This window comes from Quercus suber, unplaced genomic scaffold (genome assembly GCF_002906115.3).
Source record: "Quercus suber isolate HL8 unplaced genomic scaffold, Cork oak 2.0 scaffold_381, whole genome shotgun sequence".
Taxonomy (NCBI): domain Eukaryota; kingdom Viridiplantae; phylum Streptophyta; class Magnoliopsida; order Fagales; family Fagaceae; genus Quercus; species Quercus suber.
In genome coordinates, this window is record NW_027069833.1 from 511,925 (window position 1) to 584,013 (window position 72,089).

The 72,089-nt window shown below is 34.9% G+C and overlaps 3 protein-coding genes across 4 annotated transcripts; 2 read left to right on the forward strand and 1 right to left on the reverse strand.

Moving 5' to 3' along the window:
- Window positions 1–37,848: 37,848 nt before the first annotated feature.
- On the reverse strand, window positions 37,849–38,730 carry LOC112003935 (nuclear transcription factor Y subunit B-4). Its single transcript, XM_024036162.2, has one exon. The coding sequence runs from the start codon at window positions 38,609–38,611 to the stop codon at window positions 38,081–38,083; it is 531 nt and encodes a 176-aa protein (XP_023891930.1). The 5' UTR covers window positions 38,612–38,730; the 3' UTR covers window positions 37,849–38,080.
- Window positions 38,731–47,951: 9,221 nt separating this feature from the next.
- LOC112003933 (uncharacterized) lies at window positions 47,952–54,230 on the forward strand. Of its 2 annotated transcripts, none has more exons than XM_024036160.2 (4): window positions 47,952–48,121; window positions 48,232–48,323; window positions 49,703–50,479; window positions 51,889–54,230. In XM_024036160.2, the coding sequence occupies exons 2-4, from the start codon at window positions 48,318–48,320 to the stop codon at window positions 53,755–53,757; spliced, it is 2,652 nt and encodes an 883-aa protein (XP_023891928.1). In that variant the 5' UTR covers window positions 47,952–48,121; window positions 48,232–48,317; the 3' UTR covers window positions 53,758–54,230. The 2 variants fall into 2 exon arrangements, with proteins under 2 accessions (XP_023891928.1, XP_023891927.1); XM_024036159.2 differs by having other exon boundaries at window positions 48,235–48,323.
- Window positions 54,231–68,356: 14,126 nt separating this feature from the next.
- Window positions 68,357–71,515, forward strand: LOC112003929 (zinc finger protein GAI-ASSOCIATED FACTOR 1). The gene is made up of 3 exons (XM_024036153.2): window positions 68,357–68,840; window positions 69,435–69,831; window positions 70,308–71,515. The coding sequence occupies exons 1-3, from the start codon at window positions 68,642–68,644 to the stop codon at window positions 71,398–71,400; spliced, it is 1,689 nt and encodes a 562-aa protein (XP_023891921.2). The 5' UTR covers window positions 68,357–68,641; the 3' UTR covers window positions 71,401–71,515.
- The last annotated feature ends 574 nt before the right edge of the window (window positions 71,516–72,089 follow it).

Consider the following 72,089-nt stretch of genomic DNA (forward strand, 5'->3'; position numbering starts at 1 on the left):
TATATTTGGCTTAGATTGTCTATCAATTCTGTTATTGGCTTATTATCATGTTCCACACATTAATTGTTTGATATGAAGCTTGAATTGATACTTTTATAATTTGGAGTCTAAACGTTCAAGGGTGTTTCATACCCATATTGAACTTTCATTTGGTATCAGAGCGGGTACACTTGTTGCGGTTTTAATACCTGAGTGTGGTCCTTGACCCCTTGTTGAGATGGATAGGTCTCAATCTCTCACTGTTCCACCATTTTTTGATGGTAATAATTATGTATTTTGGAAAGTTTGAATAAGAGCATTTTTATGCTCTATAGATGACACCGTTTGGGATGCGGTTGAGATTGGTTGGACCAAGCCAACGGATCTTAAGTCCACTTGGGATAAGGCAGCTCTCGCAGCAGCCAATGCTAATAGTAAAGCGTTAAATGCTATTTTTTGTGGTGTGTCTCCTGATGAATTCCATAGGATCTCTCATATGACGGTAGCCAAGTAAGCTTGGGAGATTTTGGAGACGACATATGAGGGTACAAAGAAAGTTAAGGACACAAAGTTTTAGATGCTTACCACCAAATTTGAAGAGCTTAAGATGGGGGATAATGAACCATTTGATTCATTCTATGGGAAGCTCAATGAAATTGTAATTGCTAAATTCAATCTTGGGGAGAAGATTGAAGATAATAAGGTGGTGAGAAAAATTTTGAGGTTCTTACTGGAGAGTTTTCAGGCAAAAGTCACAGCCATAGAGGAAAGCAAGGATTTGGATGAAATTAAGATCTAAGAGCTCATTGGGTCACTTCAAACGTATGAGCTTGGACTACCTTCTCACAAGACGAGTAAATCCTTGCTCTTAAAACCATCACCGAAAGAATGTATAATCCTTCCGAAGAAGATGGAGTGGAGAAAGAAGTAGTATATCTTGCAAAAATCTTCCGAAAATTCTTGAAAATGAAGAACAGTGGAAAACCATTCAACAGAGGGAAATTTTCATCTTCAAGAGGTGATAGGAAAGAGTTTACGAGGAAAGAAGGGAAGGATTCTCAACCCTTTTTAGACATTGTGTGCTATGAGTGCAATGACCATGGACATCTAAAGAAGGAGTGTCCAATTTTTTTGAGAGGAAAAGGCAAGGCTTATGCCACAACACTCAGTGATTTAGAATCTTCTGATTTGACTCGGAAGAGAGCTGTGACGGAGAGGGAAACTACTCCGCCTTATGACCATTGCTCATGTGGAGTCATCGGATGATTTGGGTGCACTTGTGAAGGAGCTTGGTGAGCATTCTGATTTAGAGTCTATTGGGATTGTGGAAGAATCAGATGCTGAAGAGGAAGAGAATACAACTAATCTTCAAGAAAATTACACCTTACTTCTTGAGAAGTCAGGAGAGTATTCTAGAGTAGCCAATGTAGCTGTAAGGAAAATGAAGAAAGCTGAGGAAGATTACAGAAGTCTCTTGATCAGATATAAAGAGGCTAAGTGTGAGATTGAGACACTAAATGGTGAGCTGTCTGAAGCATATACGAAGGTGAGATTTCTTGAACAAGAGGTTGTGCAAGCTCATGCTAAGATAGAGAGAGTCTCTCTCAGAAGTTAGAAGATGTTATATCATCTCAAAAACCTTCTTCAAACAAGTCCGGGTTGGGATACGCCGGAGGAAGTAGCTCATCAGCAAATGTCACCAAAGAAGTGAAGTTTGTAAAGGCTAAGGAGACAACTATGGATAGGTCCAGTCCTGAGAAAATTAAAGCTGAGAAGAAGAAGAATGTGGCTAATCAACGGGTATTACATAAGTCCAGTAATCAATCAGAATCCAGATATGGAGCTAGAGGAAGATCACTCCCAAGACAGCAGCAGGGTCCTAGAACGGAGTATGTTTGTCATTATTGCGGATTGCAAGGACATACCAGACCCAACTGTCAAAAGCTGAGAGCAAACAGCAATACAAGTGCACCTCAGTCACGAGGAAGAAGAAATGATATGAGGACTTAGGGTGGTGAGCAACCAAGAAGTCAAAAACATGATCCAGGAATGATGGACGTGATGAAGATGATCGGTGTGTTCACAAATTGCTTGGAAAACTTCACACGAAGGTTTGACAGCCCTAACTCTCGTACCCGATCCGTCAAGGATATCACCCCAAACGCACGTGACGTGTAGGTGACGAAGGGTACTCATGCATAAGCATTACAATGTGTCCATGGATCAATACTTCCCATGTTTGTGTATATGCTTGGTTGTGTGCTTCTTGCTAGTTTTTAGATTTTTTTTTGTGTGTTTATCTTTGGTTCAAATGTTTTACATTGTTCTTTATGTTATGTTTTTTATCAATCTTTTACTGTTTTTGTGTCAAAAAACCAAAAACACATAAAAAGTAGAAAATCCAAAAAGTTTGATCACTTTGTTGAGTTTTTGTCTCAAAGCATGTTTTGCCTTATACCTTTGTACTTATGGCTTTGTGCATTTAACGAGCTTAACTTGTCTCTCATGCACTCATATCATTGTGAAAGAAATTCTGAAATCTATGTGACTATTGTAAATAGATCTTCAACCTTGTCATGAATGATTAGTGAATGGTTTTGTTGATCTTGAGACATGCATAGACTCATGCCTATATATCTTCCCACCTTTTATTTTTTATGCTTAAAAGAGCTCTCTAAATGTAAATCTCCAAATGAAAAGAGATATAGAACTGCAAAAGCCTGTCGCACAAACTAATATTCGACTGGGAAAAAAGGAAAGCGACCAAAATAAAATGTATGAATGATGCCCAAAAAGCCAAAGGCTAACTCATCAATTGAAATATCAAAAATTTCAGGCATCTATCTCTCAATGAGATTTTTTTTGCTCAAAAATTGCAAATGACATGTTGAATGTGGAGCCAAATGTAAAGCTTCAAAGAATTGTTATCAAGTACTTGTGGGAGGTCATATATGCATGTTTCTATAATTGAGATAGATCACATTATCTAATGCTAGTTGTGTATGCCTTGATTGAATTGATCATTGAAGCTTCACATTGAACTAAGGACTATCTCATTTTTTATATCCACACACAACACACAAGTCTATGTTCAATGAATGTCATATTCATTTGTGTGATTGTACTTGATTAAATGTGTTTTCACATGCTCAATCTTTGTTGGTCAAACACAAAAAGTTGAGTGTTTTGATTTGTTTTTGGAAAGTACTTTGTTTTTACAAAAATGTCAACAATTTCAAAAACAGTGTTGCCCTGTTTTGGCGACTAAGTCGTGGGTTGGCTCAGTCGCATGTCTCAGTCGCGAGATCACTCAGAGATTTTTCGCGGCTAACTGGCGAGTAAATGCTCTAATCGCGAAAAAGACTTAGAAAATTTTTCCAAAATTTGAGTTTTCTAGTTTTCGCGGGTCAGTGTGGCGACTGGTTCGTGGGTGGAAGGTCTAGTCGCGAGAGATACTCAGAGAATTTCACGGCTCATATCGCGACTATCTCACGGGTAGACCTTCCAGTCGCGAAAAACACTTAGAGAAATTTCTCAAGTTTCTTCTCTTTACAGTGTTTTACGGCTTAACCTGGTGACTTACTGGCGACTTGATACAGTCGCGAAAAACGCGTGTTTTGCGTTTTAAAGACAAATTTTAAAACTGTTTTTCAGTTTTTCCCTCGAAGTTCAGTGTCTGTTCATCTTCTCCTCAAAATCTCTTTCTCAACACTCTGTGTTTCTTTGAAAAAGCTCTCAAATTCTGCATCATGTCTTCATCAAACATCAAGAAAAAGGTATGGGCTTTCTTGTCTTCACTTTATTCATCATGATTTCATTATTGTTCTCTTGAATCTGTGTGTTGTGTTGTTGGGTTGTGATTTTGAGGGGCTCAACCATGGGTTTGCATATATTGTTGAGTTTGGGTGTGTGATGCTATTTGCTCTTGTTGCATTGACTGTTTTGGATTCTTTACTTACATCAGGTGACTTATCCTTAGTCTGAGCATTGATATTTGTCAGTTTGTTGTTGGGCATATGAATATGGGGTTTTCTGCAATTTTTACTGTGGTCTAAATTTATCTGTTTGGTTGTGGTTTTGGTGATTATGGCTACCATTTGTTTTTTACTCTTAAGTCACCATATCGTGTAGGTGTTGCTACATTTTTTTTTGCCCTGTTCATACCAAATAGGTCTTGACTCACTGTTTTTGAACAAATTTATCTGAATTTGTCTGCATATTTCAGTTTAACCTTGGCTAACTTGTTATATCCAATGTTTGGTTATCAACTGTGCTTATTCTGTGTTTGTGTCTGGTCACTCTGTTTATCACTGTGTAACTAACTTGTTACTAATGTATGTGCATTTCCCCATTCTGTGCTATGTCTTGTTTGTGGCCTTTTCTGCTTGTTTACAGATGGCTGCACTTCCTTCAAAGAAGAAGACAACTGCTAAGAAATTTGACAAAAGAATGAAGATGGACCCTAATCTATTTAGGTCTGTCAAGCACTTTGAGAGATACATAGATTTCTTTATGAAGGGTACCATTATCCAGGAGAGATTTGTTGACTTACATGATTTGAAGGACACTTTCATTCTAGGGTGCTTTGAGGGAAGAGGATGGGAGAAGTTGTTAAGTGATCTACCTGCAGTCTATAATCCCTTGATAAGGGAATTCTATGCAAATGTAGTCATAAAGGATGAAGAGATGAACTGCTGGGTCAGAAGACATGAGTTCACCTTAAATGCACATGACATTGATGACGTCCTTGGTCTTGAGGGTTTAGAGGAGTATGAATTCATCAACTACAAAGACAGGATGATGTCCCTAGATACGGTCCAGGCTCGGATTGGTGGTACTAAGGAAGGGAAATGTCTCAACACTAATGTCTTCCCTGCAGACATGAGATGTTTGACCACCATCATGATGTTCAATTTGTATCCCATAAGAAAGATGACTACTCTTACTAATTCCAGAGCTATATTTCTCATGGAGCTCAAGGAGAAAGTCATCATTGACATCAGCTCACACATTTATGACACTATCTTGGACGAGACTAAAACTACTGCCAGGGCAAAGTTGGTCTTTCCTAGTCTCCTCATGAGGATCTTCAGAGCGAAGGGTGTTAGAATTCCTCAAGATATCAGTCCCCTGACTCCACTGTCAGCAATAAACAAATTCACCATCACAAGGATACAAAGTCGTCTTCCGGGTGGTAAAGAGCAAGGGGATCCAATGGAGACTGAAGCAGAAGATGCAGAACAATCAGTCACACCCAGGAGCAGAAGAAAGAGGAGTAGAGCCTCAACTTCATCAGCAGCACCTTCTCCCAATGCATTTCAAATCATCATGGAAAGACTTGATGGACTCAGAGAAGTTTAAAGTCAGCAGACTAAAAGGATGATAGTAATGCAGGATCAGATTGATGTGCTTTAGCCAAGATTGACAGCCTCTCCACCAACCAGGAGCAGTGACCCTTTGGCCATTCCAGTCAAAAAGGGGGAGAACTTTTGAAGGCAGTTCTTGAGGGGGAGTGCTTATTTTGAGGGGGAGTCTCACTATTATACACTGTGTTTATGTTGTTTGTGCTTATAATTTTGATACTATGCTTAGATAACTACTGTTGTTATAGGGTTGATACACTGTGGTTTAAGTTTGGTTTAATTATTATATATTGATGTTTTTTTTTTCAGTAGTTTTTCAGCATATATAATATGATGTTATTCAGCTTCAGTTCTTTATGTTGTTAGTTTGTACCCATGTTGCTTCTGTAAGCTTTAAGGGTTTGTTCTTATGCACAATTTGTAGGCCTTTGTGGTTTGTGTCATGCTTTATGTAGCCTTTGTGCTTTGTTAAATCAGTACTTCCAACTAAATGTCTTGCATTTTCCTCTAAGTACTGTCACTCTTGTGCCCTTGTAGGATTTTTCCTAGATGCACATACTTCATATACTGTGCATTGGTTGAGTATTGGTTATTCAAGCGATTTACCTTGTGTTTATTATCTTGAATGTCCGAATGTTCATTCCAAGTGTGACTGAGCATTGTGATCACTTGGCTATAGTGATTACATGTTTGGTCTTGCCATGGTTTATTGCTTTATTCCATTGTGCATGATTGCATTATGCTTGCTCCATATGCATTGCAAGTTTCTGTATACAATGAACTTATTGTGTTGTTGTGTTTCAGGATTTACTTGTTCTTATGGTTCTAAAACTTCACAGATTCTAGAGTTAGGTGTGAGTGAGTTTTCCAACAGTTCCCAACTCACGTATTAAGTCTAGAGTTTGTTTTAAGGTTTTGTCATGGAATAGCCAAAGGGAGAGATTGTAAGGTTGAAATTTATCAACCATCTTGTTGGCTTTATTCCGTGCCAATTTGCTTGTAATTTAAGCACTTAGTAACCCTGTATTTAGGTGGGATTATTGTAAGGGTAGTGTGTGAGAAGTTGTGAAGAAAAGCTCAAGTATGTGCAAAGAAGCAGAGCTTCGCGGCTAGGACTCGCAGGTGGCTTGCGGCTGCAAGTCGCCAACTTCAGGCACGTGAGATGCACGCAGGGAAGTTGTAGGATCACGCCAGCTGTCGCACTACAGGACAAAAGTCCCAGACTGGCCAGGCCGTTACGTCACGACTTGATTTCGCGACTTGGACAAGCCGCGAGACCAAGCTGCCAATTTACCCTGTTTGGCAAAAATCTGTCTCTTCATATTCTCATCTCACCTCACTATATATAGACCCTTATACCCACTAAATTAAGAGAACTTCCAGGGAGAATTTTGTGAGAGAAAACTCTAGAGAAAAACAAGAATGCCTCATCCCCAATCTTCATCTAAGAAACTCTACAAATTTCTCTACTCTCTTCCTCTCCATTGTCATACCCTTGAGAGGTCTTTTACCAAATCCTTATTTCACCACACCCACGTCTGTGAGAAGGTTTATTTGGTGCTGAGGGAAGCAGTTTGGAAGGAACCAATATACATTGGTTGATGCTATGGTCAAGTAGCGGAATCTGGTAAGCTAGAAAAAAAAAAGGTTTGGCGCAACCTCGTTGAAGCAAGAAGCTTGGAGGGCTTAGGTACCTGGGTAGATTAGGCTTGGAGGGTCTATTGCTATTAATGTATCCTTACTACATTTTCTAGTGGATTATTGACCGCTTGGAGGGCGGCGGAGAGGTTTTACGCCGAGGGTTTCGGTTTCCTCTTCGATAACACATCGTGTGTTGTCTTTGTGTTTGCATCTCTCTTCCCTTTATTTTCGCCTTATATTTACTGCTGTGGATGTGTTTATATTTGGCTTAGATTAGTTACCTATTCAATGATTGGCTTTTGTTCATGTTCTGCACTTTTATTGTTTGATTATAAGCTTGAATTGGTATTTTTATAATTTTGGGTCTAAACGTTCAAGGGTGTTTCATACCCATATTGAACTTTCATTTTTATAGATTTTTAGAGAAATACATGATTTAAAACATGGGGAGATTGTTTGTGATGAGTCTTGAAGGGAAGATCTAAAGTTGTAGGCAGAGTTTGTGATGAGTCTGGGCCACACCTATCTTTGCACTTTGTGAAGACAAAGTTTATAAGGTAAAATTATTTTGATTTATTACCTATTTTTGACTAGTTAGATATCATGTGACTGTGGTGTTGTTAAATTGTTTGGTTTATATTGTGTACCAATACTTGTGTGTTTAATTTTTGTTTTTGTTTGAGGGCTTATTATTAATTAAAGTCATATTAAAAATAGATTGACTGTCTAAATTATAGTGAAAATTTTTATTTTTTCTTGAGTATGAATAACATCCATATGACTAAGTAAAAATTTCTAATTAAAATTTTATTTTTTAAAGTTCTTTTCAGGTTAATTTTTGAGCCATATTCTTAAAGCTAAAAGAATTATAAGCAAACAAAAAACAATTGATGCATTCTTTAAGAAAAAGATGTTAGTAATTCAGAAATTAGGACACCTGTGGCTGTAGAAACAAATGTTGATACTTCAATGCCTGATGAACACCCCTCCAAATGTTCAAGAATTCAATCTAAAGAGATAGATCATGATCCAGGATCACTTAAACAAATATGTGAATTCCCTATCAACGAACAAGATGAAATCTAATGAGCTTATCTCAAAGAAGATCCATATCAACCTAAAAATATAGACTATCCATACAACGATGATACTCATCGTTGTCAATTTCAACCTTCATGGTTTGAATCACATAGGGATTGGTTGGAATACTCACCTTCAATGGATGCAATATATTGTCTACCTTGCTACCTTTTTGGTAAGAAACTAATAGGTTGTCCCGGATTTCATTTCAACAGATTTTAATAATTGGAAAAAGGTGAATGATGGAATGAATTGTCCTTTAATTCTTCATGTAGGGAAAGATCCAAACTCCCCACATAAAATTGCTGTGAAATGTTGCGAGGATTTAAAAAATTATTCACGACATATTGACAAGCTAATTGAGAAACAAACATCAAAAGAATTAGAGAATAATCGGTTGCGGCTCAAAACCTCAATAAAGTGTGCTTGATGGCTAGCATTCCAAGCTTGTGCTTTTAGAGATCATGATGAAAGCCTTGATTTAAAAAATAGAGGTAATTTTATTAAATTGATAAAATTCACATCAACTTTCAATAACAAAGTAGCTAATGTTGTCTTGGAAAATGCTCCACGAAATGCCAAATATACATCACCCACAATTCAAAAGGAGATTTTGCATATTCTTGCTAGTAATGTGCAAAATGCTATTTGTGAAGAAATTGGAGATGCAAAATTTTGCATTCTTATTGATGAAGCCCGGGATGAGTCGAAGAGAGAGCAAATGGCCATTATTTTGAGGTTTGTTGATAAATATGGTTTCATTAAAGAGCGTTTCTTTCATGTTGTGCATGTTAGAGATACTACTGCGCTGACCCTAAAGAAGGAGATATGTGCTGTCCTTTCCCGTCACAACCTTCACATTGAGAATATTCGAGGTCAAGGGTATGATGGAGCTAGTAATATGTGTGGTGAATAGAATGGATTACAAGCTCTATTTCTTAAAGAATGTCCATATGCTTATTATGTATATTGCATGGCTCATAGTACGGGTGTGCAGAAAACCCACCGACCCGCCAAACCCGACCCGACCCCCTGAGTTGGGTTGGTTTTTAAGGCTTGGTGGGTTGGGTTGGGTTACAAAAATTATTTTTATAGCAGGTTGGGTTGGGTTTAGATCATAAAATTACAAACCCGCCAAACTCAACCCAACCCACCCATATCTAATATATATTTAAAATATATTATGTATTTAATAATTTTAAAAAAAAAAAAAAAAAACTAGTTGTATTCCTCCTACTAATACTAATTTATATATATATATATATATATAATATTATATAATTAATAAATTTTTTAAAATAACCAGCTCTTCCTATCCTATATAAAACCCAATTACTTCACACAAACCCTAATAAATTACTATTGCTGCTTAGTTATCAGTGTTGTTTGCCTTTAAGGAGTTACATTGATACTAATCTGTGACTTTTTTTTACTACGTTAATATTTATATTTTTTTCTACTCAATTTAATAATAATAACAAAAAAAAAATGTCAAACCCATGGGTTCAACTCGACCCAACCCGACCCATGTGGGTTGGGTTGGGTTGGGTTAAATTTTTTTTGACCCACCATGGTGGGTTGGGTCAAAAAATCCCCTCAACCCGACCCATGCACACCCCTAGCTCATAGGTTGCAATTAGCTTTAGTTACAGCATCTAGAGAAGTAAAAGTTGTTCATCAATTCTTTGATCATTTGACTAATATTATCAATATTGTCATTGGTTCTAGTAAGTGTAATGATGAATTGCAATATGCTCAAGGGGAACAAATTGAGAATATTATTGCTTCTAATGAAATTGAGACTGGAAGAGGAGCAAACCAAATTGGTACTTTGCAACAGGCTGGAGATACACATTGGGGATCTCATTTTCAATCTATTTGTAATTTGATAAAAATGTTTAATGCAACTTGCAAAGTTATCAATACTATCTCTGAGGAATGGGCTAATTATAAACAACGTGGTGATGCCGAGAGAGCTTATCAGGTATTAACATCGTTTGAATTTGTTTTAATTTTGCATATGATGAAAGAGATTATGGGAATTACTAATATTTTTTGCCATGCTTTGCAACAACATTCTCAGGATCTTTTAAATGCCATGCATTTAGTTTCAACTACAAAATCACTTAGTCAAAAGTTGAGAGATGATGGATGGGAGCCTTTACTTGCTAGTGTTATATCATTTTGTGGACAACATGAAATTGATATTCCTAATTTAAATGCTCGTTACACTAAAGCTCGAGGTAGATGCCGTCATCAAGATGAAGCTTTGACAACAATATAACATCATTTAAGAATTGACATATTTAGAGTTGCAATAGATTTTCAATTGCAAGAATTGAATAGTAGATTTTGTGAGCTAACAACAGATCTTCTCACTCTTAGTTCAGCATTAAATCCTAAGGATGCTTTTAGATCATTCAAAATTGGTGATATTTACAATTTGGCTTAACATTATTATCCTCAAGATTTCACTGAGTAGGAAATTTGTCTTTTGAAGCATCAATTGCAACATTATGAGCTTGATGTGACAAAGCATCCAGATTTTCAAAATATGGGTACAATATCTGAGCTATGTAGGGGATTAGAAATTTCAGGGAAGTCTAAATTCTATCATTTAATTGATAGACAGATTCATCTTGTGTTAACTCTTCTAGTTTCTACAGTAACTACAAAACAAGCTTTTTTTAACTATGAAACTATTAAAAACAAGACTTCGCAATAGAATGGAGTATGAACTTTTGGCAGATAATATGATAGTTTATACAGAAAAGGAAATTGCTGGGAATTTGACCATGGAAATGATTATGGATGAATTCTATTTCATGAAAAATCGTCGTCAAACATAATTTTGATGTAAAAAAGTTTTTGTGTGTATATTTTTGTATATGTCTATAGTAAACAAGACAATTTTTATCAGAGCCGAGGTCGGCTCTTCTCTTGAAAGTGTGGTAGGGCGAGGGGATCTAAGCCCAAAAGTCCTGATCCCACATCGCAAAGTGAGCGACCAAAGCAAAGGTTCATAAGTGATGGGCAACCCCTAATGTGTGCACAAGCTTTTACCCCAGAAGCTTGTGAAAACTCGGGGACCTAAACCCAGGTTGAAGTATGTACACCCGGCAGTCGGGAACTATAGGGGCTCTGTCGTTACAAATGGTATCAGAGCCAGGTTTCCCACAATGAAAACACGTATTATTGGCAACACGACATTCCCCAGAATGAGGCCTTCCACAATGGGCACATTTTTCTACAGCTCTTGGCAGCATTAAGAGATGTATTATGTGGAATTTAGAATTTGAGTAATTGGTGGATTATGTGATCCTTTGAGTACAGTGTAGATGCTCTAAATGTCAAGCGAAAAGTTATATCATTTAAGTAAAGAAACAAGAATGATAAGAAAGAGGGAAGCTTTTGTAAAAAAGTTTTAGTTGGTTCTTGTTAATATCAGGTTTAAGCTTGATATTAACATGCCGGTCATGGTCACAAATCCGGGTATCGGGTTTGGGGTGTAACAATTTTTGTATGTTCATTAATGTTTAAGATATATCAAAATTGAAATTTCATATTCAATAGACTTATGATTTATGTTTTTAATATCAATACTTCGAATAGGCCCCTCATGTAAAAATTCTTGGCTACGCCCCTAGGTGCACATGCGTTATACTTAGATGTGGACAATGGTTGCAAGAAGAAGTAAAATCCCACTTCCCACAAGCAACCCTATGAAATAATACCAATCCAAATTCTTTGAAGTAACTAGTAAGATAGTTCTAAGTAAAAATTTAAAAAAAAAAAATTAATAAAGGTATTGTTCACAAATAACTAAACAGAAAGCATCTAATTGCAAATCTCCACTCCTATATTTGATGTATGTGTATATGTATGGGTCTTGGGAGCAATCTACGTCATAAGGTCATTAAGAAAAGAGACTCAAACTCATCAACCATAGATTAATTGGTCCCCTACCCCCTTTCCCCGCCCAAATTTTGGTCCTAAATCTCTTCAATGTTCCCAATAAGTTTCAAATAAGTATGTATAAAATAATGGTGATCAAAATGAATTTGTAGATGATATATATGTACGTGTTGTGGTTACAGCAAGGAAGTCGATACCGTACCGTACCGGTTCCATACCGGTATCGAAACATTAACGTTTCATACCGTTTAAATACCGGCCGTACCGGCCATGTACCGGCCATACCGGCCAATTTCGGGTAATACCGGCCGGTACATAAAAAAGTTTTTTTTTTTTTTTTTTTTTTTTTTAATTTTTGAATTTTTGTTAGGGTAGAATGGTAACTTATTTGCATTAACTTATTAGTATTATTTCTTTTCTTAGTATGCAATGGTAACTTTTAAGCTTTCTATTTTTTATATTGTGTGTGTTTGTTTTTTTTTCTTTTACTTGATACTAAAGTCTAAAACCATGAATAATTAGTTTTGAATTAAGGAAATGTTTTATGGTAAACTTTTATATTTATTATAATATATACACACATACATACATGTATATATTTATTTATAAATATAAAAAATAGCGGTAAACCCGAAACGGTACACCGGTATTGACCAGTATCCGAAATATATCGTACCGCTAGGAAAACCGGTACAGCCTTCGGTACGGTATTGACTCCCTTGGGTTACAGTCCAGATGCAACCAAACTAGGACCTAAAAAGAGGTGATTAACTATAATTTAAAGACCCGTGTTGGATTACCTACTACTTAGAGTTTAACATGAGATTAAATGTCACTCTATACAATAGCAAATCATTTTAACTTTTGTCAATATTTGTAATTGTCTTGGTTGGGTCCTTGAACTGTGGACTTTGTTTTATATAATGCCCATTAAGAACTAATTGTGTGGGTTCCAATTAGCTCAACTGGTAAAATCTCTGATGGTTGTATAAAAGATCTGGGGTTCAATCTCCGCATACACTAAAAACTGATTGGTGTCTTGATCTAATGATAAAGAGCTATCAACAGGAGCAGACACCATAGGTTGAAACTTTCTATAAAATAAAAAATAAAAAAAAAAGAATCAATTGCGATTTACATGTTACACAATGCTGACATGTGTCTATTTGAATAGAGGCAAACTTTCTTATCTGGTTCAAATTTGTTTAGGGGTCAAAACTCATTATCTTGATCATTATGCTTGTTAAATCATCCCCCACACTCTATACTATGGATGTGACTTTGTGATTTGTTTTAAGGTAGAGCACTAAACTAAAGCGTCTGTTTGAAGGTTTAATACTTTAATTTATCTATTGAAATTGTTGTTTTGTTTTTGTACACCAACCGTAATTATTAGATGCCTATAAGTTTAAGACAAATTATCATAATCTCGTAAAAGGAAGATTCATGGAAGGAACTATGATTGAAATAAAAAGAAATAGGTGAATTATTTGTTACCATTCTAATAAGAAAGAAGTTTGATTGGTCGCTTAAAAAATTATCAAGGGTTTAAAAGGAGATCGGCAACGTTAATTTTATTTTTATTTTATGAATTTATTTAATTACTCTAGACAAATCCAAAGCAAGAATCATGAAATACATTAGTGTAATTTAGTACTTATATATATGTTGATGGACGTCTCCCAGGCTATGATTTGATTGCGACATGGCCTTTGAAGGGCAAAGCATGTACAGTAAACGACAACACTTGTTTAGAACGGCAATTCATATTATTATTTATGCAGAGAAGGGAAAGTGAATTTAAAAACCAATAAATAAACAGAAATGAAATAAGAGGCCGTCTTCCCTCCTCACAATGTAGACAAAACTTGCATATACTTGCACAGTTGCACAAATGAAAACTGAACTTTTGAAGCACTTTTTTTTTTTTTTGGTTACCTAACTTTGTTGATATATCAAACTATCAAACAAATTCCTAGGCAAATAATCTATAATAAAAAATTATGAATAGTAAGAAAATCAGAAAAGATAGTGAACTAATATTCCTGAAATTTCATATAGACACCTTTACATATTCCCAACTTCACCCCCAAAAAATGGAATATATCCCATCTCCAATTTTATATTAAACCACATCTTGATATATGTTCCAAGATTATTACTAGTCACCAAAAGTTGCATTAGCCAATCTTCTACATCTTACTGTACTTCTTAGCATGAAACCACTGTTTAGAGAACATGATATATGTGGTCCAATGTTCAATAAATAAATGGAAAGTTTGTTCATCAGGCAGATGATGAAAAAAAGTAGAGGAAAAACAATTAAAAAGATGTAAGTATGGATCTCATAACCTCCCTTTTAATGCTTTTGTCTACTTAAAGCAGGTTTATAGAGAACTTTGTTGATTTAAAAATATAATTTGAGATGCTTTAAGCTCATATTTCCTGTTTCAGCCTTTAAGTTATGTTATATATATATATATATATATAGGGTTGGGTTCAAGTTACACCCGGTATAACTTTAAGTAATGTTACACCATCTAATAACTTGTTATTGAATTAATATTTTGAAAATCCAACTGTTGAATTACATGTTCTATATGTTCTTAACATGCATGCCAATTTTCATATCAATCGAATGCTATTTATCATTTATTCTATAAACTCATCTTTTATGCATTATTTTAAACTCCAAAAATTGGAATTTTAATAATTGATTGATAACATAGGTATTAATCTTTGATCACTTCGAAATTTGGCAAGCATGAAGAATATACGAACATAATGTAATTTAACGGTGGATTTTTCAATATTCACATCCAATTAAAAAATATTAAGTGGTGTAATATTGCTTAGAGTTACACCAAGTGTAACTTGAACCCAACCCATATATATATATATATATAAGCTGAAAATGTTTTTTATTTTTTCCTTTTTCTTAGTCACAATCTTAATAATGATGCATTAACCAGCAAAGTCTACCTGTGGTATCAATCATACAGGGCTGTTTAGCCATTTCAAAAGAAAGATAGGTCACTCTTATAAATGGTGACTAATAATGTTCTGTGCCTTTGTGACTGGAACAATTAGAGATAATGTGATTCTGCCAAAGCTACCATCTGGGGTTGACTTAATTTACGGATTCTCTCCAACTCAACTATGGTAATAAAAAAAATTGTCAATTACCAAGTGGATGTGGTCACTAAAAGAAACTTGAAAAAAACTCCTTAAGAACATTTTACATTCTGTTTCTTTTCTCTTTTGGAGCTCACCTTCCTACTTTTGTCAAGATTCCCTCTCCACCCCACTATTTCTTGCTCTAGTGGGCATCTTATGATACTGGAGATGCAAGAAAATTATTATTTAATATATTTATGTTTGCAAGTCAATTGTATTTTTATATTTTAGGTCCTAATAGTTTGTTGGGCTATTAGTATTTTAATTTGGGAAGCAAGGTTATTTTTGTAATAAGGCAATTAGGGTTTCCTAGCCAATTAGAACTAGGGTTTAGCAATCCTTTATAAGCAACCTATTGTACTCCTTGAGGAGTTAGTTGATATTTTGATGAATAAAAACAGTGGCCGTTTGGTCCTTCTTTTGATCTGGTGCTGACTCCAGGTCTACCCTAGGTGCAAACTCCTAGTGGTTTCCCCGCTTGGTGCTGACTCCAAGCAAGGCTTAGGTGCTAACCCTAGGTCATATCTCTTTATTTTATTGTTGTTTCAGTTTTGTTTTGGTTGTTCTGCATCATCTTTGGTATCAGAGCAAATACCGATCTGTTTGAAGCATCGTCGCAGTCAATCTAGAACTAGAAAAATATCACCCAAAAAAAAAAAAAAAAACTCTATTCATCGTATTTTTTTTCTACCACCAGAAGGTTACCCAACAAACCCCACGGCCAAACCTAGTCAGGTTCTTTCAAGAAGTTTCTTTGCACGCCACCACCCATTGGAAAGCCAACGCTACCATCCCTTGTCTATCAGATCGCACCACAGTGAGCCCCACCACCATCCTCTTCTTGATATTGCGCCATGATGATCCTCAATTGCCCAGCACCATCATTCGCAATCCCTCCATAAACTAGTGATTCCATCTCAAAGGTAACAATAACTAGCCTTTTATTTAATTTAAAAACCCAGCACCCTATTTTCTGTTCAAACTCTTCACGATCATTTTTAATTTGCAACCCCACAGTGTTTTCCCACTAACAACTTGACCCGGCCCATCTGAAATAAAGAAATCAAATTGAAACCCATTAAACTACCTGACCCAGCCGAAACAACAAACTCATCGTACACAGTCACATAAGCCAATGACTAGACCCATTTCATTAACAAGACCCCAAGCCCAGCTTTATACCCAAACCCTTAGCTCCAATTTAAAATTTAAAAAAAAAAAATTGAAAGCCCAAGCTTCACCAGCCCAATTGCCACCAAAAAAAAAAAAAAAACGAACAGCTTTTAACAAAACCAGTTACCAGCCTTTTTTTTTTTTTTTTTAAGAAGACTCAACCCATTTTTTTAACAAGCCCCCAGCCCACCCTTTACAACATCAGTTTTCTTTTTTAAAAAAAAGTACAAGACCCAACCTACGGAATCCAAACCTGTCAACCAGCCTAGTCCCAGCAACTATTTGAGAGTAGTCCTAGAAGCCTATTCCAAGAAAATCATAGCAACTATTTGTTAAGGCACTATTTTAGAGAATCATAGTAATATTAGAAGCACCTTATTTTGATGGTTGTAATACTTATCCACAAGATTTTGTCAACTGGATGAATGGGATGGAGCAATTCTTTGAGCAAGCAAATTGGGCAGATAACAAAAAGGTTAGGTATGCAAAGTTGAAGTTAAGAGGTAGAACACAAATGTTTTGGGAGAAGCTTGAATATTTCTGCTATCTAAACTATGAACCTGCCATTAGTGTGTGGGAAGATATGAAAGAAAGGCTTTGTGATGAGTATTTGTCACCACACTATCGAGCTAAGTATCTACCCCAATCTCAGTGTGGTACTTTTCAAGTTAAAGCAAATACGATGAATCCTTATCCTCATCCAATTTCATGTCCTCGGCGCACTTTTGAACAATCTACCAAGGAATTGAAAGAATTATCTATAAAACTCATGAAAAATGTTCAAGACATGATTGCTCAGATGAAGCAAAAGAAGACTCAAACCGATTAAATTGGGAAACCAAGGATACTAGATCACAATGAGCTTATTGCTGCCCTAATAAAAGACAACATTGATGATGATATCTTGGTCGTGGAGAATCGTCCAACAACACCAAAGCCTAATGTTGACACAGACGTAAATGCCTCAACAAATGTTGCTTTAACATGCGTGCAAGGAAAAGAATCTATTGAAGGGCAGCAAGGTGAAGAGATGGTGCCTAAAGAGAGTATTATGTTAAAGGGTGCACATGATGTGAAAGTTGAAATTGTTGAATGTGCTTCTGATCAACCCTCCAGAGTCCTTGAAGATCTACATCTTGGTGAAGTTGAAGAGGTTAAAACTACAGTGCTTCCTATGGTTCATAAGGTTCAAGACGAGATTTTACTGATTTTACACATTGATTTTGTTATTCCAAATGAGTTTGATGTGGTGGAATTCAAGGTTTTTCTTTTCCCTGTACTCCCTAAGGTGATTCCAGACTTGAAGCAAGTGTTACTTGTCAACATCTTAATCCTTCGATGCTTTAAAACTCAAAGTCAAGTTTTCTCCAACTAGAGGAGAATGATACGGGAGATGCAAGAAAATTATTATTTAATATTATTTATGTTTGCAAGTCAATTGTATTTTTATATTTTAGGTCCTAGTAGTTTATTGGGCTATTAGTATTTTAATTTGGGAAACAATGTTATTTTTATAATAAGGCAATTAGGGTTTCCTAGCCAATTAGAATTAGAGTTTAGAAATCCTTTATAAGCAACCTATTGTACTCCTTGAGGAGTTAGTTGATATTTTGATGAATGAAAACAATGGCCGTTTGGTCCTTCTTTTGGTTTGGTGCTAACTCCTGGTCTACCTTAAATGCTGACTCCTAATGGTTTCCCCGCTTGGTGCTGACTCCAAGCAAGGCTTAGGTGCTGACTCATAGGTCATATCTCTTTATTTTATTGTTGTTTTAGTATTGTTCTAGTTGGAGGATGTCCTGCGTCATCTCAGCTAATCTATTCTAATCTTATGATCTAGGACTTTGATAAAGTGGTTTATTTTTTACCAATCCTTAAAAGCTAAGAAGTAAATAATTAAAATCAACCTATACTTCTCATGTTTCACTTTTTACAGTGTTTTTAACATATTTAGCATAACAAAAGTAAATTTGCTTACTTTTATATTTCTATACCAATTTGCCTACTTTTTGAGTACATCCTTTTTGTTATTTGTTATGCCACATTTCCATCTGAACAAATATTACTGGATGATGCATATTTTAGGGAGATAATGTGTGTATATATATATATATATGGGAGTCTCCAAGTGAGGATTTAATATAAGAACGTGTTTGATACGTTTCATTCATCGTATAGATTATTCAAGTATTGATTTCTTAATAAGTAGGTATATTTCACTATGGTCAGATCATGTAGGGTCTATAATATTATTTATATCTCGTTAATTTACATTGTCATTTTTTTTTTATAAATAATAAACTTGTCACTTGTCAGAATTCATTGAAAGATACAAGAGATGATACAAGAGTTAAACAATAATAAATCTTGCTTCCCAATAAGCCAAAGGTAGATTCTCATTCAAAATATCACTCTTCTCCAAATCCATACATGACCTAACTATTTTTTCTTTTTTCTTTTTCTTTTTTTGAGAAACATCCACACATGAACTAGCTAGAACTTAGAATATAACCAATTCAAAAAAAACAAAAACAAAAACAAAAAAATCAAACATTGGTACCAACAACTTTCATTTTCAAAACAAATTATTAATAAAACCAAAGGTTTGGTCAAATATTTAAACATAGCTAACAAGACCCATTACTAGCTTTATAAATTAGAAAATACATTTTTAAAAATAAATTAGCAAAACTAGAAGTAAGAGAATTCAAAATTAGTCATTTTAGGAGTGCTTTCGACCAACATAAACACTTTATAGTTAAATGACCTTAACCTCCACTAGAAAACTCCAAAATACACGAGGAAAATAGTTTGCATGCTAATCCCTTTAGAATTAATTATTATGAACTTAATTTTGAATATACCCCAAAAAATATATTCTACAACTCATTTGATGACCAATGTGGTTATTGAGGACCAATGGTATGATATACGTGATTGAATTATTAATCTGATTTAATACGGATAACATTTCCAAAGAGTGGCCATTCTTCTAATATATTTTCAATTTCTTCCAAATATTTTGATATTATGAAAAATTATTCAATTCTTTTGGAGTAAAGCAATATGAGATCCCCTCCTCTTACATATGAATGTTAGTGGGCTTGCAATGAGACTCATCATTCATGTGAGAAGAGAAAATACTGCGTCATTATATTCTAAAAGTATTAATAATTACTCTTGATATATCACCTTCTCCCTCTCAAAGCCCTTGTTTTGTTGCTCGGCCAGAAACCATCCAGCTGAACAATGACTTTCTGGATTTCATAGAACTTTCTGTCAGTTCAAACAATGAGCCCTACCCCCATAACATTCCGTTTCTGGATGAAGGCAGCATATATGTTATGCAGTGGACACTAAACCATATCCTCAGCAGCCAGGAGCTTGACCTGGAAACTACAAGCAACAAAGCTAAACTGCAATTTCTGTCATATTAGCTAGGCTAGAAGAACTCGTAAAAACGTGAAGGATTATGATGTTATAAATATATCACAATATCATGGACTTGCGTAAGATAAGCCTTTTTAATCTCTTGCCAGTCATGAAAAGGAGATGCTTTGTGCCTTTCGGACCATTATTAAGCAACTGAACTGAGAGAAAACTTGTATGGAGGCCCTTGGCTATGTTGGGCTAAGTCCTATCTTAAGTGTCCAATACTTTCCCTGGGCCTTATTTACTGCCCTCCTCAAATGGATTGGGATGGGGGCCTCTATTTTCTCCATTCGTTCATGAAAGTAAGGCTGGATTATTTTAAGTAATTTTATAAAATTTCCCCTTTTTTTTCCATGAATTTATGAATACTGTAGGGTTAGGATTTGTGGCCCAAGCCCAAAACAATGAATTTGTAGAGAATTGGTGAAAGACCTAGATTGATTAAGGAATTGACAACAGTTAATCACAATCTACAGGTATAAACCAATATGAAATTACTCATAAAAAATGGAATAACTTGGTTTCCGAAGAGGCATATCATTGATCATATAGTGATTACAATTCTTAGAGTTACAGTAAAGTTTTCTTTTTCTTCACTCTTCCTCCTTTTCTCCCCCTCTCCTCCTTTTTTTTAGGAGCCTCCTTCCTTTATATATCCTCCCTTCCTCTCATCTCCATCGTCCACTTGTACCTCATTTGTGAGCCTACGTGAGTATATGTCACGTCAAGCATCTCCTTTAGCTCTGTGTGAGTGGCGGTAGGTGAGGTTACACTGTTCAGGAGTCTTCTCCACATAAATGCGATCAGAAAAGTTGCTGCAGAGCCTTAAATATGGTGGTAGCAGCTTTCTCTTTAGATATTTCTTCATCCTTATTGTCTCCAAGTATACTCAGAGCTTATCTTGATCAGGAGGAGTCCTCAGAAGATCATTCTGGCCTTTTATACGTTCAATTGATCCGTACTATACGCGTCAGAGGAATAACATCTCTTCGGACAGAAAGCGACCTCTTCGAATTGTAATCACTTTTCTTTTTGGGGGTCCCTCTTCCAGATGGGCCTTGCCCTTACCTCTCCTTCTCTTCGAACGCACAGTAATTCTCATATGGGGCTCTAGGCCCACTACGTTAGACTGGGCCTTTTCCCCCCACAATAGCCCCTCAAAATTTTAATTTTTCCCTCGCATCCGAGGAGAAAAAATAAGATTTTGACGCGTCACGTAAAGAAAGAAAATAAAAAAGTTTAAAAAAGAAAACTCATAAATACCCAAGTTTACACGTGCGCGGGCATAGATACAAGCGCTTCATTATTGCCACTGTCAGTTCCGTATTCCCAAAACGTCGTATTAATTACTCCAGGTGGCGTTTTGTCTTTTGCATCCAACGGTGGATTGTTGATCCAACGGACAGGGTTCTTCTTCGGGATTTGGACGGGATGAATTACATTCTTTCACCTGTCCCCGTATATAAGCGCTCAGAGGAGGTTATTTTTTTTTTTACTTTACGCAGCCTCAGAATACCCAGCGAACTCATTCATTCAATACCCTTCAAGCTTCTTCGATTTTCTGTCTTCTTTCTTTCTAGGATCTACCAAGAGTCCATTTTGAGTTCAGAGATCGTTCTCCATTCTTGTCTGTGTAAGTTTCGGTATCCTTTAGCCCCTTATTTTCTTCTCGGCTAGTATTTTCAACCTTCGAAACCCCTGTTTCCTGGTCACTGCTTCAATCATTCTCTAAAAATGGGTAGATTCCAACACCTCGTCGATAGTCCGGCGTTGATAGAGGAATTTAAGTGAAATTATGACATACCGCGGGGGGTGAATCTGAGATATTGCCCTCCGGAGTGGATACTAACGGACCGAGGAGAGGGAGAGGTCATAATCCCAATGATAGCCTTCATCGAAAAGGGAATGACCCTCTCAATGGGTTCCATCACCCTGAACTATCTTCGCAACCATAGACTCTCTCCTGAGCAGTGCGCGCCCAACACCTTTAGGATACTAGGAGCTATCGATGCCTTGAACCAACAATTAGGATTAGGATTGACCTGGCATGACCTGGTACATATGTATGAGTGTCATAGCCAAAAAGGGGCAAGATACTACCTTAAATCCCGATCCGACATCGTTAGATTGTTCTCCTGCCTTCCCAAATCAAATAAAGGGATGAAAGACGACTATCTAATCGTCTCGGGCGCATGGCATGACGGTATACACTGTCCGACCGAGCCAGGAGAGCCAGGTGTGACTTTCTAGACTTAGGATTTCTAACAATAGTCTTAGGATCTTCACTCTTCATAGCCTGTTTTTTTTATGCCGTCATATTTCAATTTTCTGACCAGGTTTGTTTGTTTGTTTTTTTATTTATAGATAAAGCACATACTACTCCTCGACTCAGCCTTACCAACACCGCCGCCCTTAATTATCTACTACGCTCGGAGATATTTGTGAGTGAAGACGAACAGCTCCGGTCCATCCCCCTTATACTCGGCTACACACCCAAGAAAAAAAATATTCAGCCGACCGGCAACGCCATTACACAAGGTGATCACCGGCTTTGGCGAATAGACGTCGCTCAGCGACACTTTTTAGCGCCATACGATCTTGAGCCCGTTCCACACCCCAACCCATAGGGTGTTCCATTGCTAATCCGACCAGTTCAACAAATCCCCCTCGAGCCGGTGGTCGTAGGAAAGAGGGTCGGCTCTTCATCCTCTTCGCTAGAGGAACAGATAGACAAGTTCAAATTTGAAGGAGAAGCTTCAGGGGGAGTGCAGGTAATACCCTCCTCAGATTCCAGGAGGAGGCCGACAGGCAATCCAGTGTGCACCCACCAATTCTGCTAACCACTCTCCCAGAGGACTCTTCAGAAGAAGAAGAGATGTCCGACTTAAAACTTCTGCTGAAGATGAGGGGCAAGAAGGCTGAGTCCAAAGGGACGGGGACTTCTTGACCAGTGGTGAATTTACCTCCACCTCCACCCCCCCCTCAGGTTCCTGATCCGGGTTTAAAACTAATACCAGACTTAAAGAAAAAGAGACCTCTTGAACCTGAGGAGCGGGAGGTGGTGTACCACCTAAGACCACAAAGCAACAAAAGGTGGTGAGGGACCACCAGAGTAAGAGGGCCTCATCCGTAGAGAGTCGAGAGGATCCTCCTGTGGCTGACGTGCACCGAGGGCAACGCACGTGGTCTCCCAGATTGGAACTAGATGGCGTTCCTTTTTCCTGGGAGACCTCCGTTAGAAACTATGATGGGGGGAAGAGCGGGGCTGATAGCTGAAGCCTTGGAGCAACCACTGCTCCTCCCCCGAGACATGGAGTCATACAGGCACTTCAGCCAGTATGAACTTTTCATGTCCCTGAAGAGGGACCTGGCCATGGTAAGCGTGTTTATCCAACTCTTCAGTTGGCATGCTAATTTTCTGTATTTTATGCTAACCCTTTTACTTTACTGTGCAGATTACCCAGCAAGTCTTCGTGGTCAAAGAGTGGAACCGAAAAGCCTATGTTGAAGCCTAAGCTGAGGCCCACTCTAGGTCCTAGGCAGAAAAAGCTTTGGGCAGCTTAAAGGAGGAGGTCTCTCAGATCTCCGAACAGCTTAAAGGGGTAACCCAGGAAAGGGATAGCCTCAATGCTGGCCTCCAAAATGCTGAGAGCCAAGCCGAAGCCCAACGCAAGCTGCTAAATGAAACTCAGAACAATTTGGCCTCTGAGAAAGCTCTTGTGAAGGAACTTCGCGCCGAACTTCAGAAGGCCAGGGAGGCTACTAAGCAGGCTCAGAGGGACGCTCAGCTGGCTAAGGAAGCGACCGAGGCCGAAAAGAAAGCAGCATTCAAACTGGGCATGGACGTAACCGAAAAAGGGTTAACGGAGCAGTTCGCCTCGGTTAGCCGAGATTACTGCAACATAACCTGGGGCAAAGCACTGGATGCTGTCGGGGTGCCTGCTGATTCGGAGTTGAGGCTGCCTGGGAGCATTTACTACGATCCTGACATCCGAGAGCTCCCAGAGTCTAACCTTCCTCCCCTAGAACAACTCCCCGAAGCTTCGGAGCAACCTTTGGTCAGCCAAGTTCCTCTGACCACGCTTGAGGTTTCCAAGGAGTCTGGTTAACCGGGTGCTCAAAGCAAACCAGCTGAACCATCCAAGGACAAGGGCAAGAACTCAGAAAAAGAAAGAACTTCTTCAGAGCCCAAGGATCAGGCTTCAACAGCTGCGATTACTCAGACGAGCAAGGCCGATGACCCTGTGATCCCTCAGACAAAATCTTAGATACTTAGAGTTTTTCTTTTGTACCATTTTTTTTTTTCTTAGAATGTAAAGGATTGTAGACTATCCTGTTTTGGTTAATGAGACGGACTTTATTTTCACTTTTGGTGTATATCACATGACTTATTCTTGCTACAAATAACTGTACTTTACAATTATGATAATGTAGATAAACATAATCACCCTATCCTACTGATAATATATATAACTAAAATTGGTTCCGAAAAGGACAGTACATAAAAATTGCTACTAAGTAATAAATATAACAAGTATTATAAAAGTTTGATAGATCTTTTCGCACGTACACCAAGAATATTAGCATAGGTTAGAGTTGACGTTAAACACAGTTAAGAATGTCAGGCAAGATTCATTCTAAAGTTAACCTTCAGTATTAATAGCAACGCAGAAGTATTAACTAACTAAAAATCACCTGGTCCGAGGACTACAGGCATGATTGGATTTAAGTTTAAATACTTAGGGAGAATCACCAATGGGTGTTAACTAACCCAAATCATCTGGTCCGAGGACTACAGGCATGATTGGATTTAAGTTTAAACACTTAGAGAACCGATAAGGAGTGTTAAGCATGATTGGATTTAAGTTTAAACACTTAGAGAACCGATAAGGAGTGTTAACTAACCCAAATCATCTGGTCCGAGGACTACAAACATGATTGAATTTAAATTTAAACACTTAGGGAACAATTAAGAATGACAAGTTATCATAGTGACCAAAGAAATTATTCGATTAATAATAGTACCTTTTGAGGTTATTTACATTCTAGGGGCGTGGTATTACATGACTATCTAAGTCCTCCAGGAAATATGCCCCAATGCCAGCCCCTGAAGTAATACGATATGGCCCTTCCCAGTTTGGTCCTAATTTCCCCCAGGTTGGATTTTTCGCAGTGTCCACGACTTTCCTGAGTACCAAATCACCGGGTTCTAGGGGCCTTAGCTTTACGTTGGCATCATAGCCCTGCCTGAGTTTCTGCTGGTAATGTGCCAGTCGAACCATTGCATTTTCTCTCCTTTCTTCGATCAAATCCAAGCCTCCTTCTAGAAGTTTATCATTGCTAGTTGGACTGAACGAACTAGTTTTTAGAGTTGGGAACCCCGTCTCCAAAAGAATGACAGCTTCAGCGCCATAAGTCATCGAAAAAGGGGTTTCTCTAGTAGATCTGCGAGGCGTAGTTCTGTAAGCCCAAAGCACGTGTGGCAACTCTTCAACCCACTTGCCCTTCACATTGTCCAATCTCTTCTTCAATCCATTAACTATGACTTTGCTAACTGCTTCAGCTTGCCCATTCCCCTGAGGGTAGGCAGGGGTAGAGTATCTATTCGTGATTTCCAGTTCGCTACAATAACTCTGAAACGCAATACTGTTGAACTGTAAGCCGTTGTCTGAGATGAGAGTATGAGGAACTCCAAAACGAGTAATGATATTCTTCCATACAAATCTTTACACATCTATGTCTCGGATATTGGCCAGAGATTCAGCTTCAACTCATTTGGTGAAAAAGTCTGTGCCGACCAGAAGGTACTTCCTGTTTCTTGCGGCCTTTGGGAATGGACCCATTATATCCAAGCCCCACTGTGCAAACGGCCACGGAGTAGATAGTGGGTTGAGGACTCCACCCGGTTGGTGTATGTTCGATGCAAATCGTTGACATTGATCGCACTTCTTTACATAATCATAGGCCTCTTTTTGCATGTTTGGCCACCAATACCCTTAAGTAATGGCTTGGTAAGCCAAAGACCTACCTCCAGTGTGACTCCCACAAATTCCTTCATGCAACTCTTCTAATAGCGACTCGGCCGTCTTAGGATGAATACATAACAGGTATGGTCCCGAATAGGATCGTTTGTATAATTTTCGGTCTTCGGACAGCCAAAATCTGGTCGCCTTCCTTTGAATTTTGTCAGCCTCCCCTCGTTCTTCCGGCAAAGTGTCATTTTTCAAGAATTTGATTATAGGGTCCATCCAGCAGAGACTGTCTCTGATCTGGTGGACTCGGATTGCATCTCCTCCTATCCCAGTGGGCTCATGGAAATCCTCGACGAGGATAACTCTCGGTAAATTTTGCTCCAAAGAGGTGGCGAGTGTGGCCAAAGAATCTGCATATGCGTTACTGCTTCTAGGAACATATAACAAGCTGAAAAATTTGAATTTCGACTGCAGACGTTTGACTTGATTCAAGTATCCTTGCATTCTTTCATCCTTCGCTTCAAACTCCCCCTGTACTTGGCCTACAACTAATCTTGAGTCCGAGAACAACTCCACTGCCTTTCCTCCCATTCTTTGGACCATAGACATTCCCATCAATAGGGCTTCATACTCTGCCTCGTTATTGGTTGCACCGAAATCCAGCCTTAATGACTTTTCAATGATGATTCTCTCTGGAGATATTAAGACTAGCCCTACTCCAGAACCTTTCCGGTTCACAGCGCCGTCCATATATACTTCCCAGCGGGCAGGATCTCATTGAGAAATCATGCCAACCGATTTTCCATCCATGTCTCTCTCTGTCGTTATTTCTTCTAAACTGGGTTCCGTGAACTCGGCCACTAAATTCGCAAGGATCTGCCCTTTGACTGAAGTGTGAGGCATATACTTGGTATCAAAAGCCCCCAAGATAGTGCCCCACTTGGCTATCCTCCCCGTATAGTCGGCACTTCGAAGTACGGTCTTAAGCGGGAGTTACGTGAGCACAACGACAGTATGTGCTTGGAAGTAGTGGGGCAATTTTCGTGTTCCAAGTACTACTGCCAAAATAGCTTTTTCCAGTGGCAAGTATTTGATCTCGGCCTCATGTAGAGACTTACTCACACAGTAAACCGGCCTTTGTATACCTTGATCCACTCTTATTAACACTAGACTTACAGCATGGGGAACCACTGCGATATAGGCAAACAAGACCTCATCTGGCTCAGGGCTAGACATAATCGGTGGCCGAGCCAAGTAGTCTTTAAGTTGTTGGAAAGCTGAGGCACATTCTTCAGTCCATTCAAATCCCTTCCACTTGTTGATCAGCGAGAAGAAAGGTTTACACCTATCCACGGACCTGGAGATGAATCGGTTTAAAGCAGCTGTCATCCCTGTTAACTTCTGAACTTCTTTCGGATTCCGAGGAGGCTGCAGATTTTGAATAGCCTTTATCTGATCGGGATTAACCTCAATTCCCCTGTGTGTTACCATGTAACCCAAAAATTTGTCTGACCCCACACCAAATGAGCACTTCGAGGCGTTCAAGCGCAACTTGTGTCTTCTCAGGGTTTCAAAAACGTTATCAAGGTCCTTCACGTGCTCAGAAATAACTTTGGTTTTTACCACCATATCGTCTATATAGACCTCAACGCTTTTGCCCAATTGTGATTCAAACATCTTTGTCATCATTCGCTGATAAGTAGAACCTGTATTTTTCAGACCGAATGGCATCACTTTATAATGGTAATTACCAATGGGGGTAACAAAAGCAGTTTTCTCTTGGTCATCTGGGGCTAACGGTATTTGATGGTAACCTTGGAAAGCATCCAAGAAACTCATCCGAGGATGGCCGATAGTAGCATCTACTAATTGATCAATTTTCGACATAGAGAAAGGATCCTTAGGACAAGCCTTATTTAAGTCCATGAAGTCTACACAAACTCGCCACTTTCCGCTCTTCTTCTTTACCACCACAGTGTTTGCCAACCATTCGGGATAAAAAACTTCTTTAATAGCCCCAGCTTGTTTGAGCTTCATCACTTCTTCTTTGACTGCATCCGCATACTCTTTGGATGGCTGCCGAGGAGGCTGCTTCTTGGGTACACTCAGTGGGTTGACCCTCAAATGATGGCAAATGAACTCTGGATCCACTCTTGGGGCTTCGTAAGTACTCCAAGCGAATACGTCAATATTTCTTTTAAGGAAATCAATTAGCTCTTCTTTTTCTGGTTGAGGTATCTGAGACCCGATTTGAAAGTATCTTTCAAGATTGCCCCCAATTAAAACTTGCACTAAGTCCTCGCATTTAGCGCCTTCATCAAGATCTTCGACGGGTGACAACCGACCTCTTAACTGCTATAAGTCTCCTTCTGCCCTGACTGAGGATTCAGTTTCAGGCTCGTGTTGTATGGCAGCCACCAAACATTGTCTAGCCGAGGATTGATCTTCGCGGATTTCACAAACGTGCCCTTTGGATGGATATTTAACTTTTTGATGCAGAATGGAGGAAACAACCCCTAACGTGTGTAACCAAGGTCTGGCTACAATTGCCGTATAAGGGGAATAAACATCTACAACAATGAACTCCACTTCCACTACTTCTTAGCCAGTCTGTACCGACAGTCGTATCTGTCCCTTCGGGGTGACCATCCTTCCTTCAAAGCTAACCAGGGGAGAACAGTATGGAGTTAAGTCATCAAGCTTAAGGTTCAGCCCCTTGTAGAGGTCAGGATACATAATCTCCACCGCGCTACCCTAATCGACCATCACCCTCTTCACATCATATCCCTCGATTCTGAGGGTGACTACCAAAGCATTGTCGTGAGGTTGAATGGTTCTAGCTTTATCCTCGTCCGAAAAGCCTAAAACAGGCGGGACAGCCGGTCTAGAGCTCCTCGGATCTCGACCAATATCCCCTGCTGGTAGCCGAGCCACTAACATAACTTTGGACGGCCAGGACCCTGTTCTTCCTGGCACTGCGAAAATGACGTTAATAATACCTAATGGAGGTTTCGTAGAATCACTCTTCCCGGACTCAAAATTTACTTGACCTCCTCGGCCACTGGAGTGGTGCAAAAGATGCCTCAACCTACCTTCGCGGACCAGCTGGTCCAAATGATCCCATAAACTTCTGTAGTCTTCAGTGGTATGCCCGTGGTCTTAGTGGTATTGACAATAGAGATTATGATTACGTCTCTCAAGGTTCCCTACCATTTTACTCGGCCACCTAAAGAATGATTCTTTCTTGATCTTTTCCAAAACTTAATGAACTGGCTCCTTGAACATTGTATTGACTGCTTGAGCATTTGTTGACCCCGACTGCCCAGCGAAATCTCTCCGTGGCTTATTGTTGTTGTAACGATCCGACCTGAAGTCCTTCCTGTCCTGGGGGATAACCTTATCCTTACCCTTCCCTTGCTGCTGATCTTCTTCAACCTTTTTATATTTTTCAATACGGTCCATAAGTTGACGCATGTTAGTGATAGGTTTGCCAGACAAGGATGTCCTTAAACCATGATCAGTAGGGAGACCTAGCTTAAACGTCTAGGGCCATTGCATCAAAGTTGCCCTCCATATCATTAAACATCTCCCAATATCTATCTGAATACGCCTTCAGGATTTCACCCTCACGCATGCTCAAGGATAACAGAGAAGACAAAGGTCTGGCCACTCTTCGGCATGTGACGAAACGAGAACCAAAAGCTTGAGTGAGCTCTTGGTAGGAATTGATGAAGTCTGCTTTTAGGTTGTCGAACCACCTCATTGCCACGGGTCCAAAACTAAAAGGGAATATCTTGCACATCAGAGTTTCATCTCTGGAGTAGACAGCCATCCTTTGGTTAAAATGGCTCACATGTTCCACAGGGTCCGTTTTACCGTTGTAAATAGTGAAGGTTGGCTGGTTAAAGCACCCAGAAAGTTTTGCTCCTTCAATCCTGCGCGTGAAAGGTGACCTAAAGATTTGATTCAAAGCCTTGCTCATGGCATCATTTCCCACCCCTCCATATGATGGCCTTTGAGGTTGCTTCTCGTGACGGTGTTCATCTTCATATGAAAAAGATTCACTGATTGGTGTTCGAGACCTTTGTTCGTAAGTGGTGTCTTGTTCGTCACCCGAGTCTTCATTAGAATACGAGGCAATACGTTTTCTTTTTACATGGCGCAACTCCCTTCTTAACCTTTCAATTTCTATTTGCATGTTATTCTTCTCTGCATGAGACACATGAATTTGTAGAGAATGGGTGAAAGAACTAGATTGATTAAGGAATTGACAACAGTTAATCACAATCTACAGGTATAAACCAACATGAAGTTACTCATAAAAAATGGAATGACTTGGTTTCCGAAGAGGCATATCATTAATCATATAGTGATTACAATTCTTAGAGTTACAGTAAAGTTTTCTTTTTCTTCACTCTTCCTCCTTTTCTCCCCCTCTCCTCCTTTTTTTTCAAAAGCCTCCTTCCTTTATATATCCTCTCTTCCCTCATCTCCATCGTCCACTTGTACCTCATCTGTGAGCCTACTTGAGTATATGTCACGTCAAGCATCTCCTTTAGCTCTGTGTGAGTGGCGGTAGGTGAGGTTACATTGTTCAGGAGTCTTCTCCACATAAATGCGACCAGAAAAGTTGCAAAGCTTTAAATACGGTGGTAGCAGCTTTCTCTTTAGATATTTCTTCATCCTTATCGTCTCCAAGTATACTCAGAGCTTATCTTGATCAGGAGGAGTCCTCGGAAGATCATTCTGACCTTTTATACGTTCAATTGATCCGTACTATACACGTCAGAAGAATAACATCTCTTTGGACTGAAGGCGACCTCTTCGGATTGTAATCACTTTTCTTTTTAGGGGTCCCTCTTCCAGATGGGCCTTGCCCTTACCTCTCCTTCTCTTCGGACGCACAGTAATCCTCACATGGGGCTCTAGGCCCACTACGTTAGATTGGGCCTTCCCCCCTCCCCCCCACAAATACTATTTAGTATTTACCCATAATTTTTTTATCAGAATTTACCCATAAATTTTATATAGAAACAAAAATCATTATTAGCATGTGTTAATTAATTGCATTGAAAAAACATATTTCTAAAGCAATATCTAATATGCTTTCTAATGCGATATGTTAATTATCACCCATTAAGGATTCTGCTTACAGTGTACCTGGGCTTAAGAAGAGTCCTCCAATATAAACCTTAACTGGTGTATGTGCCACTAAATATCCCCCTCAATCAACATCCTATTAAAATAAATAAAAACTACTAGGTTTTTTTTTTCCTTTCTTTTTCTTAAAGCTTAAAAGGTGAATGTATGTATGTGCCAAAATTCTAAATTGATACACTTCTAGGGGCTTCTTTTGGTATACCAAGTAGAACAACTTCTCTGTTTTATTTTCTACTAATGAAAAAACATGATGCATTTGTTGGCGACTCATGATTAATCATTTTTTCTAAGTATATGTGATATAATTTCTCAACGAATGTAAAAAAATTGTCACCAAAAAAATTGCATGTAATTAGTTTAGGTTTTTGTAATTTATATTTTTTTAAACTAATTTAAGGGAATTTCCTCCAAATTACCCTATAAAAGTCTTATATAGTAATTCTTTTTCTTTTAAAAAAAAATTATGTTGTAATTCATATATACAAGTGTTTTTAATAGCGTCACCAATTAAAAAATTAGCTGACCTAGTCTATGGAATCATTAACAACAAAAAAATCACATAAATTAATAGATCATATAATAGAAAGCATATACTAATGGTTTTTTTTTGTCTTAAGGATCCTGAATATCCATCTACGGATTCGGGAGAAAACATAAAATAATATCCTTAATTTGTTCTTCTGCATTAAAATTTGGAAGATGTGAAAATAAATGGTACGTGGCATTCAGCTAATCATAAATACAGATCTCTCTCTCTCTCTCTCTCTATATATATATATATAAACACATTTAAGAATATACAGTTACTGTAGTATTTAGATATGGAGGATGTAAGGATCATCCAGGGTCTGCTAGCAACCACATTGGGATGGCTAAAAAATAGTGGCTTTGGAAAACTCACGCTAGACAGGGGACCCAATGATCCAGATTCCAGATAGATCAATGACCAAAGTGGATATTATAGGTATTGCACTGCTCCAATCCAGTTAAACCATTGTTTACCATTTTCACTGCATATTAGTATTAAATCTTAAGAAAGTATGTAACTGGAAGAAGAAGAAAAATGAAAAAGAAAGGTGTAGTCAATAAAGGACTAGGTTCCATCTTTTGCTTTTTAAGGTTCTAATTATTTTGGTATAAAATATTTTTCTCATTTTTGGGTATTTGGGTTAGTCAAACCAAAATCTGTTGCGGCTGTTAAGTAAAAATAGTATTTGGGGCCGAAAATGTTTTACACCTTTAAAGAGCATAAAACATTTTAAGCCTCAATAGAACATAAGAGCATTCTCATCAAAGAATGCAAATATTTTAGCATTTAACATCTCAAAACCTTACTTTATTTATTTTAACATACCACTTTACTATACATCCAACATCAAGAGTTTTATATTTTTTACCACTTCATTAAAATATTATTTCTTTATTATTTTTTAATTCTTTTTTATTCTCAATCTATCTTTTCCTCTCTCTTTCTTTGTGTATCTGGCTTCTCTCAAACCCACTGCAAAACCCACCCCCCTTGTTACTACCCACACCTACTGCCACAACCACCATCGCCCACAACCTCAACCCTCAACCACCAAAATCACAAACAAAAACAAACCCTAAATCAAACCACAAACCCAAACCCAAAACCAAACCATAAAACTCATACCCACCCACCATCAACCACCACCAATCCACTGCAAAAACCCATCAAACAAATACCCACCACCACCGGCCCACCACAAACCATACCCATCCAAAACCAAATCACAAACCCACCACCCAAAACCAAATCACAAACCCACCAAAATATGCCCAAATCAGAACCCTTGTACAAACCCACAACCTGCAAATTGGAACTCAAGGCGTGAGAGAGAGATAATCATAGATTTGAACTAGTGAGGGCAAGTGGGCGATGTTAGTGATGGAGGCGAATCAGAGACAGAGACGACATGGCGACGTTGTGGCCAGAGAGTAGAGAGATCCAGTGACTGAGAGTAGAGAGATCAAACCTGAGAGATGGAGGCGATGGAGGCGAAGATGAGCTAGCGACGTTGTAGATGAAGAGCAAAGATCGACAAGCAGAGATCAGAAGTTCTTGACCAACGAACCTTGGAGGGGAAGAGCTCAAATCGTGAAATAGAGAGAAACAGAAGCAACTGGAAAGAGAGAAGAGGAAAGTGAGAGAGTTGAGAGAAGAAATAAGAGAAAAATAAAAAAGAAAGAGAAAAAGTGACCGTTGGGAATAAAAAAGTAATATTTAGTTTAAGATTTATGCTATGGTGAGTTGTTATTGGTAACAAGCTATGTGTCAAAAATTTTGGCATTTGAAATCTTTGATGCAGTGGCTCTTTTTGTGTGTTGGTGGTAAAATTTAGCATATACCATTTTTAGCATCCTTAATGGGAATGCTCTAACCCTCTTATCTTACTCCAAAATAATAAAAATATTTTAAAATTTATAAAATTTACTAAAATACTATTAAAACCTCCAAAATGACCAAATGCTCCTAAAAAATTTATTTACAATGGAAGTTAGTCTTAAACACACAATTAGTGTCCGTTTGGAAATTACTTATTTCTAGTAACTTATTTGCATAATGTGAAACAAAAAGTTAAAAGCTAGTTCATTTCTTAAAAAAAAAAAAAAAACTAAAAGTTAGATTATTAAAACAAAGTTGAGACAAAAAGTAATATGAGACCTACAAATAGTATATAAAATAAGAATAAATACAAATTCAACTTATATAATCCAAAGTCACACTTAATATCCCCAAAAAAACTTAATATCCCCAAAAAAACACCCTCAAAAACCTCCAAAATGTCTTATAAAACCTTCAAAACAATCTAAATACCTTTGAAACCAATAAAAAAAACAAAAATATTTCCAAAAATTTTAAAATAACTAAAATACTCTTAAAACCTCTAAGGTGATAAAATATCCCTAAAATTTTAAAAATGACCTAAATGCTCACCAACACTTTCAAAATGCAAAAATACATTCAAAACCTCCAATATAACTAAATAACAATAAAACCACCAAAATGACAAATCACCCCTTCCACCAATCATTGAAATGATGAAATTAGCTCATGAAACCTCCAAAATGACCATGATATAAGTCTTGACTTTGTTGGATCAAATGTTAAAAACTTTATTTGTAATTTTTTTTTTTAATTGCTCTTTCTTTCTTTCTTTTTTGGTCCCAGGGCTAACAATTGTTTAACCCATAATTTGGCTTGTTGGATTTCTTTTTGTTAGATTTTGGAGATCCTAATCCATCAACTCTATCTCTTTTTGGACTCTTTGATGTTGATCTCTTTGATACTAATGGGTTTATCCTCAATAAAATTATTACTACCTAAAAGAGAAAAATCTTTAACTATTATTATTGGATCATGAGAATAAATATTTTTTTTTAAATGTCAAGTAACATGCCAATATGAGTACAAAAGGACATGTTGGATGAGAATTTCAGTCCATTTTCCCAAAAGAATGACTTAAAACGAAACAAAATGATCCTCTAAATACGTAACAAGAAAGTCACTCCTCGGTTTCTACTTTTAACCCAACAAAATTCAACATTATTGCTACAGTTATGTGTTGCAATTTCATTGTACAACTTATTATTGCATCCCCCCTCCAAAAAAAAAAAAAAATCACTTCTTATTGCATCATTTTCTCATCAAGTAAAATAAAATTACTATTTCATCAAAATATATATATTATTGATACACGTTATAATTTGATTGTACAACTTATATTATATATACGTTAGCAGTACACACAAAATTCTACACTTCCATATTCTTTTGTTAAAATCAGAATAAGATATGTGATCAAATGTCTGCCAAAATAATTAATTGTACGAATTTGGCTATTTCGAGGGTTTAAAAAAAATTATATTTGGCTTCCCAAATAAGAAATTGACTCAACACTATTTGTGACTGAGCATGTAGTTATGACTTATGAGATATCAACAACTGTGTGTTTTCCTATTCAAATGATTGTGTTTATGTCACATTGTGTTTAGATTTTTTTTTCCCCCACTATACTTATGTGTTTGCCTGTTTGGCATGACACTTTAGCTATTTACTGTTTCGGAACTTCTTCTTCTTCTTTTTTGTGTAAATGCACTTTTAGTCTTTATATTTTATTTTTACTATTTTTAATCCCTAAACCAATTAACGCCCTTTATTAGAGTCCTTGAAGCACTATTCTGTCACCAAACTAACGGGAAAATTGACGGATTAATAAAATATTATTAAAAAAATTATTTAAATTTAAAAAAATTAATTACTCAATTTTAATTAAAAAAAATTTAAAAAAAAATTATTTTCTTTCAAACAAAAATTTTACTTTCTTTTAATTAAAATGAATTTTCTTTATTCCAATCTTTTTTTTTTTTTTCAAAAGATCACCACCGAATCAAACCCAAGCCGAAGAATAGAAACCCAACAAAAGAACATTATTACTTATCATTATTATTTTTCATAAGAACATTACAACTTGTTCTTTGTGTCTTCCCAGATCAAACCCAGCAACCAAGAACACAAATCCAGCAACCAAAAACTCAAACCTAGATCACAACAACACAAACGAAAAAAAAAAAAAAAAAAATGAAGAAGAAACAGAGACCAAACACAAACACAGACCCAAATCACAAATAGAGATCAAACACAAATGAAACCCAGATCACAACTCAAGCCAAAATCATCAACGAACCCAACCACCAATCCATGTTCACAACACCCACATGCAAGCCTCCAAATTTTTCCCATTGTTTTCAAGGCATCAAGACCCCATGGCCTCCATGATCAAAACCTCGAAGATCAACCTTTTGATCTGCTCGCCGCTAGTCAATATCGAGCTCCAATACCGAATCAGTGACTAGGTTTGTACAACAAAGCCATAACTACACAGAAATAAACTATGGGTTTTCTTTCTAGGGTTTCATACACCTAATCAGCGGACCTTCTTGATGGGTTCGATGGGTCGATGGCAACGGCAACGGCGGACCTTCTGGGGTTTCTTTCTTCGACGGCAACGGCAACCTCATCATTGAGTCTTGAACGAGTTCGACGACGGCGACCTCATCACTGAGTCTTGAACGAGATTAGAGAGAGTTTAGGTCAGTCAGAGTTTGAATCAGATCGGAGTTTGGCTGATCAGCAAAGATGAGATTTTGAGATTAGAGAGACTTTCCATCCATGGAGGGTGAGGAGAAAGAGAGTTTGAGAATAGAGACAGAAAAGGTTTTGTTTGTTAAATGTTCTTCTGGGGAAAAAAAAAAAAAAGATTGGAATAAAAAAAATTCATTTTAATTAAAAGTAAGTAAAATTTTTGTTTGAAAGAAAATAATTTTTTTTAATTAAAATTGAGTAATTAATTTTTTTTATTTTGGAATATAAAAAATGTTAAATAATTTGTTAATAATATTTTATTAATCCGTCAGTTTTCTTATTAATTTGGTGACAGAATAGTGCTTCAAGGACTTAAATAAAGGGCGTTAATTGGTTTAGGGACTAAAAGTGGTAAAAATAAAATGTAGAGACTAAAAGTGCATTTACGTCTTTTTTTTTAGTAACTACCTTTTCATAACTGAAGTTAAAAAAATTTACTTTAGAATATGGATGTTATCCATTACTTGTTTCATTTTAAAAGAAAATTAATGTTCAAATCTTCTGTCTTCATCATTGTAACTATTATTGAAAAAAAAAAAAAAAAAAAAAAAAAAAAAAAAAAAAAAAAAACAACAACAACAACAACAACAACAACAAGTGTTATGGTGTTGTGGAGCTCCAATAAAAAGATTGTTAAGAGGTTTTGGGATGCAAAACTAAAGTATATTTTTTGTACTTAAAGTTTAGGATTATTTTTATTTTTTACTCTAATAAAAAAATTTTGTAAAAAAAAATTGTATTTAGAATTGCTCATAATATATAATTCTTAACTCCATTATTTTTATTGATAAATTTGAATCTAATATCTGTTCTATAATAATTATTACTTATTATCACCGTACCAAAACATTTTATTAATTTTTTTGGTGCCCATTATTTTTTTAGGCGAAAACATCATTTTAGTCCCTACATTTTGGAGTTACAATCAATTGGTCCCTACATTTTAATAGCAATCAATTTGGTCTCTGTTATTTTCAACTTACAATCAATTTGGTCCTTACCATTAACTCATTAATGAAAAATACTTATGTGATTAATGGTGTGCAGTGTTGGCATGTCTAATGCTGGTGTTTCAAAATTTTAATGCCACATCAGCACTTACATAGCAAAAAACAGCCGCATCAATTTCAAAAATAGTTTTATATATATATACCAATTTTATCATTTTCTTTTAATTTTCTTAACATTTCTTGGTAACCAAACATATTTTCACATCTTTTTTCTTTTTTCTTTTTTCTTTTTTCTTTTTTTTACTTCCTTGCAAAAATTTTTGGTTGCCAAATATTTTCACCCCTTAACCCAGATCCACCAGGCCACCACATCCCAAATCACCACCACCACCTCAATAGTTTAGCACCACCACTAATCCAGATCCACCATCACCAAACCCAAATTACCACCACCATCTCCACAATCTAGCACCACCACCAGACCCTAAAATCAAATTTCAACCGCAACTAATACATATTTTGAAACCATCAAACAACCCAAACCCTCACACCATCACAAATCAAAGGAGAGACCGAGTCGGTAGTCCAAGAAAAGTAGAGAGAGGGAGAGAGCAAGGAGACCACCTCAATGGTGGTTCGTGGTGGTGAACGGCAAGGGAGAACTGCGACTGGCCGTGGTGGACCGATTTGGACCTTCTTTGCTTGGGTTTCATTGACGACGACGGTGTGAGCATGTAGTACTGTGTGGAAGACAAACGAAAATGCATTGATTTGAATCTGTGGTGTGAGAGTTTGAATGTGTGTTGATACTTGATATATTTTTTATGCTTGAATATGAATGTCTGATGATATGAGGATTTGCTTTATTCACATAATTCTTAAGCTAAAGTAGTGAATTAAAGACAACATCCAAGATTTAGTACCGCACACAAGTGGAAAAAAAGAAATTAAAAACCTAAAACCAACCATCTCAAACCCTCCCCTCCAACTATATGATCATGTATACAACATCATCACCATCAAAATCTTAATTAATACAAGACTAGAAATTATTACCATGCTTCATATATTTCAAAATCGCCTTGACAGAGAGTTATTACTCCTATCAATCACATTGAACTTCAAGGGAGTAGTTGGAACTGCAGCTTTCCTTGGTGTTTCAACTCCATAGTCTGATGTTTCATTCTTTTCTTCATTGTTGCTTCCCTTATTTTGGTGAGCTCTCTCTCCTTCCAACTCTCTATACCTTTGCAAATACCTTCTCAAAGGCTCAGCATAGTCATCAAAACCTAGAGTTGCCAAAGCCCAACAAATATCATCCCCATTCACTGTCTTGCGCTTCTCCTTATGACACTTGTCTGAAGCTTCTCCTGTAACAAAACTTATGAACTCAGACACACATTCCTGCATGGTTTCTTTGGCTTCTTTGGAGATTTTTGCATTCGGAGGCAGGATCTGCTTCATGATCCGCCCCACATTAGCTATAGGTAGCAGCCGATCTTGCTCTTTAATGACACCATCTTCACCTGAGGAAGTACTAGCACCAGCAAAATGGTACTTAAACCCTTCCCTCTCTGAATTATTGCCCATGTTATCAACCATCTCTATAAAGAAGGGACTTTGATCCTGTCAAACACAGACACGTAATTCCCTCACTCTGCTTGCTATATAGAGGCATATGTGTATGTGTATGTGCACCATATATGTAGATGGTAAAGGTTCCACCTCATGAGAAAGGTACTTTCCAAGTGTTTAAGTTTAATTATTTGGTTCTCTAAACTAAATAAAATATTTTACAACTTATTAGGAAGTGAGATTACTCTAAGGGCATCTCAATAAATTGAGCTTAAACCAAATATTTACAAGGTTATTTGGTACTCTAAACTAAATCCTACCACCCTTTTAATTAGAAATTTATTTATGATGGATTAATTTGAGGGCTACAACTTTTTAATATTTATGAAGTGTTTTGAGATGTACCTTTTAGAGCTTGTTTGATTACTATTCTATTCAATTTATTTGATTTATGGTTAATTTTTTAAGAGAGATGGGATGGGCCTCTTATATTCTCATTGGTTCATGAAAGTAAGGCTGGCTGTCACTTTAAAGATTTTACTTATTTTTTATTTTAAGTAATTTTATAAAATTCCCTTTTTTTTTCCATGAATTTATGAATAATATTTAGTATTTACCCATAATTTTTTTTATCGGAATTTACCCATAATTTTATATAGAAACAAAAATCATTATTCGCATGTGTTAATTAATTGCATTGAAAAAACATATCTAAAGCAATATCTAATGTGTTTTACCAATGTGATATTATGGTAATTATTACCGTTAAGGATTTGCGTACGGACCTGGGCTTAAGAAGAGTCCTCCAATAGAAACCTTAATAGGTGTATGTGCCACTAAAATATCCCCCTCAACATCCTATAAAAATATAAAAAAGCTACTCGGTTTTTTTTCTTGAAGCTTAAAAGGTGTATGTATGCGCCAAAATTGTAAATTGATACACTTCTAGGCTTCTTTTGGTATATAAAGAAGGACAACTTCTCTGTTTTATTTTCTACTAATGAAAAAGCATGATGCATTTGTTGGCGGCTCATGATTAACCATTTTTTCCAAGTATATGTGATATAATTTCTCAACTAATGTAAAAATATTGTCACCAAAAAAATTGCACGTAATTAGGTTAGGTTTAAGTAATTTTTATATTTTTAACTAATTTAAGGAAATTTCCTCCAAAATACTCTATAAAGTCTTATATAGTAATTCTTTTTCTTTCTTTAAAAAAAATTATATATATATATATATGTTCTTATTCCAAGTGTACTTTTTAATAGCGTCACCAATTAAAAAATTACCTGACCTAATCTATGTAATCATTAACCAAAAAAAAAATCACATAAATTAATAGATCATATAATAGAAAGCATATCCTAATGGGTTTTTTTTTTTTTTTTTTTAAGGATCCTGAATATCCATCTAAGTATTCGGGAGAAAAAACATAAAATAATATCCTTTGTTCTTCTTCTGCATTAAATTTTGGAAGATGTGAAAATAAATGGTACGTAGCATTCAGCTACTCATAAATACCTTTCTCTCTCTCTCTCTATGACAAAGTTTAGCTACAAAATTGATTGTAGCTTTAGGCTACAAACTCATTCAATAAAATAAATATTACTGTATATTTTGAAAATCTAACCGTTGAATTACATGTTCTTTACGTTCTTAATGCACATGTCAATTTTTGTGTCAATCGGATATCATTTACTATATAATCTATAATCTTATATTTTATGCATAATTTTAAATTACAAAAACTTGCAATTTAAAAATTTATTGATGACATAGCTATTGATATTTAATTTTCTTGAAATTTTGCAAACATAGAGAATATAAGAAGAAGATGCAATCCAATGGTAGATTTGTCAAAATTCACCTCCAATAAAAAGATATTAAGTGAGTTTGTAGCCTAAGACTACAATCGATTTTATAGCTAAACTTTGTCTATATATATATATATATATAGACACATTTAAAAATATACATTTACTGTAGATATTTAGATATGGAGGATGTAAGGATCATCCAGGGTCTGCAAGCAACCACATTGGGATGGCTAAAAAACAGTGGCTTTGGAAAACTCACGCTAGACAGGGGACCCCATGATCTAGATTCCAGATAGATCAATGACCAAAGTGGATATTAGGTATTGCACTGCTCCAATCCAGTTAAACCATTGTTTACCATTTTCACTGTATAATATTAGTCTTAAATCTTAAGAAAGGATGTAACTGGAAGAAGCAAAAAAAAATGAAAAAGAAAGGTGTAGTCAATAAAGGACTAGGTTCCATCTTTTGCTTTTTAAGGTTCTATTTATTTTGGTGTAAAATATTTTTCTCATTTTTGGGTATTTGGATTAGTCAAACCAATATTATTTGTTGCAACTGCTAAAAGCCTTGTAATTGAATTGGCACTTCTTTATGCACAAAGTGCTTGAAGATCTAAGAGAAAAGGGTTCAAATCATTGTTTACCATTTTCACTGTATAATATTAGTCTTAAATCTTAAGAAAGGATGTAACTGGAAGAAGCAAAAAAGAAATGAAAAAGAAAGGTGTAGTCAATAAAGGACTAGGTTCCATCTTTTGCATTTTAAGGTTTTATTTATTTTGGTGTAAAATATTTTTCTCATTTTTGGGTATTTGGATTAGTCAAACCAATATCATTTGTTGCAACTGCCAAAAGTCTTGTAGTTGAATTGACACTTCTTTATGTATAAAGTGCTTGAAGATCTAAGAGAAAAGGGTTCAAGCTGTGGGATTAGTATCATGTTGTAATTATTTCTCCAAAAAAAAAAAAAATCATTTGTTGCAACTAATAAGTAAAAATAGTGTTTAGGGCTGGAAAGGTAACAAAAGACCATTAAAACCTCCAAAATTACCAAATGCTCCCAAAACATTTATTTACAATGGAAGTTAGTCTCAAACACATANATAGATAACTATCAATCTCAATATTCTATCCATACTCTCTTTAAATATTAATTTTTCTCATTTTTAATTTTTTTTTCTTCCCTTCCTTCCCCAATTTCACCCAAACAACAAAGACCCGAGTCACCCAATCGTGGAACCCAGCCCTCAAACGACACAGATCAACCAAATTAAACATCAAAAACCCAAATTAAACATATAAAACCCAGATCAAATATGAAACAGAATCAGTGAGATGCATGAGAGAAAGAGAGAAGAAATACACAAAAATCCCTATCGCCAACTATCAAAGACCCAGTGGAGTATACAAACACTTGTCAATTGGAGTATACCCGGTTGGGTATACTCCTTTACCACAACTCTTGGTCATCGAGTTAGATCATACCGGTAATGTGGCACGAGAGGGAGGAAAAAATGGTTTTTCGTTGAGACTTGATTTTGATTTTTTTTTTGTCTGTTTGGATACCGTTTATTGCTGAAAACTAAAAACACTGTAATAAAATAATTTTTAAATATGTAAATAGTACCGTGAGACCCACTGGGAAAAAAAAAAAAAAAAAAAAAAAAAAAAAAACGCTTAGCACAGTTGTACTTTTGCCAACTTTTTTTTAAGTCAAATAAACTAATTAAAATAAGTTTTCTAAACCAACTCTTAAATCGTTTATCAAAGAGTGTTCCGAAAATACTAAAATTCTCAAAGATGAAAATCACATTTGATTGGACACTTTGCTAGCTTATTTCTTTTTGAAGTCAAATAAACTAATGAAAATAAGTTTTCTTAACCAATTCTTAGATCGTTTCTTAAAGACTGTTCAAAAAATACTAAAAGTCTAAAATTTTCAAAGATGCAAATCACATTTGATTGGACACATTCATCAAAGTAAAGAGAAATATACATTTTGATCAAATGTGACATTAACCTATGTGTGTATCTATCACATGCCATTGGTAAATTAGACATTTTGGTTCATGGGAATTCACGTTGTTTAATGGAATGGAGCATAGGTGCACATGCATTATACTTAGATTGTGGACAAGCAACCCTATGAAATAATACCACCCCAAATTCTTTGAAGTAACTAGTAAGATAGTTCTATGTAAAAATATTTTTAAAAAAAATGAAGGTATTGTTCATAAATAACTAAAAAGAAAGCATCTAATTTCTCCACACCTATATTTAATGTATGTGCATGCGTATGGGTTTGGGAGCAATCTACGTCATTAGGTCATTAAGAAAAGAGACCCAAGCTTATCAATTATAGATGAACTGGTCCCCTACCCCCTTTCCCCGCCCAAATTTTGGTCCTAAATCTCTTCAATGTTCCAATAAGTTTCAAATAAGTAATGGTATGTTTAAAATAATGGTGATCAATTTGAATTTGTGGATGATATATATGCACGTGTTGTGGTTACAGTCCAGATGCAACCAAACTAGGACCTAAAAAGAGGTGCTTAAATATAATTTAAAGACCCGTGTTGGATTACCTACTTCTAGAGTTTAACATGAGATTATAGAGTCTATTTGAATACTGCTTATTATTGAAAATTGAAAAATAAAAACTGAAAACACTGTAACAAAAATAATTTTTAAATATGTGAATAATATCGTAAAACCCAGTTTTAAAGTTTTTTTTTCCTAAATAAAATATTTGTGGATCCCGTGAATAATGTACAAGACCCACTAAAAACGCAAAACGCAACTAAAAATTCAGTTTCAACTCTATCCAAACGTATGCTATATGTCACTCTATACAACAGCAAATCATTTTAACTTCTTGTCAATATTTGTAATTGTCTTGGTCGGGTCCTTGAACTGTGGACTTTGTTTTATATAATGCCCATTAAGAACCAATTGCGATTTACATGTTCACCATGCTGACATGTGGCTATTTGAATATGGGCAAACTTTCTTATCTGGTTCTAAAATAGATCATATAATAGAAAGCATATCCTAATGGGTTTTTTTTTTTTTTTTTTTAAGGATCCTGAATATCCATCTAAGTATTCGGGAGAAAAAACATAAAATAATATCCTTTGTTCTTCTTCTGCATTAAATTTTGGAAGATGTGAAAATAAATGGTACGTAGCATTCAGCTACTCATAAATACCTTTCTCTCTCTCTCTCTATGACAAAGTTTAGCTACAAAATTGATTGTAGCTTTAGGCTACAAACTCATTCAATAAAATAAATATTACTGTATATTTTGAAAATCTAACCGTTGAATTACATGTTCTTTACGTTCTTAATGCACATGTCAATTTTTGTGTCAATCGGATATCATTTACTATATAATCTATAATCTTATATTTTATGCATAATTTTAAATTACAAAAACTTGCAATTTAAAAATTTATTGATGACATAGCTATTGATATTTAATTTTCTTGAAATTTTGCAAACATAGAGAATATAAGAAGAAGATGCAATCCAATGGTAGATTTGTCAAAATTCACCTCCAATAAAAAGATATTAAGTGAGTTTGTAGCCTAAGACTACAATCGATTTTATAGCTAAACTTTGTCTATATATATATATATATATAGACACATTTAAAAATATACATTTACTGTAGATATTTAGATATGGAGGATGTAAGGATCATCCAGGGTCTGCAAGCAACCACATTGGGATGGCTAAAAAACAGTGGCTTTGGAAAACTCACGCTAGACAGGGGACCCCATGATCTAGATTCCAGATAGATCAATGACCAAAGTGGATATTAGGTATTGCACTGCTCCAATCCAGTTAAACCATTGTTTACCATTTTCACTGTATAATATTAGTCTTAAATCTTAAGAAAGGATGTAACTGGAAGAAGCAAAAAAAAATGAAAAAGAAAGGTGTAGTCAATAAAGGACTAGGTTCCATCTTTTGCTTTTTAAGGTTCTATTTATTTTGGTGTAAAATATTTTTCTCATTTTTGGGTATTTGGATTAGTCAAACCAATATTATTTGTTGCAACTGCTAAAAGCCTTGTAATTGAATTGGCACTTCTTTATGCACAAAGTGCTTGAAGATCTAAGAGAAAAGGGTTCAAATCATTGTTTACCATTTTCACTGTATAATATTAGTCTTAAATCTTAAGAAAGGATGTAACTGGAAGAAGCAAAAAAGAAATGAAAAAGAAAGGTGTAGTCAATAAAGGACTAGGTTCCATCTTTTGCATTTTAAGGTTTTATTTATTTTGGTGTAAAATATTTTTCTCATTTTTGGGTATTTGGATTAGTCAAACCAATATCATTTGTTGCAACTGCCAAAAGTCTTGTAGTTGAATTGACACTTCTTTATGTATAAAGTGCTTGAAGATCTAAGAGAAAAGGGTTCAAGCTGTGGGATTAGTATCATGTTGTAATTATTTCTCCAAAAAAAAAAAAAATCATTTGTTGCAACTAATAAGTAAAAATAGTGTTTAGGGCTGGAAAGGTAACAAAAGACCATTAAAACCTCCAAAATTACCAAATGCTCCCAAAACATTTATTTACAATGGAAGTTAGTCTCAAACACATAGTTATTAGTTAGTGTCCGTTTGGAAATTGTTTATTTCTAATAACTTATTTTCATAATGTCAAATAAAAAGTTAAAAGTTAGCTCACATTTAAAATAAAATAAAATAAAAAGATTATTTAAAACGAAGTTGAGACAAAAAGTAATGTGAGACCTACAAACATTAGGTAAAATAAGAATAAATAAAAAAAATCAACTTATAATCTAAAGTCATGCTTTCCCAAAATCCTCAAAAACCTCCAAAATGCCTTATAAATAATAAAACCTTCAAAACAATCTAAATATCTTTGAAGCCTATAAAATAACAAAAATATTTCCAAAAACTTTTAAAATGACTAAAATACTCTTCAAATCTCTAAAGTGATAAAATACCCTTAAAACTTAGAAAATTACCAAAATACTCCTGAAACTATAAAATAACCTAAATACTACCAACTACCAACACTTTCAAAATGAGAAAATACATTCAAAACCTCCAATATAACTGAATAACCATAAAACCACCAGCAGGTGAAATGGTTGAAGCCAGTGTAGGGTTGGCTTAAACTTAATAATGATGGTGCAGTTGACATCTCCAGTGGGAAGGCAGGATGTGGTGGTTTGCTTAGAGATAGCTTGGGACAATGGGTTGTGGGTTTTGCAAAATCCATTTGTGTTAGCTCAAGTATCGCCGCGAAGTTGTGGGCCTTGAGGGAAGGATTGGGGCTGTGTGTTGAAAAGGGTTGTCATGCTGTGGAAATAGAGCTTGATGCAACTGCAGCAATCTCCTTAATTTCTAGCAATGTCAATTCTAATGGAGACTTGTCTGGTCTTGTTGATGATTGCAGGGTGTTGTTGCTGCGTCTGCCTCAGGTTAAATTGACACATTGCTTCAGGGAAGCAAACTTTTGTGCCAATGCCTTAGCTAAATTGGGATTGGCCTCTACTGTGCTCTCCTCTGTTTTTTAATCCCCTCCCCCTGTTATAGCTCAGCTGCTGTATAATGATAAGTTGGGCCTTTTTTGCCCCAGACTTTGTAATGTTGCTGCTGTTGGCAGTATTTTTTAGGTAATTATTAATTCCTTGTTTAACCAAAAAAAAAAACTATAAAACCACCAAAATGACAAATCACCCCTTCCACCAAACATTGAAATGACGAAAGTAGCTCATGAAACCTTCAAAATGACCATGATATAAGTCTTGACTTTGTTGGATCAAATATTAAAAAACCTTATTTGTAATTTTTTTCATAATTACTCTTTTTTTTTTTTTTTGTCCCAGGGCTAACAATTGTTTAACCCATAATTTGGCTAGATTGATTTCTTCTTGTTAGACTTTGGAGATCTCAATCCATTAACTCTATCTCTTTTTGGACTCTCCGATGTTGATCACTTTGATACAAATGGATAGGTTCCTCCTTGTCTGATGTTTATCCTCAATAAAATTATTATTACCTAAAAGAAAAAATATCTTTAACTATTATTATTGGATCATGAGAATAAATATTAAAAAAAATGTCAATTAACATGCCAATATGAGTACAAAAGGACATGTTGGATGAGAATTTCAGTCCATTTTCCCAAAAGAATGACTTAAAACAAAACAAAATGATCTTTTACGTAACAAGAAAGTCACTCCTCGGTTTCTACATTTAACCAAACAAAATTCAACATTATTGCTACAGGTATGTGTTGCAATTTCATTGTACAAATTATTATTGCATCATTTTCTCAGCAATAAAATAAAATTACTATTTCATCAAAAAAATTATTATTATTACATGTTATAATTTGATTGTACAACTTATATTATATATACGTTAGCAGTACGTACTCACTAAAAATTCTACACTTCCATATTCTTTTGTTGAAATCAGAATAAGATATGTGAAGAAATGGCCGCCATAATAATTAATTGTACGAATTTGGCTATTTTGAGGGTTTATAAAAATTTTATTTGGCTTCCAAAATGAAAATTTACTCAACACTATTTGTGACTGTGAGCATGTAGTTATGGCTTATGAGATATCAACAATTGTGCGTTTTATTATTTAGCATTTTCCTATTCAAATGATTGAGTCCAAACACAATTGTGATTGTGTTTAGATTTTTTTTTTTTTTTTCTCCCCGATATTCAAAAACTCTATGTTTGCCTGTTTGGCATGATACTTTGACTATTTACTGTTTCGGATTTTTTTTTTTTTAAGAAACTACTGTTTCGGAACTAAAATTAAAAATAGTTGACTTTAGAATATGGGTGTTATCCATTACTTGTTTCATTTTAAAAGAGAACTAATGTTCAAATCTTTTCTCTCCATCATTGTAACTATTATTGGAAAAAAAAAAAACATTTGGGTGTTATGGTGTTGTCGAGCTCCAATAAAAAGATTTTTTAGAGGTTTTGGGATGCAAAATTAAAGTACATTTTTTGTACTTAAAGTTTAGGATTATTATCATTTTTTACTCTAATGAAAATTTATTGTAAAAAAAAAAATTGTATTTAGAATTGCTCATAATATATAATTCTTAATTCCATTATTTTAATTGATAAATTTGAATCTAACATCTGTTCTATAATAATTATTCTTTATTATCACCGTTCCAAAACATTTCATTAATTTTTTTGTGCCCAAATTCTTTTTTTTTATTAATATACACATAAAAACTAAGATCACTTATTTGTTCACAATGATCTTTATTAATTAATTTTTTAATAATTGAAACCCACATCAACTTCCAAGTTTTGCAACCAACAGCTTATTGATATTATATAAAAACAATAAAACCAAAATTCCAAAAAAGTCGCACAACAGAGAAAGAAAACACGTACAGAACGTGAGAGCAACATGGGTATTTTGGTAAAATTAAGAATCATGAACACCCACCTACGAACGCGTGTGGTCTCACTCTCATGGTCATTAATCAAACCGAATAAGAAAGAAGCGTAGTTAATCTCTTTTTCCCTTCTCTCTTTTTGTCTCTCTGCTTTTTTTCTTTCTTATTTTTTTCTTTGTTTCTTATTTAAACTCATTTTTCCTTTTATTTTTATTCCTCTCCGTCTTTCTTCTTGGCAAGTCATTCACAATTCAACTTCTCGTACCCATGAAAGCTCTCTCTACTCTGTGACACCAGGTAAAAAATCTTAAAAATACTCTCTTTCTCTTTCTCTCTCTATATCTATATTTTTCTTTGTTTTCTTTGTTTTTAATGTTATCATTACTTTTTTTTTTTTTTTTACAAAGTAGAAGTTGACAATCGAGGTCAATAAGAAAGACCCATTTACCCAAGTTCCATTTTTGCACGTGGGTTTCAACGTTCAAGTTCTTCCATGGAGGTTATCACTACTGTCACACATGTTTTCTTTCTTTCCCAATCATTTCTTGCATGCTTTTGCTTATGCTTTTATCCAATGTATTCCATGTATTTATCTTAGTACTTGGACACTTGGGCAGTGTTTATTATGTTGATTTTGGTGGGATTATTTCAGAATTATTACTAAACAATGAGAACTCGATGTTTGGTTGGTTTTATTTTTACTTCAATACTGTCAGTTAATTTGGTTGATATATAATGTGATGGTCGTATAGATAATTATATTATATATAGGAGTATAGTTAGGTTTCTTTAATCTTGTATTCTTGTATTATTAATAGTGTTATTTTGATTATTAAATATGGGTGAAGTGTTGATGCTGGATTTCGAAATGGATATAGACATGGTTATTTCTGTTGATAATTTAATTGCAATTTTTTTTTTTTAATGAAGAATATGTAATCGTTATTTCTGTATTGGTGTTATGTAAAAATATATACATTACATATGAGATTTAGCTTGGGTATTCCATCTGTTATAGATTAAGAATTATACTGGAATTTTTCTTGTTGATATTGTGTTCTATTATACCGCGATTTCTTGTAGATGTTGGGAATCGATTATTTTTAATCTGGAGAAGCTATTGTCGGACAGATGGCATTAAATTAATCTTGTTCAATTATTTTGAAGTTTGAATTAGTAAATATTTTGTTTGATGAGTATATAACTTGGTTTATAGCATTTCAAGAGTTTGCTGACACAAGTTAGAGGGATTGGTCCTGTCCTCATAGATTCATGAGGAGCAAATGCAATGTATGGCAACCAAATTGTTGGGCCAAACCCCACAGTATCAATTTTATTGTACCAGAGCAGCAATTCATTATGTATCATCGTTGAAAATGTAGTTACCTTCAGGATAGATGAACTAGCTCTTCTTTTTCAGTTATAGACTATTAAAGTAGACGAGGTTAGAAAGTGCTTTTGTGTGTTCTACTTTAACAGGGTATCATATATAAGTTTTAATAAATAAATAGGCATATGGTGGACATTATATATATATGGTTTTGAGAAATGGAATTTATCTTTACATGGTTGGCATTTGAGTAATTTATTGTTCTGACTAAGGTAACTGTAACTGCCCAGTGCTAAAGGTTAGAACACAAAACATACTTGGAATAAAATTAGTGTTTTTCCATCTTAATTAATTTGAAGTTATCATTTTCAAAGTGTTCAAACATGGTTTCTTACATTTCAATCGAATAATGAAATATTAGGATCTAAGATATTGGCTTTTTATTTTTTCCAAATTAAAATTTTATCTGACACAGAACTATACTTAATAGTATGTGATTCATGTACATTGTGATTTTCTCAATTCAATTTGTCCTGCATTTCTTGCAGATGCTATGTATTCAGAAGGACACTAGTTTGGAAGGCATTGAAGACAAATCTGCTACGACAGAGTTATCACCTGTGGGTGATATTTTTGGAGAGCCACTTGAGCCTCCTCGCATTGGAGACCAGTATCAGGCAGAGATTCCCTCACTTACTGCAGAGTGTGATCGGTTGCAACTTATAAATGAACTGGCTGATTCAGAAGTTGTGGCGAGTCTGCAAATGTCTTTTCCATTAGGACTACCCATTCCACTTATGTGGGAAAATTGTCAATTTGAAAACCTCAATAGAACTGCAGAATGTGAAAACAGAAAAAATATCCAGATTACTTCAAACAATGAAGATTCAAAACTGGACATGGAATCTCTGGCTAAAGTTTTGGGCAACGGTAAATTTGTGGAAAATTTTTCAGTTCTTCAAACAACAGTTAACAGTGATTGCATGGATCAGGATGAGAGAGGTTTGTGTCCTCTTCCTGGCTCTCTTGGTGAATCTTGGAGGGATATTGAATGTGACAGTTTTCTCCTCGGTCTATATATCTTTGGGAAGAATCTTGTCCTTGTAAAGAGATTTGTTGAGAGTAAAAAGATGGAAGATATATTGTCTTTCTATTATGGAAAGTTTTATAGGTCTGATAGATATCACAGGTGGTCCGAATGCCAAAAGTTAAGAAGTAAACGATATATATGTGGGCAAAAGATATTTACAGGTTGGAGGCAACAGGAACTATTATCACGAATGTTCACCCATGTGTCAGAGGAATGTCAAAATAAATTGCTGGAGGTATCTTTCTAACATTATTGTACACAACTTATCATATGTTCATTTGCTGGTTCACAATGTTCTTATAGAAATTAGCGTTTGTATCGATGATCTGAGATTGATCTTATAAAAGGGTGGCATATATTAATTTTGTTGACCAACCCCTGTGTCATATAGTTTTATGGACATACCCACTGTTCTTAAGATATATGGTTTTGCAATTCTGTTTATGCTCCTGGCATCAACCCCATTTTAAGTTTCTTGAGTGACTTATATTTCTTATTTATTCTTTAGTTTAAATAATTCTTTGAATGTGAGTGGTATAACTTTCTAATTGCTAGAGGTCAGATGGTACTTGTCACAAGCTTGAAATTCTTTATGGTTGTTACTTGGACTAGCAAGATACTTGGGAGGACTTAATTCAATTTCAAATGCTTTTCCAATTATTTTATTCGTTATGTAACAAAAGAAACAGGTCCACACTAAACTTTTTTTCTTTCTTTTAAAAATAGTAATAAAAAAATCCTTGATTCTGTCGCTCCTCATCTGCCTGAGTTGCCTTCCTGTTTCTATCTAAAATAGTATTGGCCAAAATTAAAGTGTTTTCCCCCCTTAAAGAATCTATTGTTAGTTTCTGGACAATGTAAAGACATTTTGTAAGTATCTCTTGTAGGTGATTTATTTGTGTTTAGGAGGTGTTTAGGAGGTAGTGTTGATGGTCTAGTAATATTCAGAAACCTATAATGAACCAGTTAGAGCATTGGTGTAACTCTTTACTAGGGCGATAGGAAGGCAAATGATGTTCTTGTAGACTAGACTTAGGTGAAGATATGCCTGCAAAGGAGACAATCGTGAACCGGGATTTCAATTTCTGAATCCAAGTAGTTGGCACTGTCAACGTGGAAACAGAAATGGCACAAGGAAGAGAGTTATACATAAAGATTGCTTAGGTTTTGGAGAATGCATGCCCTTGGTTCATCTGGGGATAGGATTCATTAGCTCCTACAAATTTGCCTCAATAGGAGGGTGTAATTTTATTGGAGCTCCTTATCTTTGTCATCTGATTTATAGGCCCCTTCATCCTTTGGGTGCACTTTAAGTCTACACGATGGTCTTTCTTATTACTTCCTGAAGAATTTTTATATTTTAGTGATATGGTTTGGCTCCTAATATTTCAAGCCAATTATTAACCAATTTTCAAGATGAAAGAATCTTAGGTTCACATTCATTAGTTTATCTTGCTTGGATGATTGTCCAGTGGTCACCTATTGGGCTGCTTTTAATGTTTTAACTAAAAATATTTGCTGAAATTGCACTGGGATACCTCACTGTAGTAGCTACTGTGACTGAACTTCTGCACCTAAATTTACTACATATTTGCTAACAAATATGTTATGTCCTGATTTCACACAAATTGTACTGCATTGTAGGTTTCTAGGACCTTTGAAGAGGAAAAAATTTCATTTGAAGAATATATATTCACTTTAAAGAATACTGTTGGTATCAAGATTTTTATAGAAGCAGTGGGTATTGGCAAAGGGAAGCAAGACCTCACTGGCAAAGCCATGGAGCCAATAAAGACCAATCGTGTTTTCTCTTCACGTCCTGAGATACCGATTGGCAAAGCTTGCTCCTCTCTTTCAACTTCAGACATAATCAAGTTTCTGAAAGGAGATTTCAGGTTGAGTAAAGCCAGATCCAGTGATCTCTTTTGGGAAGCTGTTTGGCCCCGTCTTTTAGCAAAAGGATGGCACTCTGAGCAGCCTGATGATCTTGGTGTTTGTGGTTTGAAGCCTTCTTTGGTGTTTCTTATTCCCGGTGTTAAGAAGTTTTCCAGAAGAAGACTTGTGAGAGGTAATCACTACTTTGATTCTGTTAGTGATGTATTGTACAAAGTGGCATCAGACCCTGGGCTTCTTGAGGTTGAAATTGAAGCAGCTGAAAGCAGTGGGCACAAGGAAGACAAATGCGAAGCAACTGGAAAACAGGATTTTGATGGTTTGTCAAATAAACAGCGCCATTGTTACCTCCAGCCTCGAAATTCAAATTGCAATCAAGATCTCTTGAAGTTTACAATTGTGGATACCAGTATGATTCATGGAATAGAACAGCCTAACGGTAGAGAGCTGAGAAGTTTACCTGTTCAAACTAATAGTTTATCTTCCGCCTCGAATCTTTCCAGTGAAACTGAACAAGATACATCAGAAGAGTCAGAGGATGAAGCAGAAGAAATTAATACCTCAAACCTGGCAGCAGATATGATTGAGAGGGAAGCATCTGTTGACTCATCAGATCGTGCTAGCGTGCTTGATGCCCGTGATCCGACCATTGCAGTGATGCAAAATCATGAAAGTTCAAACACAACTCTGTTTAATGACAATCACCAGGGGAAGTCTATGAATTATCACTTCAGCCAGAAGATTAATTCTAGCTGTTCAGAATATCTAGCTCCCGTCCAGAAACAGCAGGACTTTAATGTTTATAACTATGGAGAATCAAACCATAGCCTTGAAAATATATTCGCAGAAAGGATGCAAAATGAAGATCAGTCCCATTGCCAGTCAACTTTGCCTCGTGCATTTCCTGAGATGGCTTTTCTAATGTGTCCACAAAATTTATCAGCCGACAGTTCTCTGGCCAAAAGCAGCCCAGAAGGGAGCAATGCAGTGAGCGTCACTGAGAATTTCTTAGGTAGAGAAGAGTCTCCAGGAAATCCTCAACCTCGGACATTAATTGACTTGAACCTTCCTCATGTTTCACCAGATATAGGAACTCAGGAACCCTTCACCATGGACATGGTGCAATATAATGACAACTCATGTGCAAATAAGTCAGCGTCTCTATTGAAAACAAGTCAGCAGCCTGAGCCATCAAACATATCTGATGATGGGACTAGTACGGAACAACAACCTACCATGAACAGCCAGAGGCAGAGTATGTCTCTATCGAAAACAGGTCAGCAGCCTGAGCCATCAAACATATCTGATGATGGGACTAGTACAGAACAACAGCCTACCATGAACAGCCAGAGACAGAGTATGAGGAGCCGAGCATTGACCACAAAAGCATGGGAAGCTCTTGAATATGGTTTCTTCGATACAAAGAAGAAGAGAAAGCGTGGGGAAGCTTCACAAAATAACTCAATGTCAAGGTCTTCCCGACAAGTCCGTGGCAGGACTGCACTTTGTTCAACTTTGGATGATAGTGCTGGTAATGGCATTCTAGAAACCAGGATAGAGGAGAATATGGTTGAGGTGTGCAGTAGTAAAGTCAATGTGATTGATGATTCTCAGGTTTAACACACAAAGAAAGGGGCTGGCTTGTTTCTAAGAGGTTACAGAACCCCACTCAGCATTAAAATGTTGGTCTCTTCTAATGTTTGTGTCACTAGCAGTGACCTCATGTAGGAGAGCATTATGGTTGAGGTGTGCAGAAGTAAAGTCGATGTGATTGATGATTCTCAGGTTTAACACACAAAGAAAGGGGCCGGCTTGTTTCTAAGAGGTTACAGAACCCCACTCAGCATTAAAATGTTGGTCTCCTCTAATGTTTGTGTCACTAATAGTGACCTCATGTAGGAGAGCATGAGATTCTGTCATGCGAAGCATGCCTTAAAATTCTCTTTATTTCGGCTTTCACCTTAACAAAGTTTGCATTTATATCAAAATATTAGTTCATTAAATTAGCCAATAGAGTAAATGTGTTGTAAAATAAACGAAATAAAAGGACGAGAAAGAAATATTAAAGTCAAATTATATCTGAATTACCTATACTCTCTGGTGGTCACCCAGCGCATCATATTATTTCTAACACTAAATGCATATCTCTTTTTACTTTCTTTCTCTCAACGTTTCTCTGTTGGGCTGAAGCACATATTTATAGGAGGGAAAGTAAAGGATGGATGGCTTGCAACTTGAGGGACAAAATTCCTTCTCATTAAGAGCAAGAGATATCGTCTCCACTAGGGAACTAGGGTGGCTGGCTAGCAAGTCACCCCGTGGAAAACAAGCAATGGAAAGGGGGAGATATTTTAACAAAATCCATATTTTTAATTATCTATAATTGTGCATCAATTATTTATATTAAATGAAATTATATGATTATTTTTTATAAACTTTATATAAGAAACAATTTTTATTTGGAATAATATTAATAATAATAATGATAATAGATTTAGAATATGACATTCTTCCTCATGTTTTGTTGCTTTGACAACAATTAACTTGCAAGCCATCTAAAGTTGAATTTTTTTAATTCACTAAAATTAATCTTAACAATTCCAATTTCCTAACTCCTTTTCTTTGACATGAGAGAGAGAGAGAGAGAGAGAGGAATTGATTTAATTCGAGGTAGTTAACCCCCACAAAAAAATATTAAAAGCAATGAATTTTTTTATTCTTCAATATCTAAAGTTAAATTACAATTATGTATTTATAGGAGATTGGCTCTAATGTCATTAGCCACATGGCCTAAGATAATTGGCTAATTAATTAAACATGTCCTCCAAGAATTATGTTATGTGTTAAATGAGCTACATGTGCTCAAATTCTAACTAATTCATCAATATCTCAACTAACTAACTAAATAGTATGTTATGATTCTAGTGCCACACATGGATTAAATATAAGCTTAACCATGTGTGTATAACTGAAGGATATTTGCATTTTTATTTTATCAAAATAATGTTTGCGTTCTTGAATAGGTAAAAAACATGTGCATCTATATTAGTCGTTTTATCATCCAATTTCAAATTTGTAACACATATACTATGACCAAATCACTACACCACTTTGTTATTTTATTTTAATATTACAATTTTTTATAAGAAAATTATTGAAATATTTTTTATGATACATTGATAGTTAGGGTGGGGTGATTTTTGGTGGAAACACTAGAAGTATCAACCAATTGAGTTACAAATCACTTGGCAATAAAAATGATTGAAATATTAGAGGAAACTAATAACAAGTGGTACCGCACATTGTGTAAGAACGCAGCTAGTATACCATAAAAATAGAGGAAGATCACAACAAGTTTTTTTTTTTTTTTTTTAAATTTATCCAACTTGTTATAGCACCTAAGGCTGAGTACTCATTCTGTTATAAATAGTATAGCTTCTATCTTGTGATTCTTAGGACTTACCGGCCGCAATAATGCATAAATTTACATTGCACTGAAATAATGAACAAATTTATATGTTGGATTTTCTAAATCCCTAATACAAGCCAAAATGGCAAGATGCCCATTTCTCACAAACTTTCCAACAAAATGTCGTATGTCTGAAACTATTTAAGGATATGTCCTTATTTTGAAACTTGATTTTTAGAAAATCAAGTTTCAAATGTAAAACTCGATTTTTGGACAATCGAGTTATTGCAAAATGAAAAAAAAAAAAAAAAATTGTGGAACTTGAGTTTCTAGTGTAGAACTCGAGTTCCACAATTTTTTTTTTTTTTAAGTTTCATTTCGCTATAACTCAATTGTCCAAAAATTGAGTTTCAATGTGAAACTCAATTTTCTAAAAATCGAGTTTCAAAACAAGGGTATATCCCTAAATAGTTTCAAACAGTGGGCGTTTTGATGGAAAGTTTGTGAGAAATGGGTAAAAACCCATTTTGGCCCACTAATATAAGCATTCAATTTTTTTCTTTCAAATTTTTTTTTCTTTCAAAGAAGCTAAAAATGGAGGTACCAATTGTGACCGAAGTTGTCTCAATTGATGGAAGAAATGATTTTGTGAGTCGTTCAAAAAATTCAAAATAGAGTGCATTAAAGAATGGAAAAGATGCAACGCAATTGCTCACTGAATTGTTTATGAAGGATTTAATTTTATTCAGCATTACCAATGGCAGCTCTATGATTTTTTTCTAGGGATCAGTAGTGGTGAAGCTAAGAATTTATCCTGGCAGCGAGTAAAAAATAAAATGATTAATTTTTTTTCCTGTATATACAACTTTAATATTCTATACAATAATATAAAATAGTATTCTAAATACAATTTAGTATGCAATACAACTATATTGCACAATAATTTTAAAAAGTTATTAATAGTTTAAATATCGATAAAACAATAACCATTGAATGCATAAATAAATATAATTAAATAACTACTCATACTTTTTTTTTTGTTAAATTAATAATAACTTATTATATTTATATGTAATATAATTAAATAAAAATATATGTGATAAAGAAGAATAGTGTTAGTAACACACCTAGGATTGGGATGAGAGTAAATGTGAAATTAAGAAAAAAAAATAGTGACTTATACAAGTTTTTGCATTTGAAGTGGATGTGGCCACTCTCTTTGAATTAGAGTAAGTACTAAAATACTTCTTGAACTTGGAAATCTATAAAGTCTTTTTTAAACTACTTGATCAAACAGAGAGAAAAGCTAAGAAAACATAAAGGGAGAAAGAGAGATAGAGAGAATGAGGAAAGAATCACAAATATAGATGCATATATGTTGGTTGTAACAGTGATTTCTTTTTTTTTTTTTTCTTTTTATGAAGAATAAGAGTACAGGAAAAAATATAGCTTCATTCTACTGTCAATGACAAAGTAAGTCAGAATCCTGAAAAGAAGTTAAAAAAAAAAAAAAAAAAAAATTGCTTATTCTTTTAAACCTTGTAAATTTTCTTTCCTATAAAAGTAAATATTTTAAGAATAGTGCTACTGACACAACAACTTCACAAAATTTTTACAACAAAATCTGAGTAGCAAGTTGTTAAAGGTAAATAAAAAAGTGACGTATTAGCAACTTAAAAAATAAAATTAAAAAATTAAAAAAAATTGTAAAAAAGTTATATTAGTTGTGGGTGCAAATAAAAATAGTTACAACTTGCCTCTCAACCTTTATTATAAAAATATTGTGAAAATAACATTAATATAATCATATTCAAATTAAAATTTATTTTAATTGGATTTAAACAAAATTCAGTGATAGACTCACGGCATGAAACATTGAAACATCGATCTACCAGTCTCTTTCTTTCGGGCCCATTTGGTCTGGTTTTGGCCTCCCTCTCCATTCCGCACAGATATACCATCAATGAGGGGATATTAATGGTGATGTACTGGCGGAATAAAGGCTAAACATTTCCATTTTTATTTTTTGGGTGGTGTATTCAGTGATTTATTTAATGGACTTGGTGTACTACACTCTCTTCTCACAAGCATGGTGGATTCTAAAAGATTTGTTCTATGGGACTAGGGTAACACAGCAAAAGCATTATGGAAACATCTTAGACAAAACTAAAGGGCTAACTGGAAAAATAAAAATATTGCTCCCACCTCTCTTCTCTTTAGCTCCAGTACTACTGTGAAATCCAATTACCATCTTGCTTAATTCTTTTTTCTTTTCTTTTCTTTTTTTCTGTTTTTTAAACCCCAAACTGGATTTTACAAGGTTTCCGGCCAGTCACTAGGAAATTAGCTTGACTTTAAGGTCTTTTAGTCGGTGCCCTTGAAAGTTCCTTTTTTTGCTTAAAAAAGAAGAAAGCAATGGAAAAGTCAAGAGCTACTTTTTAGTCATGTACTACAAGGTTCTTTTCTATGAAGGGTTGTTTGGTTTAGGGAAATAGATTTCATGAAAACTATTGTATTTTCGGACGTAGATGTTCGTCGGGAGTTCTTTTTTTTTTTTAATTGCCATGTAATAGTCCTTTTGGATTTTTTAGAATATTGCATTGCGGCATTTAATGAAATTAAATCATTATCAAGAATGATATCAATTTCTTCTTCTTCCTTTTTTTGGGATGAGTTTTTCAAGAATGATAACAAGCTTTATCCAAGTTTCCAAAAAGGCTTGTACGCTGAAGATAGTGGAATTGAAGAAGAGGAGCATCTATTTGATGGCAGAGAGGTATGTGGTGGCCAGCTGGTGCTGACTGGAGGAGAGTAGCCCATTTGTCGTAATTAACAGGTGGTGGTGATGGGCGTCGGTGGCCCACCTGAGATGGCTGGTGGGTGTGGGTGGTAGTTGGGGAATGTTATTTTGAATTATAGAAAACGGATAAAGACATATTAGCCATCTTGACTAAGTTCCATTAAAATTTCTAAAGTGTTTATTTATCTATTTTGAAATGAGTAGATTGAATTATATCACATCGTTAACTTAAATTGATATTAAAACTATGATAGTCAATTTTGCTTTAATCTAAAGTATACAAATCATGCTCCATATCCATCATTCAACAAGAGGGACTGATAGAGCCTTTCATAATTTTGTTCACAAACTCTCTTATGTGGGTGATGGGCAATAAGTTTTCTATTAGTAACAGCCCACCAATCACAACTTTGCCAAGTTAGAGAGTTGGGAACAAAAAATTGAAAAAAATGTGTATGTATAAGTTAATGGTATTTTTTCATGCTTGCGATTTAAATTCTATCTCTCACCTTCCTACTATCTATTTATTAAGTTTAAGCTAAAATGTTACTACCAAATCTCAAATAGAAACAAATCACAATTTTTTTTTTTAATATTTCGATAGCTACAACAGAGAGGGAAAATTTGAACCATAGATGTCATGAAAACACCAAAAATATCAATCAATTAAACTATAAGACTTTTAACTAGATCAATTTTAATACTACTCTCTTTTTCTTTTTCTTTTTTTAGAAGATTTTAATACTACTCTCTTAGGAGTATTGTATTTGCCTATTTTGATCAATTTAGCTATAGTCTAGCCAGGTTTATATTAGATCAGGGACGAAGCTAAGCTTGGACTTGGGAGGGCAATGCCCCCCCTATTTATTTTTTTTTTTTAAATATTAGTATATATGTGAGTATTAATTTTAGCAATTTTTTTTTATAAAATTACACTTTGCTCCCTTAATAATATCATTAATTCTTTTAAGAGTAATGCTATAGTCACAAATTTTTCTACAATATTTTTACAAAGTGTTGAGATAGCAAATTCTTATTGGTTCGTATCTAAGCCCACCACTTTTTTTTTTTTTTTTTTTTACTTACCAATACCACTTGTGGGGGGAAAAGGGTCCAATCCAACGTAGTGGGCCGAGAGCCCATATGAGGACTACTGTGCGACCGAGAAGAAGGAGATGGTAAGGGCAAGGCCCATCTAGAAGAGGGACCCACAGAGGGAAAAGTGATTACAATCCGAAGAGGTCGCCTTCTGTCCGAAGAGGTTACATTCCTCTGACACGAATAGTAGGGATCAATTGAACGTATAAAAGGTCAAGATGATCTTCCAATGACTCCTTCTGATCAAGATAAACTCTGAGTACACTGGGAGACGATAAGGATGAAGAAATATCTAAAGGGAAAGCTGCTACCACCGTATTTAATGCTCTGAAGCAACTTTTCTGGCCGCATTTATGTGGAGAAGACCCCTGAACAGCGTATCCTTACCTACCGCCACTCACACAGAGCTAAAGGAGATACTTGACATGACATATACTCAAGTAGACTCACGGATGAGGTACAAGTGGACGATGGAGATGAAGAGAAGGGAGGTTATATAAAGGAAAGAAGCTCCTAACAGAGGGGGGGGGGGGAGAATTTTGCTGTAACTCTAAGATTTGTATTCAACAGATAATCAATAATATAGCTCTTCGGATATTCATTCTTTACGTGTAAATTCATGTTGGTCTGTGCTTGAGGGTTGTGATTCGTTGTTGTTGATCCCATACTTAACCTAGTTTTTTCACCCATACTCTACAAATTCATTGTTTTGGGCTTGGGCCACAAATCCTAACCCTACACCACTCACTACATCATTAATTTATAATAATAAAAATGTTTGCATCTTTAACATTTTTTTCTCCTTTTAAAGGCCATAAACAAATTTATAGATCTAAAATTTAAAACAAAATATACAAGCCCAAAAAAAAATTAATGCAATAACAAAAAATACCAATAGCAAAACTAAAAAAAATTAAGCCCAACCAACAAATTAATTTACCCAAAACAAACAATGCGGTCCTTTAAAAAAAATTATTAAAATAATTTTGTCCTTATCTAGTGGCAAAAACACACATCAAAGACCAAAAATAAATAAATAACCCTCAGCGTCTAAACAATAAAGCTAGAGGCTGGAGTTACCGCACATAGCCAACATCAAAGCTGCCCCCTAACTCTAAGTCCTGGCTCCGTCCCTGTATTAGATCGAGTTACATTTCTTCTATACTATTATTTAAGGGGCTTCCCATGTTTGGATCCTTATTTTTTTGGTTCAAAAAAGCTTTACACCCCTATGTTTAAGCAGAGACAAGGTAAAAATACAATTCTAACTCCTACTAAAATATTGCCTAAAATAAAGACAACTCTCTTATTAATTTTTAAATTGTTTTATCCACTTATAAATTAAATTCTTAAAATAAAAATTATATATATAAAATAAAAACACAAGTTTTTTTTTACTACAAAAAAGACTCATCGTATGCACATGTGTGATGAGACTAGTCTAATTTTATTCCTTTATCATTATAGCAAACGTGGAGCTAAAGAAGAGTAGGCTTCCAATGTTGACCGGCCATTCCCGACCATCCTTGTTATCACAATAAAACTACATAAATAAGTATTATAAACCACTAACTTTTTTATCAATAAATTATTATTTTTTAGATGGGATTAACAATAATAATTTTTTTTTTTTTTAGAAAAACACAGGACTAAAACACACATACACACATACAGGGGAGTGGGAATCCGGTTTTAATATCACACAACTCACAACATACAAAAGTCGGTAACTCTTGAATGATTAACATTAATAAATTGATTATATATAATATGGGGATTGTGGACCATATTGAAATGCACTGGCCCATTAATTATTATTATAATTACTCAAATACAATAATTTACAAAAACGATGTGCATAAATTCAATATTAATAAATCAATCATTTGACACCAACAAATCGACCAATAAGATAACACAATTGATGGATAACTATACAGTGCTAAAATTACCTTATCCTCAATTTCTCTTTTCATTATCAAAACATGTCTTTATCAAAGACAATAGACTATCCGTTTCTATTTTTCTTCCATTCACATATCTTTTTCATGAGACAAACTTATAAAAAAGAGTATAAGCCATGGCTATCTTGTATGTTGGTTTTATCCATGGGGTTACTTTGCTTATGTCAATTAGCAACTTGATCAGTCTAAACTATGAATTAATTAGTACGCAGCATATTCCTATCCAAAAATAAATAAATTTAGCACACAGCATACAAATGCTACCAATTAAGGACGTCTTCTATTTGGTTTTATCATAAATATATACAAAAGAAATTCGGAAAAACACCAACGATGTTGGAATTTTTTGTCTTTAATTGTTGTGTTAATTATGTAAGCTTCATCAAATATATCGATCTTCATCAGTGATTATTAAGCAATTTTTGTCGCCATTAGTATTTTGTGATTGAAAAAAAGGAGAATTTGAATGCAAATTAATTGGTTTAAGAATTATTTTTTACTGCAAATTTGAATTTATCACTGTATGATATTCTAACTTTTGTCACCTTTTTTCCCATTTTATGGCCGGGCTCCAACATAAAATATATATTTCTTTAGGACAAAGGAAAAATAAAAAGCTAAAATATATAGTATATCAGCATGACCATTTTCTTATGTGTGTCCAAGACTTCAGAAATACTGAAAATTTCTTTAAGACAAGGTGTGCAAAATATTAAAAAAAAAAAAAATCAAAATAACGTTTAAGTTGTTTTGCATTATATTTTAGAGTCACATAGCATGGTAATTAAGCTAAACTTTTCATAAATATCACACTCCCCACTCTAGTTTATTAAAATAATATCATTTATGAAGCAAGAACCATGCATAATACAACAACAAATTCTTGATTTTAAAATTTTGCAACCATACAAGACGTTGTATGATAGTGTTACCTTAAGAAATGTTTTTACACACACCATATACACGTCACGATTTTTGTGCAAAAGTAGCATGTAGTGTAATAGACGTGCGTGTAACAGGCATTGTTGTGTTATTATTGTCTTAAAATTGATGTTGAAATTGAGCAATAGGTTGTGACGGATGTGAGGGGTATCAGTTTATAAACTAATTTTCTTCTTTCTTTTTTTATATAAATTCTTTAGAATTTAAAATGAAGTCGCAAATAATTGCTTAATCCTAAGTTGGCATGATATAGATTGCAGTTCCGTTGTTGGTCACTTGGTTGTCTTTTAGCTAACAACTCCGCTATAAATGTTAACTTTACCAATTCATAATTCTGCACAGTAAGAATTCTTAGATAATTATAAGGTGATCATCATTGACAAATCACATGCCATATGTATGAAACGTACTAGATTGTGGCATAATTTTGCTGGACACAGTTGAATAAATAACTGCTTAAAGAGTATACTTAGCTAATGTCTTTATTCATTAATATGGATTTGAGCCTAGAAAACAAATCAGCAACATCTTTTATGTCATTAATTTATTAGTTTGTAAACATCTAAATAACGACATCGACTTGTTTGGTTCCCTTAGATCGTTTGTGACAAATAAGACAATAAGACCACTTATAAATTAAATTCTCAAAATAAAAATTATATATATAAAATAAAAACACAAGTTTTTTTTTTTTTTTTAACTACAAAAAAGACTCATCGTACGCACATGTGTGTCGAGACTAGTCTAATTTTATTCCTTTATCATTATAGCAAATGTGGAGCTAAAAAAGAGTAGGCTTCCAATGTTGACCGGCCATTCCCGACCGTCGTTGTTATCACAATAAAACTACATAAATAAGTATTATAAACCACTAACTTTTTTATCAATAAATTATTTTTTTTTAGATGGTATTAACAATAATAATTTTTTTTTTTTTAGAAAAACACAGGACTAAAACACACATACAGGGGAGTGGGAATCCGGTTTTAATATCACACAACTCACAACATACAAAAGTCGGTAACTCTTGAATGATTAACAATAATAAATTGATTATATATAATATGGGGATTGTGGACCATATTGAAATGCACTGGCCCATTAATTATTATTATAATTACTCAAATACAATAATTTACAAAAACGATGTGCATAAATTCAATATTAATAAATCAATCATTTGACACCAACAAATCGACCAATAACACAATTTATGGATAACTATACAGTGCTAAAATTACCTTATCCTCAATTTCTCTTTTCATTATCAAAACATGTCTTTATCAAAGACAATAGACTATCCGTTTCTATTTTTCTTCCATTCACATATCTTTTTCATGAGACAAACTTATAAAAAAGAGTATAAGCCATGGCTGTCTTGTATGTTGGTTTTATCCATGGGGTTACTTTGCTTATGTCAATTAGCAACTTGATCAGTCTAAACTATGAATTAATTAGTACGCAGCATATTCCTATCCAAAAATAAATAAATAAATTTAGCACACAGCATACAAATGCTACCAATTAAGGACGTCTTCTATTTGGTTTTATCATAAATATATACAAAAGAAATTCGGACAAACACCAACGATGTTGGAATTTTTTGTCTTTAATTGTTGTGTTAATTATGTAAGCTTCATCAAATATATCGATCTTCATCAGTGATTATTAAGCAATTTTTGTCGCCATTAGTATTTTGTGATTGAAAAAAAGGAGAATTTGAATGCAAATTAAATGGTTTAAGAATTATTTTTTACTGCAAATTTGAATTTATCACTGTATGATATTCTAACTTTTGTCACCTTGTTTCCCATTTTATGGCCGGGCTCCAACATAAAATATATATTTCTTTAGGACAAAGGAAAAATAAAAAGCTAAAATATATAATATATCAGCATGACCATTTTCTTATGTGTGTCCAAGACTTCAGAAATACTGAAAATTTCTTTAAGACAAGGTGTGCAAAATAAAAAAATAAAAATAACGTTTAAGTTGTTTTGCATTATATTTTAGAGTCACATAGCATTGTAATTAAGCTAAACTTTTCATAAATATCACACTCCCCACTCTAGTTTATTAAAATAATATCATTTATGAAGCAAGAACCATGCATAATACAACAACAAATTCTTGATTTTAAAATTTTGCAACCATACAAGATGTTGTATGATAGTGTTACCTTAAGAAATGTTTTTACACACCATATACACGTCACGATTTTTGTGCAAAAGTATCATGCACTGTAATAGACGTGCATGTAACAGGCATTGTTGTGTTTTTATTGTCTTAAAATTGATGTTGAAATTGAGCAATAGGTTGTGACGGATGTGAGGGGTATCAGTTTATAAACTAATTTTCTTCTTTCTTTTTTTATATAAATTCTTTAGAATTTAAAATGAAGTCGCAAATAATTGCTTAATCCTAAGTTGGCATGATATAGATTAATTGCAGTTCCGTTGTTGGTCACTTGGTTGTCTTTTAGCTAACAACTCCGCTATAAATGTTAACTTTACCAATTCATAATTCTCCACAGTAAGAATTCTTAGATAATTATAAGGTGATCATCATTGACAAATCACATGCCATATGTATGAAACGTACTAGATTGTGGCATAATTTTGCTGGACACAGTTGAATAAATAACTGCTTAAAGAGTATACTTAGCTAATGTCTTTATTCATTAATATGGATTTGAGCCTAGAAAACAAAGCAGCAACATCTTTTATGTCATTAATTTATTAGTTTGTAAACATCTAAATAACGACATCGACTTGTTTGGTTCCCTTAGATCGTTTGTGACAAATAAGACAATAAGATTCGGCAACATTGAACAGATAAATGCCACGTCTAGTGTCACGATAAGATTTTTCTTTTTCTTTTTTGAACCCAAGATTTTTCTGATTTTTGTAAATATGATGAATTTTCTTGCTGTAGTGTGCATGATGATAAATAATGGTATCCAGATAATGGCTAGTTTCAGTTTCTTTTTCTTTTTCTTAATTAAAAAAGCATGAAAATTGAAGAAATAAAAATTGAGATAATTTGAAAACTGACCCTTTATTTAGCAGTATGTAGAAGATAAGACTAAAGACTCTTCTACTGGCCCAAAGTCAACATGAATAGATACGTATTAAAATTTGAAGCAGACAATACAAAATGAATTTTAATAGTATGAGAAAAGAAATTACCTCTTTTTTTATGTTATTTGGGATTAATGGAAGCGCATGCACATGAAGAATAAAATAAATCAATTATACACAAGACAACAATTGTGATTTGGGATTAACGAATGCGCATGCACATGAACGATAAAATAAACTAATTATACAAGATAAGTCAACAATATTTGACATGCATGGTTCAGTCAATTCCATGCCTGTGTCCATATATACACTACACTAATCAAAATTCACCATCACCATCATGCACCATTAGTATAATGGTAAATCTACAAATACAAGTTCTCGTGAGGTAATGGACAATGACTAGAATTCAAGTCTTCATAACGACATTTCACACCCATATACTTAAATTATAAAAAAAATGAATTCTACACCCAATAGCTAGCTCTCTCACACTCACACAATAACGAACTCATTGGCTCACACACACGGGAATCCTTCAACTCGAAAAATACTACCACACCAGTCCTCATACAAGCTGAGGATTGCTTTGGGCAGAGCGGCAGAGCCCTCACATGGGACTAAAGCAACTAAACCCTTTAACAATATATATTTATAAGGCTCTAGTTCTCTTCCTTAATGACAAGAAATACATAATTACTTATTTAAAGAGGGAAACTATTTCCTTCCATATTAAGGAAAATCATTGTCTTCTACATGAGTGAAAACCATTTCCTTCCGCTAAGGAATTAAATCAAATCCAAATAGGAATTTCTATACCATTTCCAAGAAATTTCAGCACTCAAATTTCATCAAACAATTTTCCTTCTGTTTCGTGATTACAACCCCCCCCCCCCCCCCCTCAATCCAAGCAATCTTTTTTAAGACAACTATCATTTCCATGACAAAGGTCAAATCTACGCGTGCATCTTGAACAAAAATTTCTTACATGCATCATACACCTTCTCACCAAGATCAACCTTAAGTTCTAATACCAGTTTGTTATAATTTGGAACTAGCTAGCAAAGTGCATGCTCACAAATAATAAAATAAAACAATTATACAAGATAATAATATTAATGTGATTTGACCAACTCCACTATTAATGATATGGATTACAACAACTCTAAATCAAATCTCACTAAGCAAACTCATAGACTCTCACAAACAATACTAACAAATGTCAAACCCAAAATTCCAATAAATGATATTAAAGCCGATAATTTGACAGAGAAAGTATTCATTAGCGACTCCCACTAAAGTAGAATGAGGAATACTCTCATGTTAGGTCAACCTATGGTTAAGTAAAGGATCTATAAATGGTAAGTCATGGTAATTTTGCAGGTTGGTGGCTTCCATGTTATAAAAGTAAGACTCCACATGTTCACTCTTCCCATGGTTGAGTAAAAGCAGTTTATTGGTGAGCATTAGACTTATTACTAATGTGTAGCGCTTTGATTAATTGTTAATAAATAAATAAATAAACAAGGCTCCCATGGTTGAGTAAAGGTACTATATTGGTGAGCATTAGACTTAATAGTAATCAGTGGCACCTAGATTTTTAAGAACAGGTCTTTCATTTGAGGGGGAAAGTACTTAAAAGTATAATCACAAGTGGCTAGGTAGAAAGCTTACAAATAAAATGGAGATTTTTTTTTTTTTTTTTTTGGGAAAAATTCACATGTGAATAGTGTAGTTAGTTAAACATAGTAAAGCCTCACATTTGATAAGAATGAATGGTTAATATAACATAATTAGGCTCAAATCCTTATCCTTATGATTATTATTATTATTTTGGTCTAGTGGTGTCACAAAATGTTATATGAATTCCTCACAAAGTTTTCAAGGTGTTAATGCTTAACTCTTGCAAACTCAAAATCTCAATTATTTTGAATAATTATAATAATAAAGCTGAAGTAATTTTTTATCAAAATCCTAATCCCACAATTAATTATCCTGCAATGGGTTAATTCTATACCTTCACCTTGGAAAGGAAAAGTAATACTATTCTGCTAGAAAGGCTAGAGACAGTTAATGATTTTTTTTTTTTTTTTAGATAGTTATAATATGCAGTTATTCCTGCAGCTCAAAATCCTCCCCCCTAGACTCTAAACACTTTGTGTATGACAAGGTGTCAATTAAGAGATTAATTAATTTAGTTCCACTATTCCAAGTTTATTGCATTTTAAAAAACCAACATTTTATGACTTTTTTTTTTTTTTTTTCATTTTTCTGGTTAGGTAAACAAAGTAATTTTAGTAAAGTTAGAAGTCCACTTTGTTGGGGCCATGGATTGGACAAAGGAACACAAGACTGCAAATAATATTCAACATTCTGTAGAAATTGATTTAGTTTTCCTTAAAAAATATTTCCTTCATTAATTGCAAATGCAGCTCCTTGACTTCATATTTGCTTTTTTCCTCTTCAATCCCATATCATGGAGTAGAGACAAAACACAAGGTTCAAGACTCTTAGGGGCCATTTAGTAACGTTGTTTGTATTTTTTAGAAATATGTATGGGTGAAAAAATATGTGGAAATACATGTAATGTTGTTTAAAAACTGAAAATATGTATTTAAACACATGTACCAAACAGACTATTATTTTTTCTTTTTTTCTTTTTTGAACTTCACTTGGTTCAAGACTTTTAAGTAATAAAGAAGAAGAAAGAAGAAGTATATATATATATATATATACTTCTATTTGGCTCTCCAACAGATTTATAACCAAACCCTTATTGTATAACAGATGCTAATTAAGAAATAATTTACAAGACAAAAAAAAAAAAAAAAAATGTGAAATGGAGTGGCTATTATAATAATAACCAAAAATTTAGGGGCAATTGCGAAGGAATTGTCTCTTATGCATACTATATATATTTATATAAGGCCAAAGAAGACCAGGTTCCAATGTCAGTGTTATGGCAGCAAATAGCTCCCTTCTTCACCTGAAATGAAGGAGAATTCCCTGGTTTTTGTCTTCTTCTCATGAAAGCCAATTCCCTATTTTGTGTTCATCAAAAAACAAACCCTTCCTTTTCTTTTAGTGAGAGCACCAACAACAAGAAATGAAGAAAGAAACAATAACAGCTTAGAAAGGAACAAAAAACAAAAGGAACAGAAAGACAAATTAATATCTATAACTATATCAATCTTTTTCTCTCTTTCAAATGTCAAATGCTACAGGTGATGAAGGGAGCTTCTCTTCAGGAAATACCGGGGAAGGAGTTGTTCAAGAAAAGCAGCAACAACAGCTACAAAATCATCTCCATGGCTCAAGCTCAGGACCTTCTGGTGCCAACAGCAATAGCTCTACCTCCCAACAGCAACCACCAGCCAAGAAGAAAAGGAATCTTCCAGGAACTCCAGGCAAATTCCATCACCCCCACAAACCTTAGTCATGTTTTTAAAGCTAATATCTAGTTCCTTAGTTTGAATTAAGTTAGTTCTGAAATTGAAACATGCATTTACAAGTGCTTTTAGTAGCTAGTTAGGTAGGTGCTTACCAAATAGGTAGGTGCTTAAACATAAGGTGCAGATTTGTTACTTAATTATGCATGTTTCAGTATACTTAAGCATTCATGTTAGGTGTGTTTGATTCAGCTCAAGAGAATAAAAGAAAAGGGTTTGTTCTTTATGAGGTTACCTTTCAAAAATATAAAAGCTGATTTTTTATTTATGAAAAGAATAAAATAAAAGTTCAATTATTGCCTTGAGATTACAATAATTGCTGACAACTGTTTGCTTGATTGCGCTTTTTGTTTCTCTCTTTTTGTTTCCAACTGTGATGGGCTGTTATGGGTTCATGAAATTATACTGTACATGGAATAAAATTGAAATTCCCAACTTTTACTAATATGGATCACTCTTGTACTTCTTTAAGTGAGTATTTCTAACAACATTCTACTTTGGATGAATTCGAAATGGCTATGCTAATTATTTAATTTTGATGGTTTAATTTAGATCCAAATGCTGAAGTTGTTGCTCTATCACCAACGACACTAATGGCAACAAACAGGTTTGTGTGTGAGATATGCAACAAAGGGTTCCAAAGGGACCAAAACCTTCAATTGCACAGGAGAGGTCACAATCTCCCATGGAAGCTCAGGCAGAGGACAAGCACCGAGGTCAAGAAAAGGGTCTACACATGCCCTGAGCCATCATGTGTCCACCACAACCCGGCTCGAGCATTAGGAGACCTTACTGGCATTAAAAAGCACTTCAGCCGTAAACATGGAGAAAAGAAATGGAAATGTGACAAATGCTCAAAGAAATATGCTGTGCAATCGGATTGGAAGGCTCATCAAAAGACCTGTGGTACTAGAGAATACAAATGTGATTGTGGAACCATCTTTTCCAGGTTCGCATTCAATATTTTCTTGAATTACATACTGCATGTGCATGAAATGTTAGGATGTCAAATAAGTACAACACTTAGTATATATGGTATAGGAAATCAAGTGAATTTCTTATGTAGTTTTTGCGTGTTAATTTCTTAGCTTGTTGAGAAAACTGCCACAAGATTAATTTTTCTGGTACATATATATGTGGCTATGTTCACTAATTAGGTTAAAGTATCATAGTTTCATGTAGCTTCCCATATAAAGGAGATTTGGAAATGGCCGACAATTTGATTGACTTTTTTACGTACCCTTTTTTGTGCTTCTTTTTATGAGCTTTTTCCCCCCTTGCTTTTTAGTTTTTTAACTTCAAAGTTTTTATCTTTCTTCTCATACAAATATAATTGTCTATTACACTTTAGTAGTTCAAATTATGATATTTAAATAAACAACAAAAACCTAATGCAAACCCACTTCTTAATTCCTGTGTGTGCAGGAAAGATAGCTTTGTCACCCACAGAGCTTTCTGTGATGCATTAGCAGAAGAAAACAACAAAGTAAACCAGGGGCTAATGAACAACAACATTGGGTCAAATTTAGACACCCAAATGCCTGAGCTGATGTCATCTATGCCTATCAACACCACAACAAACACATCCATTAGAACATCTGAATTCAACAACTTTGACCCCAAGAACCCGCTCAAATCCCTCCCCCAAGAACTAGTCCCAATTCCATTTAAGTCCATGAACATGGGAGGTTTGTTATCATCAAGCTCAGGTACTCTCTTTGTTGGTCCAAAGACTTCCTCTTCATCAAGCCTACATCTCAGTTCCAACAGCTCCTCTGGCTTAAATTATCTCCAAGACAATAAAAATGGGTGCCAAATCTCTGGGTCAGCTCACATGTCAGCAACAGCTTTGTTACAGAAAGCAGCACAAATGGGTGCCACTGCAAGCAATAATACTATAAACTCACCTATGATGCAAAACAGCCTTGTTAGTGCCAGCATGGCTGTTAATCATGACCAAATTTCTTCTATTAGACCACCATACTCATCAAGTGCCATTCAACAGCATAATATTAATGCCTCATATGATAACTTCCAACCACAGCCTGGTCAATCAAACATGGTTGGGATCAATGGTGGAGCATTCATCAACCAGGAGCCATTGCAGAAAGTCCCACAAGAAATCTCACAACTCTTTGGTAGTACTACTACTAGTACTGGTGGTGGCTCTACAATTAATGATATGGCTATGTTTAGCCAAATGATAATGAACCAAGGATTCATGATGAAGAACATAGAAAAAGCGAACAGTACTAGTTCTAGTTTGATACATGGAAAAGCCATTGTTGAACTGAGCCAGACAGAGCCATCAAGTTTTAGAGGAAGTGATAGGACTACAGTTGATTTCATGGGGATTGGCGGGTCAAGGCCTGTGAATATGCATGAACAACAGCAGCAACGACGACAAAGGTTGGAATTGGAGGCAATAAGGCAGCAAAGGTTTCCAATAATGAATCATTTCCAGCAACAATTCACACATGGGGATTCAGGAATTGGAAAGCCTTTTTGGGATGTTTGAACAATATATATAGGTTTTTATGGTTGTGGATCTGCATGTCGATGGAAAAAACATGTTCTTACACATATCAAGAATGGCCATGATGGAATAAAAATCCGTCAGTCTTATTGTTCCACTTTATATTCTACTAATTACTATATAAATAGTGTGTTTAATTTTTTAAAATATAAAATGGAATACTAAGAATAGGATAAAATATTTTAATTTGGCCATGATGTTGCATGAAGGGTGGTGATGGGCTAAAGTGGTTTCTATACCTAATTTAGCCATTGTGAAACACGAGCTTGGTTTTGGAATTCAAGTGGTTCTCATGCAAGATCCATTTGGACAACTCCTCTTTAATCTTAAATTATGCCTGTTTGGAAGACTTAAAAAATGAAGGGAAAAAAAAATCATTATTAAGAATTTGGATGTTCCTTGAGAGTGTGTATGGGAGCAACTATGCGAAAAAGAGTGAGATTTAGTGGGTATCTAGAATGATCTTCACAAGAATGTATTGTTTAAAATATGAAAATTTAGGAGGATTGAAGCACAGCCAAACTTCATTGTGTGACATGCTCATTTGAACCTTTTACTTGAATCTTTTTTGTAAGTACATGGGCCTGTTCTTTTTTAACAAAAATCTTTTGTTTATCTTTTCTTCGCTTAGCCTTAGCCAATATAATTAAGCTAGGCATATGCTTCCAAAC

Coding starts and splice junctions, on each gene's coding strand:
- LOC112003935 (XM_024036162.2), bottom strand. CDS start 38,611: ATGGTTGATAACATGGGCAATAATTCAGAGAGGGAAGGGTTTAAGTAC.
- LOC112003933 (XM_024036160.2), top strand. Junction 50,480..51,888: donor GTCAAAATAAATTGCTGGAG/GTATCTTTCTAA, acceptor ACTGCATTGTAG/GTTTCTAGGACCTTTGAAGA.
- LOC112003929 (XM_024036153.2), top strand. CDS start 68,642: ATGTCAAATGCTACAGGTGATGAAGGGAGCTTCTCTTCAGGAAATACC. Junction 68,841..69,434: donor GAATCTTCCAGGAACTCCAG/GCAAATTCCATC, acceptor GGTTTAATTTAG/ATCCAAATGCTGAAGTTGTT. Junction 69,832..70,307: donor TGTGGAACCATCTTTTCCAG/GTTCGCATTCAA, acceptor CTGTGTGTGCAG/GAAAGATAGCTTTGTCACCC.